Source organism: Silene latifolia, chromosome 7 (genome assembly GCF_048544455.1).
Source record: "Silene latifolia isolate original U9 population chromosome 7, ASM4854445v1, whole genome shotgun sequence".
NCBI classification, from domain to species: Eukaryota; Viridiplantae; Streptophyta; class Magnoliopsida; order Caryophyllales; family Caryophyllaceae; genus Silene; species Silene latifolia.
This window is the reverse complement of record NC_133532.1, coordinates 26,414,597-26,486,685: the sequence shown is the minus strand read 5'-3', so window position 1 is coordinate 26,486,685 and position 72,089 is coordinate 26,414,597. Positions and strand designations below refer to the sequence as shown.

Here is a 72,089-nt window from a genome sequence, read left to right as displayed (position 1 = left end):
CCTTTGTTCCTCGATCGAGCACTTTTGTCCCTGGATCGAGGGATTTTGTTTTTAGGACTTTGAATTTTAACCTTCTTTTGTTTTAAATTCTCTTTTGGCCATAAATTGTACATCATACGGATGTTGTACACTCGCTTGATAGTGACACGGTTCACTCACGTACCATTTAGTTATTTTAAAACGATTTAAAATAATGGATTATCATGAATTAAAATTAAGTTGAGGAAGCGGTTTTGTCACATAATTTTAATTGTTAAAAGGTGGTTTGGATTAAATTTAACATAATTACGGAATTATGTCACGAATAAATTTGTTTTAGTTGATGCATTTTATTTATCGTTAATTTTGAATGTTTTTGAATGCTTTTATTACGTATTTATTTATTTTACAAACGGTTGTAACTTAGTGTGGCCTTAGTAGAACGTGTTACCGTAATGATGGAACACGGTCTTGGTTGTATTTTGAGATCTCGTATCTCCGTTTTGGATTTTTCACTTGTAATTACAGTTTTTTAGTATTTAGAATGTAAATAGGTTTATATTTGTAAATTTTAAATTGTAATTTTTTGAGAAGTCCAAAGATGGAGAACCGGATGCTCACTCCCGCTGCATGGACAAAGATGGAACATCAAGACAAGCTTCTCGGGTCCAACGGTGGATTCCAAAGTTGTATTATGTTCTTTTTACTAGGATAGGCCACACTAGGAATTTTTATTTGCGTATTGCATTCATTTATTTATTTTATCGTAACGATAGATTGCATTATATTCCGCCTAAAACCAAACCACCTAATAATTGCATGAAAACTGACTCATATAGAGGTCACGCGTTAGTTCTCTATGACATTCATATGTCACACGATTTAAGCCATCATCTAAATTAATTCATTCACGCAGTTGCTAGTTATTCGTTCACTTAAAATGAATTTAAACTTAGTTGATGGGATCTTCCTCGTATAAACCAAAAATTGAGAATAGTCTTTATAGGTCAAACTCCAATGAGTCCCTTCTTCGTCGGTAGGCATAATATGACCCCTTCTACGTCGGGTAAGTTGGAACTGATTGACCTATTTTATCTCAACACTATGGTCACTCGTACGATCCTGTGATCATGGTGGACTATAGATAGGATTTACGGAAATCTATCGACCAAGAGTTCTTACGGAAGAATTAGCTAAACAGTTGGCTTATCAATTTACAGAAATTGAGTCTTGGGATCACTTGTATTATTCTTGAGGGAGATCAATTATGCAAGTGCAATGAGTCTACACGTTAAAATAAATTTTAAATAGACTTAAATCACCTCGATGAGTTGCTTATTTCGTTTTTGTTTTCCTTTCTTTTTCAGCGTAGATCACGTTTTTTTTTAAACTGCTTATAACATTATGGCTGGCATCCTCGATGACCCAATGCCAAGTGTCACATTGGACCGTGAGTCCTGGCTTCGGATCTTCATGAATCAGATGAATCAGTCTACTCGACTGAAGAATGATGGATCAAACTTCTCGGATCGGGAGGCAAGATTACGGAATGCCGCCATCGCTGACGGAAAGCTCAAATATCCGATCGAGCCCATGCCGCCATACCCAGGTCCCACGGCTGGAATTAACGACCTCGCCAAGTATAGCGAATTCGCCATGGAAGCGGGTGCGATAAAGAACGTACTCATTTTTGCAATGGAACCCAATTTGCAGAAACGCTTCATAGCCCAAGGTGCAAACAAGATTTTCACCACGCTCACTAAGGAATTCTCGAAAGCACCGAGAATCGTGACCTATGAGCATACCACTCGCTTCTTTGATGCGAGACTCCGAAGGGCCAACCGGTTAGCCCACACATTCTCAAAGATGATTGAGAATGTCGAGAGATCGAGACGCTTGATTGTAAAATCAACGAGAACATCGTGATTGACCGCATGCTTCATTCACTCCACGATGGTTTTGCGCTCTTTAGAGCGAATTACTATATGAATGATTTGAAGAAAAGCCCCATGAATCGCACTCCCTTCTCGTACAGACCGAGAAGGACATGAAGTTCAGTGGGAGCATGAAACAAGATGTTCTCGTTGTGTCAAACAAGGGCAAGGGTAAGGGCAAAGTTCAGCCAGGGCCTAGCAAAGGGGCAAACCGAAGTTTAAGAAGTCGGGTTCGTGTAAGAGTGGGCCTGGTGAGTCGAGCAACTCATCAAGCGCGACAAAGAGCAAGAATGAAAACATGGAATGCCATCATTGCCACAAGACTGGGCATTGGAGGCGTACATGTCCTGTTTATCATGAGGACTTAAAGGCAGGTCGCGTTAAACCTGTTGGTATGTCTTCATTCTCTTCTACTTTTATTCATATGATTGAGATTAACCACGCAAGTTACGGAACTTGGGTACTTGATACTGGTTGTGGTTCTCATCTGTGTAATCATGTGCAGGGGCTCCGAAACATCGAACCCCTCGTAAAGGGTGAGGTGGACTGCGTGTCGGGAATGGAGCACGAGTGGCTCGCCGTCTCGAGGGGAACATACGTGATCCAGCTTTCCTAGCGGATTTGAGTTATTTTTATATAATCGCTATTATTATGTACCCATCTTTCCAAAAACATTATTTCGGTTTACGCACTTGACAAACTTGGATTTTCATTTGTAATAGAGAATAATACTTGCATTTTCTCATTACACGATATGATTTATGGCAAGGCAGTCTCCATGAACGGAATTTATGTTTTAGATCAGACCACCGAAATATTACACGTAATGAATAAAAAGTTAAAGGTTGGTGACAAAGATCAAACGTATCTATGGCACTGCCGTATGGGACACATTAATGAGAAACGCGTAAAACAACTCATCAAAAATGGAGCTATCTCGGCCTTTGATTTTCAATCATTTGGCACGTGTGAATCATGTCTCATCGGTAAAATGACTCGGATTTCCTTCAAAGGTGTTGGAATGCGCGGCTGCGACGACCTATTAGGACTCGTACACACGGATGTATGTGGACCTATGTCAATCACCGCACGAGAAGGCTATAGGTATTTCATCACTTTCACGGACGATTTAAGTAGATATGGCTATGTCTACTTAATGAAGCATAAAAGTGAATCCTTTGAGAAATTCAAAGAATACCAAAATAGGGTACGAACCTCACCGGGTAGAAAGATTAAAACACTACGTTCGGATCGTGGTGGCGAGTATCTTTCTCACGAGTTTGATCAACACCTTAAAGACTCGTGGGATTGCCTTACAGCTTAACTCCACCGGAACACCTCTGTTGAATGGTGTGTCCGAACGGAGAAATCGAACTCTACTTGATATGGTTTGATCCATGATGAGTCACACCGTGTTGCCTCGACTCATTATGGGGTTATGCTCTTCTCACACCGCTCTAATACTTAACCGAAGTCCGTCTAAAGCTCATGACAAGACTCCATATGAACTATGGAAGGGAACGGTCCCTAACTTGTCCTTTATACGGGTTTGGGGCTGCGAGGCTTATGTCAAGTGGAGACACGAGGATAAGCTCGCCCGCGATCGGTCAAGACATACTTTATAGGTTATCCTAAAGGAACACTTGGTCATTACTTCTATTCGCCAACCGAACAACGTGTTTTTGTTGCGGCTAGTGCGACATTCTTAGAGAAGGAATTTCTCGAGAATGCAAAGAGTGATAGAACCTTCGACCTGTCGAGATTCCAACCAAATACCGAGCAACCATTGGAGGAACAAATTCCTTCAATCCCTACGCGTGAATATTCCCGAGGAACCTAGGAGGTCGGGAAGAGTCTCTATTCCTCCCACGGATACATTGGTATGGTCGAGGAACATGACATAGATGACATTCTACTCTTAACGAGTAGTGAACCCGCAACCTATAAAGGTGCCATGACTAGTTTCGACTCAAAGCTATGGCTTGAGGCCATGCAATCCGAGATGGACTCCATGTATGAGAACAACGTATGGGATCTTGTTGACTTACCTGCTAAGGTTCGTCCCCTTCAATGCAAATGGCTTTACAAGATAAAGCATTCTGTGGAAGGTCAACAAGATATCTATAAAGCACGACTAGTTGCTAAAGGTTTCACCCAAGTGCCAGGTCTGCACTACGATGAAATTTTTGCACCCGTAGTCATGCTGCGTTCCATAAGGATTATCTTAGCGATTGCCGCTTTTCATGACTATGAAATTTGGCAAATGGACGTGAAAACCGCCTTCTTAAACGGCTTTTTGGAGGAAGAGTTGTACATGGTACAACCCGAAGGTTTCATCGATCCACAACATCCTAAGAAAGTGTGCAAGCTTAAGCGTTCCATTTATGGACTTAAGCAAGCATCTCGGAGTTGGAATCATCGCTTCGACCAAGTGATAAAAGAAAATGGATTCATTCGATCAGTCGAGGAACCATGTCTTTATAGCAAGTCGAGTGGGAGCAAGATTGTCTTCCTAATATTGTATGTCGATGACATACTCCTGATTGGGAATGACATACCTCTCTTAACTTCGGTGAAAGTATGGTTGAAAAACCATTTCCAGATGAAAGATCTGGGTGAGGCACAAAGAATTCTGGGCATCCGTATCTATCGAGATAGATCACGTCGGATGTTATCTCTCGCCAGAGTCTTACATAGACAAAGTCCTAGAGAGATTCAAAGATGACTAACTCCAAGAAGGGGTTTCTTCCTATGGCTCCAGGGGTGCATTTGAGCAAGTCTCAGGCACCAGAGACACCGGAAGAGAAAGAGCGCATGACACGGATTCCTTATGCCTCGGCTATAGGATCAATCATGTATGCCATGATATGCACACGTCCGGACGTGGCATATGCATTGAGTATGACAAGTCGATTCCAGCAGCATCCAGGTGAATCACATTGGATGGCTGTCAAGAACATTCTTAAGTACCTACGGAGGACTAAAGATTGGGCTTTAACTTATGGAGGCGAACAAAAGCTATGCGCAACCGGTTACGCAGATGCTAGCTTCCAAACGGATCGAGATGACTCGAAATCTCAGTCTGGATTCGTTTTTACTCTTAATGGCGCTGCAGTCAGCTGGAAGAGTTCCAAAAAAAGTGTTACAGCAGATTCTACGACTGAGTCCGAGTACTATGCCGCGTCTGAAGCTGCAAAGGAAGCGATATGGATGCGTCAATTCTTACAAGGGCTATCCGTAGTGCCTAGTTCGAATGACCCGATCACCATCTATTGCGACAATAGAGGTGCCATCTTCCAAGCTAAGGAACCTAAGTCTAGTAACAAATCTAGACATGTACAACGGAAAGCTCATCTAATCCGAGATTACGTGGAGCAAAAGGAAGTAGTGATAGAAAAGATTGCTACAGATGATAACATAGCAGATCCTCTCACTAAACCATTACGACAAGATAAGCATGAAGGGCATGTTAATTCCATGGGAATTAAATGTGTTCCTAAGTTGTAGTACTCTTTTATGGATTAGATTCATTCTCTTTTGTACTCTATACGACATCATCGTTTTGATATTTTATATATTTTGTTTTTCATGTGGATTTGTACGACAATTTTGAACACCACAAAGTGAACTGAACAAACATTATATTTATGGTCCTTAATTGCCCACATGAGCTGATAACTCTGGCAATTATTTTGTGACGTTGGTTGATGGTGGGTTCAACAAGCCATAAGTCAACCGGTTGACTGACCAATCACAGAAGCGGGTTATACGGATATCTCGTAGGACACGATTGTGACATCGACGTGGAGTCCTAAATGTTTTGTAACATTCGGTGCCCGGTCGTGGATAGGACTTCCATGGTGATCCTAAGAGTCGATTCTTTTGACTATCGACTGTCTCTTGAGACTAAGGCATTTTGGGTGACTTTGGTTTCTTTCTCACGGTCATCCGTAATGTGGGGCCAAGTAGATTGTTTCTGGGTCATTTCATGCTGTTCTTAGATCGGAAGGAGTCGAGTTGAAGGAAATATTCAGCCTTTATCAGGTACTCGATATTTCTCGGGGCCACTCGAGGAGTCAGAATCGAAATGCATGGCCATGCTCGAATACGGATTCGTTTTATCAGTTAAGTTACTCTCTAGTCGGGGAAACCACTCTAGATACAGATCGATTGTAAAATACGACCTTTGCGGATCCGGATCTGCAAATTGTTTTACATTGAGTGGGAGAAATTTTAAATGAATATGAGAATCGGTTATCGCACATACACTTGTACGGACAAGTGGGAGTTTGTTGGAGCTGTGTCCTCCAGTTAGTGCGGATAACGTCATTGCACATACACTTGTACGGACAAGTGGGAGCTTGTTGGGGCTGGTGTCCTTTACAGTTAGTGCAAGGACTTACAAATCTCTAAAAGGATCAAAGGGCATACTTTTGGTATTATTATCAGTTGATCCACGTTTATCAATAACGGTTGGCTTGCTAGATAAGTTTGACGTTATTGTCATACAGATGGCGGTGATCAACTGGTCCCTAAAAGTCACACCTATAGGATACGTTTGAGAGATGTGACAGTATGAAAATACAGTCATGTTGATGCCAAATTTGACTAACCAGTTAGTCAGAGTTATTGACTAGTAATTAGTCAAAACGCGATGTTGAGATATTTTATTTAATACGGATTAAATAAAATGGGCTAAGGCGAATTAAGCAGTTAATTCGTAAATTAAATATAAACGATCATATTTAATTGATGTATATTGAATTAATTATACAATATCGTCTTTGTCGGACATGAATTAATATTTCAACTAACCCGTATTATTAGTTGATATTTTAATAGCCGATAACCGATGACGATTTATAATAAAAAACCGCGTCATATACATTTAGCAATTTTCGAGCCGGACCACGAGTTAAAATTAAGAGGAAGTGGAAGCCCACTTCCCCATGAGGGCTCACGGTTGGCCGAATGGAGGAACAAAAAGGAGAGCCTCTCCTCCTTTCTAACCTAATCAATCATTTTGACAAAAACATTAGGATTTCAGAGCATTCTTCTCTGAAATTTCTAGATCTCACATCGCGTTTTGACTAATTACTAGTCAATAACTCTGACTAACTGGTTAGTCAAATTTGGCATCAACATGACTGTATTTTCATACTGTCACATCTCTCAAACGTATCCTATAGGTGTGACTTTTAGGGACCAGTTGATCACCGCCATCTGTATGACAATAACGTCAAACTTATCTAGCAAGCCAACCGTTATTGATAAACGTGGATCAACTGATAATAATACCAAAAGTATGCCCTTTGATCCTTTTAGAGATTTGTAAGTCCTTGCACTAATCAGAAGGACACCACCCCAACAAAAATAACTAAAGCCGATCCGGTACCTAATACTTCCTTATTTTTCTTTTGTTTTTTTTTTGGGTAAGATCGGGGGTGTGTTCACCGCCACTCTAATGCTATAACTTCTGACATGGTGCCATTGAATTGGTTAATTTTATTAGGTAAATAATGGGTCCGAAAAGGAGATGCAACTTGAGAAGACGATGATGGAAAACGAAGATACATCCCCTTCAAGTCGGTTCCCGTTTTCGAAGGTATGCATGAAGTGTTTAATTAGTTAAATTTATATGAATGCTGAAGTTTGTGCAAAAATCGGCCTGAGACTGAAAGCGTTTTTGCAAAATCTTTTGAATGCTGAAGCGTTTTTGCAAAGATATAATAATGTATGTGTATATTCTTCAGCCGTAAACAAGAGGCCGCTTATTCTTGCGACCCTAAACCGAAAAGCCACATGTATTGCGTGTTGGCCGGGTCTCGTAGAAACCAAATCTGCAGCAATGAAACGTAGTTCATGGCGAAAAACTTTTGCCGAATCATAGAAAAGTAGAGATAACTACGCTCTTTCCAGGCCATGAAAACTTTCAACCGCTCTGTCCCATTCAGACGACATTACCATTCTGGGAGATGCGCTTGGAAGTTTCATCCAATGGCCTGAAACTCACATCTACTTGGCGAAGATATCTCCGCCGCCTCAGCAGCGGAAAGCAGTTGGGGTTAGAAGAAATACCTTTATATATATGTTACATTTTTAATTGTTGAATGTTTTTATATGTTAAATTTATATGTTATTTTTTTTTTGTAGGGAACAAAAAAGACGGCTTTGGCGGATAAGCCTAAGTCCACAGACATGCCAACGACCTCGTCGAGACAACAACTTGATGAGGTATTTAATTAACTTCTCCATTTTTTTAAAAATTAACCTCGCTCCCTTTATTTATATTTTGTCTGTATTTATAAAAAGCATGGTAATTTTGTGTAGGGGACAAAAAAGACTGATAAGCCTAAGTCCCCACCAGTCTTACCTGCTACTACTACCTCATCATTGAAAGAGCAGGTTGACGAGGTATTTAATTAAGTACGCTTTTATTTTTATTACTCCAACTAGGATATGTTACCTTTGGATTTTTTATTATTTTAATTATCTACTACATGTGTATGTAGGCTGGTGGTAGTAGCACAAAATCAAAGACTCATTCTTTCCCGGACCTGAAAGTTAGGAGTTTAAACTCCACACAATATAAAGGGAAGGATTACATGCAAAAAGTAAGAACGGTGACGATGATGAGACTGCATGAGGAGGCTGGCCATCGCATAGCCACCGAGCAATTGATAGTTATTCCGCTCGAGGAGGATATTCTAGGGGCTGAGCGCCAAGCGCTTATATCATGGGATCTGCTAGCCGTATGGGCTGGCCTAGACCAGATTGATATAGCACACATATTTGTTTGGATGAAGTAAGTTTCTTAATAAATAATTTCATAGTCTAATATTCTGACTACTAGATAGTGTTTTAAATACCGGAATTAATACCGTAATAATGTAGGATATTGAAATTGAGAGTGATCCCCGAGAAGAATATTCCATCAGATCAATACGGATTCCTGTGCCCCTATGTTTTATCTTTATTTATTCCGGATTTCTCGTTCGAACAACGGGTAGATTATATTGCTCAAAGAATTGGCGACAAACCAAGAAGTGATTTTTGGCGCTTATAATGACAAAGGGTAATAAACAAATTAATATTACGTTTCCCCCTACAATTGCATTTTCATAACTAATATATGTACTTGTTAATAATGATGATGTCTCTTGATGTAGGACTCATTGGGTGCTAGCACCATCATGCCGACAAGGAATAAAGTTTTCCTGTTGGACTCTTTACATCATCAACCAAGCGAGACTTTTAAGCACTTGATTAATATGCAAGTTTATAATACTGATTTATTTATAATAACATTTTCATTTTTTATTTATAGAAAAAAGCTCTTTCATATTTTTGCCCCTAAAAAAATTAGTTTCTGCCTCCTTTTTTATTTTTTAAAAAAGGGCCTTTAAGAAGAAAAGAGCAAACGAGCAGATCAACCCACGGAAGATTCGATGTTGGCCCCGATTTTATTACGATAACAGGGGTACGTGCTCAAATACAATAACATTAAGTGCAAAATCTGTGTTTAATACTAATACAATACCTAAAGTTCAAGATTCTGATGTGAGCCTTCTCTCGTCTGTTTTTTTATGTAATAATAGGTCCCTCGCCAGCCGGATAGCATACAATGTGGATACTACGCTTGTCGGTTCATGTTGGAGATTATTAGGGAAGATATCTCGTTATTCCGTAAAAGGTTAGTAATAATCTAAACATACTTTTTTTTAAATTAGAGCTAATGTTGTCTTGCTTTGCGCTATATATACCATGATGTTGCTAATGTTGTCTTGCTTGTTGCTATATATACCATAATGTCTTCTCTTTGTTTTTTCCGCAGTATGCAATCAACCCGTCACAAACAGTTGAGCGGTACTCAAGTGTAGATATAGACGAGGTAAGAGACATGTGGGGCAACTACGTCTTAGAATATAGAAATGCATGATACTCATAGTTTAGATCAACTTATTAGTAAATTTTTTGTTGAAGTTAGGGAATGATTAGTTCATGTAAATTCAACTCCTTGTAAGTATATATATATATGATGCACTTTTTGTTGTGGTTGAATTGAATCTATTGAGTTCGATGAACCCAAATTGTGATTTATCTTTGGTCTTTGGTATATGGTGTCATGCGACATATGCGGGTTTTTGAATGGCATGAAACAAATTTATTTTTTCAAAACATTAGGAGTTTGTAATAAAAACGGTTACTAAAAAAACCGTTGTGAATACCTTTCACAACGGTTAATAAAAATAACACCGTTGTGAATGACATTCACAAATACCCGCGCATAATATTCAACAACAACAAATTTTAATCAAGAACCGTTGTTAAAAGTCTTCACAATTTTGGAGGTAAAATTACAACAACGGGTATTAAACAAAGAACCGTTGTTACTAAAATTTCAACAACGGGTATGTACCATAAACCCGTTGTCAAAAGACTTCACAATTTTGGAGGGAAAGTTACAACAACGGTTATACATACGACAACCGTTGTTATATTATTCCCTCCAAAATTTTGAAACACTTTCCACAACGGAGAACACCCAACAACAACGGCTTTTAACCGTGGTGAATACTTTAGACAACGGTTTCACTAAATAAGCAAACCGTTGTAAATACCTTCTACAACGGCCGCTTTAACAACGTCCGCTTTTTGATTTTACAACGGTTTTTACCCGTTGTTATAGTCTGTATCTGTAGTAGTGAATGAATACAACATACTTCAAATATTACTTGAACGGTGGCTTACAATTGACCATGGTAAGGAAGGAGCGGCCTTTATTGTCAATGGAGGATTAGTAACAAGGTTAGCCAAACACTTTAAAAAGGATTTCAACAAAGACAAGACTTACACACCGGTTAAAGGAGGCAACCTTCTTGATTTAGCCACTATGATTCACAAATTTCATTGGGTCAAGAATGATAATCTTGACAAGAAGTATGAGTGGCTCACTAAGGAAGCTAAATCCTTCATTCTACCCAACAAGATTTGCCGACTCAATGTCCGAAGCCCAAACTATCTTCTTCCCCTCTCCGATGAAGTCGAGATGATTATGCAACAACATAGGGAATTTGATGCCGAGCCCTCCTCCTCCTCTATTGTGACTCCACCTTATCCATTTACCTACCAAAAATTCCAACCAACTGGCACCAATGTTGAGGTAGAAAATGATTACTTGACCCAATTATTGCAACACATGCATAAGGAAGCTTTTGAGGACCGGGTCAATGCTTACCGAGCTCAATATCCGCCCTCCTACACTTAGCTAGGCAAGGACACCTTGATCCATAATGTCCTTTGCATAGTTGGGCGGATAGGGAAGTGTTCTTTCCTAATACTCCTAGAGATGCCACCGTGGAAGTTGCTAAGGGGAAGGATATTGTTGTTGAGAGTGAGGAAGAAGAGGAAGAGGAAGAAGAGGTTCAAAGTTCAAGTGATGATGGTGAAGCCTCCGGGTCCATGGAGGTAGATGATGATGATGATAATAAGGATATTGAAGATGATGACGATGGAAGTGATGAGGATATTGCCATGTGCGACAATTGAGGATTAGCAAGCTTTATGGAGGATGCCACATACCCATTGTGAGTCTCATACACCTCCTTTAGCTTTGTTCATTTCTATTGTTTTCAAAATTTTTATCTTGATCATTGGTTTTGAGTCCTAGCAACACTTAGAGGACTCCCACCTCGGTCTCATTGAGGTGTCTTATATTGTTCCCACTTTTGAAAATCCAAAATGACAAATTAGATTCATGCATTGCATACTTGTGCATGAACTCCCCCATTTTTACACTAGAAATAGTGTCTAATTTGGTTTGGGGAAGATTAAGCACATGCATTGGGAGTTAATCTAAATTAGCTCTCCAACAAATAAATTCATGCATCATATAGTGTAGTATAGTTTGCATCACTTGTATATATGACATGTAGTTTCCATGTAGTATAGAAATCATGCATTCTCATTTAGCTTGCATAATTTCCTATCGTTTTGGCCATTGAGGACAATGCCCATACTAGTGTGGGGATGGGAAATTCTAACTTGACTTTTAAATCAAAAACCATAAAAATTGAATTTTTTTTGAAAAATACAAAAACACGTTCATTCCTTTATAGTGTAGAATTGTATATATTTTGTATATATTGTGTTTGTTTATCCTTCTATCACATTGATCGACTACGCCACATCCGAGACATGAGGATCATGAATACCGCATGGTATGATCTTTCCAATCTTCTTTTTCCTCTCTATGTTAATGATTATGTGGCTTTATTTTGGTTGATGCGGTTTACACCAATGTGATTGTAGGAGTTGCATTTAGCTTATATGGCATACTAGTTGGTAGAAGCATATGCATTAGGTTGTCTATATGTTAGTTGCATCATGACATATAGTTACATTTTAGGAAAAAATTTGTGAAAAGATCTATTTAGGAAGTTTGACAAGTGTATATAAGGCCCTTGTAGATACTTTTTCTTCTTAAGACTTTGCTCATTAGAATGCTTGTAAAACACCCTAGGATGTGTCATGCTAGTATCCTTTGACCCATGGATTAAGGCCTAGTCAAGAGTACCTTGTGGTGTGATAACTCCTTGGCTACCGTTTATTCCAAGGTGACCCTTGAAACCATGCAACCATCTTCCACATTCTACCACATTTTGTCAACAAAAAGTAATGGGCACAAAAATTGTTCAAATTTGAGTTCAAGCATTGAAATGAAAATAAAAAAGTTTGCAATTTGCATCAAAAGAAAAGAGGAGCACAAAAACAAGAACTCCTATGCTTCAAATATAAGCACCCTCGCTACAAATGGGGTAGCTTTGAAAATGTTCAAAAGAAAATGCAAACAGTTGAAAGTGGTCAAGTATTGAAATGCCAAACATCAAAAGAAATGGCAAAAACAAATTGTTCTCAAATGTCAAATGCCACAAGAAATTGGGGGGAATAACAACATCAAAAAGCAAACTCCCACATGAAACTCAAAATCTATCAATCCCTTTTTCCATCGAATCCACTTTTGTGCATGGTAGAGAGGGGACGACCCTTCTTCTTGTCTAGGCAAGAAGGGGAATTCCGCGATCCTCCAGTGTTTCTAACACCAAAGAGAGTGTACTCTTGACGAAAGCATTTAATAATTGAGGACAAAGGTATCCTAGCTTGACACAATTTGGAGGTGATTTATTGGTATCCTTCTAGGCTTAGTAGTTTGAAGAAACCATATCTATGATGGAGTGTGTCCCCTTAATTGCTTCCCTTGTAGATAATTTCCGCCATTTAGATGAGGAAAGTGGCTATTCATTTTTTTAGATGCATTCATTACTTGATTTTATGTGCTTAATGCTTGGATGTGTCGCCATTTTGGCAAGACCCACCTTGCCTTGCAAGAAGGCATCCTACCTTATGGTTGTCTTGTTGTGAGTTGAAGGGCGGAGTGAGACCCGCTAATTGTCTCATATAGGCTATATTAGTAGGTTAGTTTAAATAAAGATCCTAGTTTTAGTCACCTCTTTACTCGGGACGAGCAAAGGTTCGGTTTGGGGATGTTTGATGTGACTCATATTTGAGCACATTTAGCCCCCGAATTAACCTCTTTCCTATGCTTTATAGCACATAATTGGGTCATTTACTATCTTTAGTTTCCCATTTTTCGTATTATTTTAGGTTTTGTCCCCTTTGGTAGGAAAGGAGTGCTAACCTTGCATTTACGAGGCGGAATGGAGCTAAATTGATCGCATCCAATGACCAAGCATCAAAGAGAAGACAATACTAGAGGCCTAAGTAGATTATAAAGTGAAATGGGCAATGATGAAAGGATCCTTGCATCCCCGAAATGATCCTTGCGGATTGTGAAGGAGCCAAAAGAAGATTAGCTGACTGCCCAGGGATCTGAGCGGATCAGACAGGATCCGGGCGTCTCCCATCATCAACCTCCGGGCGTCTTTCGGCCAAGACGAGCGTCTTGCAACCCATGGAGCCGAGCGTCTTCCAGACGATCCTAGCGGATCAAAGGTCAGAGAGCCCATGCCACAGCTCAAAACGCACGGATCGTGGCAGGACTAGCACGAGAATATGCTCATTTTCTTCGAGAGGAGCATTTCCTCAACTTTTCTTAGGGACTTAATAATCATTTAAGCCCTTAGTAACCCTAATCCTTGTACCTAATCTCTAGTATAAATACCCCTTTGTACTACCTAGATTAGCATCAAGTTGTAATCATCCTTTAATGTTCTCTTAATCAATTCTTAGTACTCTCTTAATCCATTTTTAATCTCATCAAAATTAGTTCTAATTTAGTTGTAATATAATTTATCAATATTAATCACATCTTAATCTTTCCTTAATTCCTCTATTGTTCTTCCTTTATTTTGGGTAATTAGAAGATTATTTGGGGTTTATTTGGAGGATTGACAACTTTCCATCAATCATCAAGTACTTCTATTATTCTTGCTTTATTATTTGGAATCATCTTCATAGGTATAATTCTCTCTTAACCTTGTTTAATTATTGTTAATCACTTTCATTTATTCATCATGTTTTGCCTTTTTAGTATGATTGACAACCTTATTAACATGTTAAACTTGATCATAAGTGAGTAGTTTCCTTAGCTAGGGTTAATGGGGAATTAGGGGAAACCAACATGGGGAATGATTCATGCTTAATCTAATATGTTATCGTAATTAAATTGCTTGCTTGTTGTGATTTCAACTTATGCACATGTTATGTTTGATGAAATGCGAGACTATGAATCCTTGCATTTTTTACCCATCACCTATCTTTTCAATGAGGCTTGTAAGCTTATACACCAACTCGAGCCTCATTAGACCATGCATATAGTTGAATAGGAAGGATTAAGTCGACTTGTAGGTGTTGTACAATCTAATCGATTCGGCTCCGGGACCCAAACCTTCCTAGGGATTGTAAGCTTATACACCAACTCGATCCCATCACAACAATAAGTGCTTGCTATATAATACAGGACATGTTTGTATGATCAACTCCCATGAATCCCCTATGAACCCATGACACCCTAGTGCTTTTAATCAATTGTTTACATCTTCTATTAAGAATCTTGCTTGTTTTCATTACTTTACTTTTATATTGTTGATTAGTTTAGTTGATCTCCTATCTCAACCCAAATTATGACACCCTAAGACACAACCATTGGCAATTGAAAATCCTACATCAATACCCGTCCCTTGGGATCCGACCTTTACTTGCCTCTTTGCTAAGAGTAGTTTGTGAAGTTATAAATATTGTTTTGGTTGGTAGCTTTTGACGACGAGTTTAAAACCACACCAAAACGCTCCACCACTCACCAATGCTTCTTGGCTCTGATCCTTTATGGATCAATGTAAACTTGAAAAGAATGGTTCTAACTTTGCCGATTGGGATGCGCAACTCCGTTTGGCCGTGAAAGGTGACGACAAGCTTCGTTACCTTACCGAAGCCGCTCCCACCACACCTACTACTAGGTCAACCTCCGCCGCAAGGGAAGCCTATGAGGCCTACCTAAAAGAGTCGGCCGCTATCAAGAATGTCTTGATTTTCTCTATGGAGCCCGATCTCCAAAGGAGTGCTATCAAAATGAGCAAGGCCTATGAGATCTACACCAAGCTTGTGACCATGTTTTCGCATGCTCCTAGGATAATCCAATATGAGACGGCCTCCGCATTTTTCGAAATCAACATCAAAGAGGGCCAAAAGGTTAGCCCTCGTCTGCTCAATTTGATTGAGCTTGTTGAGACTCTAAAGATCCAACGGGTCAACATTCCCGAACAACTCGTTATAGACCGAGTTCTACATTCCTTGAACAAAGTCAAGGCATATGTGCAGTTTAGGGTAAACTACAATATGCAAAATATGAAGACTTCTCTCCATGAATTGCAGAAATTGCTTGTGCAAGCCGAGAGAGATATGGGTCTTAATGTTATTTCAACCAAGGATGTGCTTGCCATTAACAACAAAAGGAAAGGGAAGTTTAAGAGGAGGGCTAGTAAGAGCAAGAAACCCACTCCCTTCAAGGGAAAAGGAAAAGCAATTGAGAAAAGCTCTTCTAAAAAGGGTGCTACTTCCGAAGACAAATGCCATTATTGTAATTGCATAGGACATTGGAAGAGGAATTGCCCAAAGTATCTTGGAGATATCAAAGCTGGAAAGATTATTCCAGTAGGTAATAAATAAAATTCTCCCTATCATTTATGTTTTGAATTACAATCTCAACTTTGGTATTTGGATACAAGTTGTGATTCTTATCCCTTTGAACTTGTTTTTCAAGGGCATCCGAGCAAAGACAAAGGCAAAGACAAGCAAGCCTAAGGAGGCTCTTCAAGGGAAGCTAGAGTAGCCGCCCATAGTAGAAGACCTATGTGTGGACATAGCCACCTACACGTCAGACCAATCTGCGGACGTATAGCGGTCTTTTGAAAGCCACGCTCGGCGGCGTAAGAATGCTTTCGACCGGATCATTTTAGATCGGTCGGTTTCATCTCGGGAAGGGTCTCGAAACGATTAGAGATGTTCGGAGTCGCCACCAAGCATTTGTGGGATGCTTGAACCCATTCGAATCCACTTTATACCTCGGTCAAATGAAGCACAAAGCAGGGTTTGACATAGTTACTAAAGATAAGGAATTGTCGCTCTTTAGCATCCTATCTCTAGAATGACTCTCGTACGCCCTGGATAAGGTCGTCCACTATCCAAACTTTCTGAGTAAGAGGTGAAGGTATGTATTGGGAAGCCCTTTAATCAGACACCCAATCCCGCCCGTGGTAGCGGCCTCTTCTGATCGATCTTGAGTGGTTGAATTCAAAAGTTGATAAAACGGGTAAATGCATGAATGCGCATCTACTAGTTTAAACCTAACATGTGAGCTTTCTAAGTCGGTTGATTTAATCCAAGTATCAAGTATAAGATGTCGAGTTGGATTTAACGTTGATTTGCATGCAAGACAGAAATTAAACATCCATATACCGAATTAGGTTTATGGTGCATAACGTGATCCATTTGTCTTAGTAAGGCATTTTGCAAATATGGTGTTTGACTGAGCAAGTTCGTCGTCTGATCCGTCCTGTATTCAGGTTAACCGAAGTCGGGATCGTCCTAGACAAGTGCTGGAAGGGGAACAGACCCTGCATCAGGCAGCCAGAAGAGGCGCGAGCCTATTGGCGAAGCAAGAGGGTCTCCTCTGGTTTGAAAATAGAAAAAGGAGTGGCGTGTTTAGGCGCGAGCCAGTCAACGATGGAAGACGTGTTCTGACTATTGAAAAAGTTTTTCAAATGTTTTGAAGAACGGGTGTTTGAACCCGTTTTGCTTTGAAAAGGCCGTTTAGACCGCTTTTGTGTCGATTTGAAGAACGAGACTTGAATAATCGTCATTGTTTTGACAATATTCGATGTTGGGTTCGATTTTGTAAGCTTGACATGAATATTTTGAAAATGATTATGAACTAATTGTTTTAAGTTCATTTGAATATAATTAGTCAATATTCATCATCGTACTCGGGTTAAAATCCGACATGGTATATGGAACCAAGGATGACTTTGTATTGGTGACTAATACATTTGTTTTGAAAATGTAAAGAAATGATGAAAGGCTTTAAAATACCCTCCAAAATGTAAATAAATGAAATAAAAGGTATTAAAATACCTTTTAAAATGTAATTAACCAAATATTATCACCGAAACACGGATTAAACCGTCATGGTATTAGGAACCAAGGGTGAAAAATGTTTTATGGTTTAAAAACTTGTAAAAATGGTTTGAAAATACTTGAAATGGTAAAAACCTATTACAAATATGAAATGAAAATAAAGGAGATGAAGAGACCAAACACGGTTTGGATTTAAGGATGAGGCAGGCTGCTTTAGGCGCGAGCCTGTGTGCTACGTAAGTAGCCTCTACCTCAACCAAAAATTCGGTTTTGGCTCATTCTTCCCATGTTTTGGACCATGTTATGCATGATTTAGCATGTTATAGTCATGAAAGCATATGAAAACATGACAAAAGAAGATTTTTACACCCTCATACTTACATGTTAGGCTTATGGCGAGAAATCGACGTAAGTGTATCAACTCGTTTGGTCGGCAAACTCGGTTTAAAACCGTTTTGGTAAGTAAAAAGAGTGTTTTGTTAAGTTTAGTGATGGTGTAGTGGTCGAGATGGTCGGTCAAGTGGTTTAATGCACGATGACGGTACCAAACAATGTGTAAGGCTTGTGTTTACGATCGGTAGGTCGTAAACACGTGTCGGATTGTGACTTAGGAAGTCGAGTATAGAACTTTAAGGGAGAAATGAGGGGGTGGACACTCGTGTAACTCCCAAATGGTGGCATTTGAGTGGTATTTATAGGAGAATGAGTGGTTGTGTGAGTTTTGTGCGACGTGGCCACCTGGGCTGCTCAAAGAGGCGCGAGCCACGTCGCACGTCTTCGAGGTGCCTTAACACTATCACACGAATGCAATCATGATTTGTTCTATCCTAGGATTTGTATGAACATGTTTGGTACTTGACTATGTAAGATTACGGGAAATCTTAACATAGAAGCATTTGAATTATTTGTTTTTTGTGTTTGACTCGGTTTGACTCGTTGTTGGAGTCGGGATTTGAATTTTGAGTCTATTTTGACCCCATCGTCATACATTAAACACTACAGGTACTTTTGAAAAGTTTTGAAATGTTTTATTTTCGAAATCGTTTTAAGTTTTCCGACGTAAAGTTGTACACAAACCGTCGATCAAATGCTGCGATTCCTAAGCATGTTGTAGTCCGATAATCATCGGGTGTTTGTTGGAGTCTCAACAGATATTGGGTATCTACAGAGCCCCTACTTTGACTGAGGCTTGGACAGGGCGAAAGTCAAAGTAGAGCCCCCAGGTCAATCGAAGATTACAACCTGGAGACCCAAGCGACGTCGAGGCGTCTCGAAAGGATCCGGGCAAAGGACCTGCCATCGGGAAGTGCGACGCCAAGGCGACTCGAGGGTACGAGCCAAGAACCTGTCGTCGGGAACAGTTTAGAGTCTGTCGACTGTCCGTGCGGGTCGTTTAAAGTCCGTTAGACTACGTACAAAGGCTCACCAGCTATAAGAAGGAGTCATACCTGAGGCATCTTCGGGATATGTCCTTGAGTTGTATATCGTTTGTGGACAAAGGCTCACCAGCTGCGGTGCGTATATGAAGGGGCTCGCCAGCCGCTGCGCATATATGAGGGGGCTCGCCAGCCGCGGTGCGTACATGAGGGGGCTCGCCAGCCGCGGTGCGTTGTAAGGCTCGCCATCCATATGCGTTGTAAGGCCCGCCAGCCATATGCGATTGTAAGGCCCGCCAACCATATGCGATTGTAAGGCCCGCCAACCATATGCGATTGTAAGGCCCATAAGCCATATGCGATTGTAAGGCCCGCCAGCCATGATGAGGGGTCGATTGATTGACTGTGGAAATAGCCGCATTAGACGGGCTTGTTTTGAAATAGCGGGCTTCGCGAGGAAGCCCCCGACATCCTGTTGGGGAATCTCGGTGTTTGTATTGAATGTTTGTGGGGATAGCGGGTTTGAATTGATGTGACTCTTAATTGCGCACATTTAGTCCCCTAATTGAGCCTATTTTGTATACTATTATAACATTCCATAGCCATTTTATCCGTCAAATGCTTTCTATTTTGTTTTCCTAGTGCATTTCGTATGTTTTGTAGGAAGGAAGATAATTAGGCGGAATTCCCGCCTCCCGTGCATATTTGGAAGCTTATTGACTATCTTAGATGGACTAGTATGAAGAGGAGGCAAGAATGATGACCAAGGATGAAGGAATAAAGAGTATATAGAAGGATCATAGGCTTAAAAGCAAGGATGACGAGAAGGAAGCCATTACATAAAGAAATTGCTCGGAACCCAAACCAAGATTTACTCCTTTGGCTCTGAAAGTATACTAGATGAAGCGGCTTCGGAAAATCAAGTGGTCTAGGCTTTTGAATCACTCCAATAGGAGTCCGGATGAGGAAATGACGTCCGTTTTACGATCCGAGCTCAAATAGACAAGCTGTCCGCCAATCCGCGCGTCCCGAGACTCAAGACGCTCGTCCCCAGACCCAAGATGAGCGTCTCCCCTTCAAGATGAGCGTCTTCCTTTCCTACTATCCGAGCGTCCTGTAGCTAAGACGCCCGTCTTGCAGCCAGACAATCCGAGCGTCTCCTCCACGATCCGCTCGGATCACGAGACAGGACCTCCATGCCAAGACTATAGACGAGGGGACGAGCATATTGTGGTGGGACTAGCAACGTGATATGCGCATCTCCTTCGAGAGGAGCATTTCCCTACTCAACACTTAGCAATGTTATTTACTAATCTATCCTTGCTTAACCTAATGATGTACCACTATATATACTCCATTTGTAATAATCAAAGGATCAAGCCCTCTTAGAGGAGAAAAACCTTCCTTAGATTAGATTAGGAGTAGATTAGAATAGATTAATCTCAATCATTTCACAAAATTACACATTAATCTTTCTTTAATCATTGTTCAAGTTTATTATTATTGGGTAATTGAAGATTATTGGGTTATTATTGGAGAATTGACAACTCTTCATCAATCAATCAAGTTCTCTTCTTTTATTCTTTGCTTTATTATTTGGATCATCTCAAGTTTGGTATAATTCTTTTACCCTTTACTCTTTATTGTTTATTTCCTCAATCTTCTTATCATGCTTATACTTGTTGTAATGATTGACACCATAAATCACATGTTTCACATGATAATGAGTGAGTAGTTCTTTAGCTAGGATTAATGGGAAATTAAGGGAAACAAACACGGGGAATGATTCATGCTTAATCTAATATGTTTTCATAATTAATTTGCTTGCTTGTTGTGATTTCAACTTATGCACATGTTATGTTTGATGAAATGCGAGCCTATGAATATTTGCATTTCTTACCCATCACTTATCTTTTCAATGAGACTTGTAAGACATAAACCAACTCGAGTCTCATTAGACCATGCATATAGTTGAATAGGAAGGACTAAGTCGACTTGTAGGTGTTGTACAATCTAATCGATTTGGCTCCGGGACCCAAACCTTCTTAGGGATTGTAAGATATACACCAACTCGATCTCATCACAATAATAAGTGCTTGCTATTTAAATGAGAACATGTTTGTATGATCAACTCCCAAGAATCCCATATGACCCCATGACATCCTAGTATCCTTTATTATTTGTCTACACCTTTACATGCTTGTTTTATATTGTTACTTGCATTAGTTTAGAACACAACTACAAACCCAAATCAATTATGACACTAGCATAAATTGAGATAGATAGACTTAGAACCCAAAGCACACCGTCCCGTGGATTGACCTCGACTTAACCACTAACTAGTTGTTTGTTGAGAATTATAAATGTGTTTGATATGGAGACACGACGACACCTCCCAACCAAAATGGTGCCGCTGCCGGGGACGGTGTTATGTGATTAAGTTCTTACTTGTTTGTCTATTTTTATTTGTGCTTTAACCTTGAGGAACTTGTTCCTCAAGGTTCGTTTTTACAGTTTTATTGTAGTTTCTATGTTTGTAGTTGTATCTTTATCTTGGCTATGATGATGACTCAAGACTTGACATATGGAGTATGTGGTGGATCTTTTGAGTATGACTATGGGTATGGGGAGTTTGAGGAGCAAGTCAACACAAACCTACCTTACTACTCATACAATGAAAATCCTAACTACTACCCCAAATTTTCCCACCAAAATCACCACATCCAATATCCACAACAATCGCCCTCCCAATACCCACTTTGCAACTAATTCCAAATACCACAATACAACCACTTTCACACCCACCCACAACAAGAAGATGAGCATGAATTTGACATTCAAAGTATGTTTCTCCAAATGATGGAAGATCAATAAAATTTCTTCAAACAACTGCTACAGAAGAGCCAAAATTGGGACAATGTTCTTCAAAGCATTGTTACCCATGGTGAGGAGTTGGCAATTCAAATTGCCCAAATGAAAGAAGCCCAAGTAACTACTCCTCACCATTCCTTAGACATTGATCATGAATGTGAGTTTGAAGGAGTTACCTTTGATGAGAAATGGGAAGAGCCAATCTCCTTGAGCTCGTGTGAGTATGAAAGTGTGGTATTCAATGAAGAAGACACGAGGTTGAGTACGCCAAATACTCTTAGCCTTTGTGAGTATGAGGGTGTGACTTTTGATGTGAACATCGAGATGGTGGAGGAAGAATTATTGAGGAGAAGTAGAGCCCCTATTTATGATTCATATGGAGAAAGAAATGATGACGCATCTATGGAAGAAAATGATGAGGGAAATATGGACTCAAATGATGAATGGAGTCATGGGATTAGCTCTCTTGAGGAACCCATCCTTGAGAAGTTTGACGATTATTTCAATGAAGAAGAAGAATGCCTCTTCCTTATTGAACATGAGGACCTTCTCACACCCACTATGGAGCCCATGATAGTTGGAGATGACATTATGGACCTTCTCACGAAAGTCAAATCATCATATAAGAATTACTTAGTGGAGAAGCTCAGAGCCAAGGATAAGAAGGAGCCTACATGTGGAAATTTGGCACCCACTATCCCAACTCCTAAGACACCCCATCATCAATGCCATGAAAGTTCACCTTCTATCCTTGGAGGATTGACTAGTCCAAGCATTTGCGTCATCAACCATGGAAGAAATAGGAGCAATCGGAAAACCCCCTATAACAACAATCTCAAGCTTGCTAGTTTCAAGAGCCGGGAAGGCCATCATCACAAAGCAAAGAAGAAGGGGAAGGAGTTCAAAGGGAGGTCCCTCATGGATTGGCCCTACTCTATTTTTCAATGGTTCAAAACTTATTGATGCTTACTTGAGGACCATTCACAAACCTTTGATCAACTATTGAGAGCATTGAGCTCCATGGATAATGGAATTTGCCATTTGACTTAGTTTGGTGGAGTCCTATCTCAAACCACCATTTGTAAGATATCCTTTCCTTTGACTTTGCATTACATTTACACTTGCATTTAGTTATATACATATACATTAGCTTGCATTAGTATTATATTTCATATTGCATTTACATTAGTTAGTTCATATAGTATAGTTGCATTTTAATATATCTCACATGATTCATGTAGATAGTAGCATATAGACTAGAATTCATGCATAGCCACTAATGACCAAACCTATTCATTTTTACACTAGAAATAGTGTTTAAATCGGTTTTGGGAGGTTTGATCATAGGTGACCATAGTTTACTAGAAAACATGCATCATATAATATAGTTTAGATTGCATTCATTTGTTATATATGTCATATAGAAATGCATTTAGTTAGAGCATGCATTCATTCATATCATATCATTGCATTTGTACTTCAATTTCCATAAAACTTTAAAAATCCAAAAATATGTATCTCTTTTTCATTCCTACTCCTACATGTACATTAAGGACACTGTCCAAAATAAAGTGGGGGATGGGAATTTATATTCCAAAAATGCAAAAAAATTAAAATTTTGAAAAATACAAAAACATGTCTTGTTATTTTATAAAATCAAAAACCATAAAAATTTAGAAAATTGAAAAAATCAAAAACATGTTCATTCCTTTTTAGTTTAGAATTGTATATATTGTATATACTTGTTTGTATACTTGTTTGTTTATCCTTTTTCACATTGATCGACTATGTCACATCCGAGACATGAGGATATTGAAGACCGCATGGTATGATCTTTCCAATCTCTTTTTTTCTCTTTATGTTAATGACTATGTGGATTTATTTTGATTGATGCGGTATAAACAATGTGATTATAGGATTGCACTTAGATTATATTGCATACTAGTGATGTGACCATAATTAGAGCATATTTAGTCCCCGAATTAGCCTTGTTCCCATGCTTTTTAGTGCATATTTGGGTCATTTATTGTCTTTAGTCCTTTGTTTTGCATATTCTTTGAGGTTTTGTGTCCTTGGTAGGAAAGAAGTGCAAACCTTGCATTTTCATGGCAAAATAGAGCTAAATTGATTGAATTCAATGACCAATCATCAAAGAGAAGACAAGATTATAAGGCCTTTGTACATACTATATTAGATGGGCAATGATGAGAAAAGATGCTTGCATCCCCGAGGAAATCCTCAAGGATTTTATGAAGGGAAAGGAAGAAAAGAAGAAAGGAAGAAAAGAAAAGAAGCTGTAAGACAATCCGAGCGGATTGTCCACAAGCCGCCTGTCCAAGAGGTAGAATCCGAGCGTCTTCCCCCAGTGGACGCCCGTCCAAAACACCGCCAATCCGCCCGTCTTCCCCAGCTGGACGCCCGTCCAGAATCACCACAATCCGCCCGTCCCGTGCCCTGGACGCTCGGATTGTCTGTCAGCCATTTCGTCTTCTACAAGCTTCAAGAAAGGATGCGCATATTTTTCTAAGACCGGCGAAAAGCAGACCGGAGTCTCCCTCGAGACCGGCGATTCCTCAAGGACTTAATCGTCATTTAAGCCCTTAGTAAACCCTAATTTATGTAACTAATCCCCACTATAAATACCCCATTAGGCTAATTAGAAGGGCGTGTTCTTCTTAGCAATCTTTAGAGTAGTTAATATCAATCAAATCTCTCTTTAATCTTGTAATCAACATTTAATCAAGTTTTAATACAAGTTTCATTTCCTTAATCTCTCTCTTGTTCATCCTTTGTTTTGGGTAATTGAAGAGTATTTGGGTTATTATTGGGAGATTGACAACCTTCCAATCAATCATCAAGTACTTCTATTATTCTTTGCTTTATTATTGGAATCATTAGTAGGTATAATTCTCTTAATCCCTTCTTAATTATTGTTAATTATCTTCATTTATTCATCATGTTTCACTTTGTTGGTATGATTGACAACCTTGCTAGCATGTTCAACATGATAATGAGTGAGTAGTTTCCTTAGCTAGGGTTAATGGGTAATTAGGGGAAACCAACATGGGGGATGATTCATGCTTAAATTAATATGTTTTCATAGTTTATTTGCTTGCTTGTTGTGATCTCAACTTATGCACATGTTATGTTTGATGAAATGCGAGCCTATGAATCCTTGCATTTTTTACCCATCACCTATCTTTTCAATGAGACTTGTAATACATAAACCAACTCGAGTCTCATTAGACCATGCATATAGTTGAGTAGGGAAGATTAAGTCGACTTGTAGGTGTTGTACAATCTAATCGATTCGGCTCCGGGACCCAAACTTTCCTAGGATTGTAAGATATAAACCAACTCGATCCATCACAACAATAATTGCTTGCTTATAATTTGAGAATATGTTTGTATGATCAATTCCCATGAATCCCCTATGACCCATGACACCCTAGTGCCTTTTACCAATTGTTTACATCCCTTTTTAATCATCTTGCTTGTTTACTTTCATTGCTATTTAGTTTAGTGATCTTCTACTTCAAACCCCAAATTGTGACACCCTTAGACACCACTAGTTGCAATAGAAAATCTCATCTCAATTCCCGTCCCTTGGGATCCGACCTTTACTTGCCTCTTTACTAATTGTAGAGTTGTTTGTGAAGTTATAAATTGTGTTTTGGTCTAGGTGCTCCTAACGATAAGTACCGAAAACTAAACCTCCAAGTGAGTACGACAAAAAATGGCGCCATTGCCGGGGACGGTGTTAACTTGATTTAGATTTTCTTAGATTGTTATTAGTTGTGTCTTTCTTTGCCTTGGGGAAGTAAAACTTCTCAAGGTTTGTTCTAAACTATTTTCAAGTTGTTCGATATTTTGCAAGATGGACCTTATAGATTGTTTTGTAGAGGACCACTTAAGTATACCTTTCTTCAAAGATCCCATGCAAGCATTGGAAGCCTTGGAAGCAAGTGAGGCTAAAAATATGTATTGGGAATTGGAGGTAGATCTTTTTGAGGCCGCTCTAGCTAACAAAGAACTTACTCATGCACAATCCGAATTAGTACATAACATCCTTGTGGAAGCATGTCAACCTATAGAAGATGAGCAATCCATCCCAGAAGACATCTTACAAGCACAAGAGCAAGAGGAATTCGTCATGGAATTCGAGTGTGATGAGATTGATGAGAACGAAGAACAAGTTGAATATGCAATGAGAATGGAATGTCTAATGGAGATGGAGCAAATTCTTAATGAACCTTCAAAGGAGGAAAGTGAGGTACAAACCCCTACTTTAAAACCCCTTCCCCCAAATTTGAAATATGCTTACCTTGATGAATCAAAGACCAAACCCATAATTGTTAATGATAGACTTGATGAAAACCAATTGGGAAAATTGCTTGATGTGTTGAAACAACATGAAAAAGCTATAGGTTATAGTCTAGATGACCTTAAAGGGATAAGTCCCAACTTTTGCATGCATAGAATTCATCTAGAGGAGGACCATAGACCTACCATTCAACCTCAAAGAAGACTAAACCCCCACATGCAAGAAGTTGTCAAAGGAGAGGTTATGAAATTACTTGATGCGGGAATCATATATCCCATATCGGACTCTTTGTGGGTTAGCCCCGTTCAAGTGGTGCCTAAGAAAGGAGGTACCACGGTGGTGACAAACGAAAAGAATGAGTTAATACCCACAAGGAAGATCACCGGTTGGCGTATGTGCATTGACTATCGAAAATTAAATTCTGCAACAAGAAAGGATCATTTCCCCCTACCATTCATTGACCAAATGCTTGAGAGGTTAGCCTCCAACAAATTCTTTTGTTACCTTGACGGGTATTCGGGATTCTTTCAAATCCCTATACACCCGGATGACCAACATAAGACCACCTTCACATGTCCTTATGGTACTTTTGCATATAGGAGGATGCCTTTTGGCTTATGTAATGCCCCCGCCACTTTCCAAAGATGCATGATGAGTGTCTTCTCCGACTTCCTAGAGACCATAATGGAAGTTATTATGGATGATTTTAGCGTTTATGGAAAGGACTTTGACTCATGTTTGCATAATCTTTCTCTTGTATTGCAAAAATGTGAAGATGTTAGTCTTGTTTTAAATTGGGAAAAGTGTCACTTCATGGTCAATGAAGGAATTGTTTTGGGTCATTTAATCTCGGAAAAGGGCATCGAGGTCGATAAAGCTAAGGTTGAGGTGATAGATGATGTGACCATAATTGGCGCATATTAAGCCCCCGAATTACCCTTGTTTCCATGCTTTTTAGTGCTTATTTGGGTCATTTCTTATCTTTAGTTCTTTGTTTTGCATATTCTTTGAGATTTTGATCCCTTGGTAGGAAAGGAGTAAGAATCTTGCATTTTCATGGCAAATCAAGACTAAATTGATCAAATTTAATGACCAAGCATCAAGGAGGGACAAGATTAGAAGGCCTTTGTACATATCATAGTAGAAGAGCAATGTTGAGAAAGGATCCTTGAGTCCCCAAGGAAATCCCCAAGGAATTTATGAAGAAAAGGGAAGAAAAGAAGGAGTTACCACGCTGACTGACAATCCGAGCGGATTGTCAACAATCCGCCCATCCGCGCCTTTGCGAGAATACGAGCGTCCCACTGAATCCGCTCGGATTCTCCCTCAACAATCCGCCCGGATTCCCCAGAATCCGCTCGGATTCCATCGACCAAATCCGGCCGTCCCGACCCTAATCCGCCCCGATTCCTTCACAAAGACGGGTTGTCTTCTTCAAGCTACGAAAAGAGAAGCCCTTCTCTCCAAAAATACCGGCTTCTCCTTGCTCTACTTAAAAAGTGTAATTACTAGTTTAGCCCTTAGTTAACCCTAATGCATCCTCCCTAATTTTCACTATAAATACCCCCATTAATCTAATTAGAGGAGCATGTTCTTCTTATCAATAATTAGTGTAGTTAATATCAATCAAATCTCTCTTCAATATTGTAATCAAGTATTAATCAAGTTTTAATCCAAGTTTTAGTTCTTTAATCTCTCTTTTGTTCATCCTTTATTTTGGGTAATTGAAGATTATTTGGGTTATTATTGGGAGATTGACAACCTCTCAATCTAGCATTCAAGTACTTCTATTATTCTTGCTTTATTATTGGAATCATTAGTAGGTATAATCTCTTAATCCCTTTTTAATTATTGCTAATTACTTTCATTTATTCATCATGTTTCATATTGTTGGTATGATTGACAACCTTGCTAGCATGATCAACATGATAATGAGTGAGTAGTCTCTTAGCTAGGGTTAATGGGTGATTAGGGAAACCAACATGGGGAATGATTCATGCTTAAATTAATATGCTTTCATATCTTATTTGCTTGCTTGTTTTGATCTCAACTCATGCACATGTTATATTTGATGAAATGCTAAGCCTATGAATCCTTGCATTTACTATCATCTCTTATCTTTTCAATGAGACTTGTAAGACATAACCCAACTCGAGTCTCATTAGACCATGCATGTTGTTGAGTAGGGAAGATTAAGTCGACTTGTAGGTGTTGTACAATCTAATCGATTCGGCTCCGGGACCCAAACTTTCCTAGGATTGTAAGATATAAACCAACTCAATCCATCACAACAATAATTGCTTGCTTATAATTTGAGAACATGTTTGTATGATCATATCCCATGATTCCCCTATGATCCCATGACACCCTAGTGCCTTTAATCAATTGTTTACACCCCTTTTTATTCATCTTGCTTGTTTATTTTCATTGTTATTCTAGTTTAGTAACCTTCTACATCAACCCAATTTGTGACACCCCTTAGACACCACTAGTTACAATAGAAATCTCATTTCAACTCCCGTCCCTTGGGATCCGACCTTTACTTGCCTCTTTACTAATTGTAGAGTTGCTTGTTAAGCTATAAATTGTGTTTTGATTCGACCGTGACCAACGACCACATCTATTTACTTGTGAATACGAAACGGACCGATCAAAAATGGCGCCGTTGCTGGGGACGGTGTTTGTTTGATTTAGATTTCCTTTTTGTTATTAGTTGTGTCTTTCTTCGCCTTGAGGAAGTAAAAATCCTCAAGGTTTGTTCTAATTGTTTTTGAGTTGTTTGATATTTTGCATGTCTAGAAGGTTACAAAGTGATTTGTTACCTTTTGACCGTGAAATCGAAAGAACCTTGACGAACAATAGGAGACTTGTTAGGAGGAATTTGAGAGGTGTTGGTGAAGTTGTTCAACCCACTAGTGAGTTTGTCAATCCTTTCACAATAGAAGAAGAAGAAAACCCATTACACAATACCCTACAAAATCCACCTACAATGCCAAAATTCTCGTCACACTCCGTACCCACCGAGGAGAATCTACCAAATGGTACTCCTACATTGCAACATCTCACTGGAAATTTTATTGCCAAGTCCGCCTTCATCCAACTAGTTGAGAGGAGCCAATTCGGGGGAATGCCTAGTGAGGACCCTCATTCTCATATGGAAACCTTTTGCGATTATTGTGATGCTATCTCTCAAACGGGCGTGACTCAAGACCAAATTAGATGGGTCTTATTTCCTTTTTCCTTAATCGGCACCGCAAAGCAATGGTTGAAGGGCCTTGATAAGGCCACCCTTGGAATAGATTCTTGGAAGAAGTTGGCTCTAGCTTTCTACAAAAAATTCTACCCACCGGAAAAGACCAACATGCTAAGAGCTCAAATTACGGGTTTTAAGCAAAGGGATGAAGAGTCTTTGTACGAAGCTTGGGAGCGGTTTAAAGGTATTTGTCGCTCATGTCCTCACCATGGACTTAGCGAATGGTTTTTGGTGCAACAATTTTGGAATGGTTTATATGAAGATTCTAGGAACATTCTCAATATGGGATCAAATGGAATGTTCACCGAAGTTGATGACAATCAAACATGGAACAAGATTGAGGAAATGGCGGTCCATAATTCACAATATAGTAGACCTCGCAAGGCTACTAGAGGAGGAAAGCATGAAGTGGACTCCGTTACTCAATTGGGTGCTCAACTTAGTGCTCACATTGACACAATAAACTTGAAGTTTGAACAAGCTATGGCTAGACTTGAGGAAAACTCAAAATCATCGAAGCATCATGTCAATGCCATGACGGCATCCTCATCAATCCCAAGTGGGATATGTGAGAATTGTGGAACTTTGGGTCATGACCCAAGTGAGTGTAGGGGAACAACCGAACAAGTTAACGCTTTCCAAGCTTACAAAAGTGGTACCCTTATTCAAATTTTTACAATGAAAACACCAAGTTCCATCCAAATCTCTCATACAAAAGCCAAAATGTTCAAAACCCTCAAACAACATACACTCCACCACCCATGAGAAACCAAAATCAAAGACCCTTTTACAATCAAAACCAAGGTTACCAAAATCAAAATCCATACAATCACCAAAATGACCAAGGCTTTGATGTCCAAAAAGCGGTCCTCCAAATGCAAAAGAATCAACAAGAATTTTTCACCCAAATGCAAAAAGATAGCCAAGCAAAAGAAACCACCATCAACAACATTCTAGCTCACACCAAGATGTTGGAAACACAATTGACTCAACTAGCATCTTCAACCTCACAAAGACAAAAGGGGCAATTACCACCTCAAAGTAATCCCCCTAGACATGAAACGGTTAGTGCCATTCACTTGAGAAGTGGTACAAGGTATGAAGCACCGAAGAAGCAAGTTGAGGATGAAGTTGTGGAAGCTAGTGAAAAGGAAGAAATTGTGCAAAAATCCAAAGATGGAGAATCATCAAAAGAAGAAAGTTCAAAGAAAAATGAAGACAAGGCCAAAGAGAAGGAGCCCATTGTGATTAGACTTCCTTTTCCAAGTCGTCAAGCCAAACCCAAATTTGATGATCAACTTTGAAAGTTCATGGAAATTGTGAAGAATTTAGAAGTCTCAATTCCTTTCACGGAATTAATCAACCACGTTCCGGCCTATGCAAAATACATGAAAGATATCCTCACAAAGAAGAAGTCGATCCGGAAACTTGAGACTATCGCCTTCACTAAGGTGAGTAGTGCAATACTTCAAGGGAGTTCACCTCCAAAGTTAAAGGATCTGGGAAGCTTCTCAATACCGTGTACCATTGGTGACACGACGATCAACAAAGCCTTATGTGATCTAGGGGCTAGTGCGAGTGTCATGCCGTACTCGGTAAGTAAAAGGTTGGGAATGGGAGAGCTTAAATGCACCAACATCACACTCCAAATGGCCGATAGATCGACGAAGACACCATTAGGGATATGGGAAGATGTCCCCGTGCGAATTGGGAAGTTTTTCATCCCGGTGGACTTTGTCATTGTTGATATGGAGGAAGATTCCAACATTCCAATCATCCTAGGAAGACCTTTCCTACACACCGCCGGTGCGGTGATTGATGTGAAACATGGAGAGCTCACCCTAGAAGTGGGAGATGAAAGCATAACTTTTAATCTTGACAAGACCATGAGAGCTCCTCGTTTGCATGAGCCATGTTTTATGATTGATCATTATAGCCGAAAAGATGAAAGGAAGAAATCGGAACTCCAATGGAGGAAGAAAATTGAAGATGCTCCATTCAAAGAGCAAGTGAATTGTGACAAGGAGAGCTTGCAAAGCTTATCAAAATCAACCAAGGAAGAAGAGGATGGCCTCATTGGCCAAGAGAAGAAATTGGGAGAGTTGTCTCCATCTAAGCAAGAGATTTTCAATGATCAACTCAATGAAGTTTGTGGTCTTTGGGACGACGAGTTTGAAGGGATTTTTAATCCCTACATTGGGCATGCCATCGATCATGATCAACAACAAGGGCCACGGTCTATTGAGGACCTCTACCATAATAATGAACAAGCTTTTGATTACTTTTTCAAGGTGTTGAGCAACATCAACAACACCTTGAACATGCCCCCTTGACATCTCATCAAGAATGAGAGTTTGGTGGAGTCCTCCCTAAACCACCACTTGTAAATATTCCTAACTCCCTAACTTACATTTCAATTCTTGTATTGCATTTTTGTCATTTTTGGATTTTTATTTACTTTGATCAAAATAATTGTCATGTAAGAGAGAAGTGAGGGAGGGACTAACAATTTCAATTGATGTGTAGTGCTTTACCTTAGTGTGGGGATGGCAATTGCCTAGGCTATCCATGCCTTCGTAGTGCCCCCACAATGAAGAACACAAGCCTTGAAAGAAAGAATGGAGGAATGAAAAAGGGAATGCGCTGTGCACGGATGGAACTGAATCCGTGTACACAGGAAGAATCCCAGCGGATTCCAGAGAATCCACCCGTCTTAGGCAATCCGAGCGTCCTGCAAAAAAGACGCCCGTCTTGAACTGAGCTGAAATTTGAAATTTTCCTGACTGTTAAAGAATCCGAGCGGATTTCCAGAAATCCGCCCGTCTTGAAAAATCCGCCCGTCTTGTAAAAAAGACGCCCGTCTTTGCAGCTGAAGAAAACAAGCAAAAATCTCTGGACTGAAATCCGTCCGTCTTTGAAGAAATCCGCCCGTCCCGTGTTCAGCAAATCCGAGCGGATTGTACCAAATCCGCCCGTCTTTAGGCGAGCTTTTGCAAAGATTGAAGAAGCAGAATCCGCACGGATTGAGCCTAATCCGCACGGATTGCCCCTGCAGTTTTGAAAATTTCGGCCTCTTTATAACCCCTCCCACCTTCATTCATTCATTCATTCATTCATTCATAAACACTACCCACAACATCAAAACCCTCATCCTCCCCATCATAAAAACAAAAACCCTCAACAACATTCAACAAAAACAAATCAAACCATCCTTCCCACAACAATTTAATCACTCCTTCTTCAACAAAAATCAAAACCAAGAACAAAATCTTCAACCTTTGAGTCGATTTTTGTTTTCATAAAGGCAAAGCCTTTCACCTTCAAATCGATTTGGGCATACTACAAATTGAAGATTTTTCATTCTTTTCTTGGTTAAGCTCATCAATGGCAAGGACTAAGGGTGCAACAAAGGCAACCAAGGCACCAAAGGCTAAGGCACTCTCACAAAGGCAAAAGGCTCTTCAAACAAAGAAAGCTTTGGCTATGGTGGTGGCAACACCAAACTTGGAAGTGCAACAACAACAACAACCTTCTATGGGACCATCAACATCCTCTACTCCGGTAATTAATCAACTTTTGCATTATCCGGAGGTAACTTTTATTTCCGATACCCATAGAAATACCTTTGTCAAGTTTGCTATGAAATCTATTCAATCCACCAAATTCATATGTAAAGATGCCTTGGAAAAATTGGGTGTTCTTGAACAAACAAAAGCCTTTTTCAAAGCCATGGGGTTGGAGAAATTATTTGAAACAAAGGAATTGACATACCCCTCCCTTGTCTTGGAATTTTTAAGTTCTTTGAAAGTCACCAAAGTTGAGAATAGGGAAAATATCGAGTTTCGTCTAGCTAATATTAGTAGACGCATTACCTTTAAGGAATTGGGTGAAATTTTGGGTCTTAGTGATGAGGAAAGTTATTTCAAGAGTTATGGAAAGTATGACCCCGAACCTCTTTGGGAGGCAATCTCCGGGAAGAAATTTGAGGATTTTCATGCATGTCGTGCTCTTTTGGTCCATCATCCGGGCATAAGAGTATGGCACAAGGTTGTGGGAAATACCATAATTGCTAGGAAAGACACCAATCATTTCACAAGACTCGATTTTATTCTCCTTGAACCGGCTTTGAATATCGGAAGAATTCACACCAAGCCTTACAATTCTTTGAGGCTATTGGTTGATAGATGGCTTAATGTTGATAATGGGAAGAAGGGCACGACCGTTATTGTCAATGGCGGCCTAGTCACGGTCCTAGCTAAGCACTTTGATCCTAATTTCAATAAGGATAAGAAGTACAAAGCAAAGGAAGGTGGCCATCTTATTGATATGCACATTATGATTCACAAGTTCAAGTGGGTTGCCCATAACCCCCTTGACACTAAATATGGATGGCTAACTAGTGAAGCTAGATCGTTCACCTTGCCCTCAAAGATTTGTCCCCTAAGTGTCCACCGGACCAATTATCTACTTCCCCTTCCGAAGAAGCCGAGTATATCATTCAACAACAAAAGGGTGATCTTGAAACCCCCTCCTCTTCCATTGTCATACCACCTTACCCCTTTGAGTATGAAGAGTTCAAGCCGGAAGGAATTGAAATTGGGAAAGACTACGTGACTCTTCTCATGCAAGCAATGCACAAGCAAGCCCATGAAGATCGGAAAAATGCGTATTTGGCTCAATATCCACCCCTCTTACATCTAGCTAGGCAAGGACTCCTTGATCCATCTTGTCCTTTGCCTAGTTGGGCGGATAGAGAAGTCTTATTTCCGGGTGCATCTAGGGACGTGGTGGGAGATAATGAGGTTGTTGGAAATGATGAAGAAGTTGATGATAATATTGAGGAAGAAGCGATGGAAGGAGAAAGAAATGGTGAAGATGATGATGAGCAAGATGAGGAAGAAAGTGAAGAAGCAAATGACAAGGAAAGTGGCAATGTGACCACTTCTCATGAGGGAAGTGGTGATGATGATAACATGATGGAAGACTAGCAAGCCTTGGAGACTCCTACACTCCCATGGTTTGTCTATATCTCTTTGTATTGTATTTCATTTTGATCATTGTTGGTTTAGTCCTAGCAACATCAAAGGACTCACACCTCGGTACCATTGAGGTGTTCTTATTATTCCCATTTGTAAAATCCAAAATGACAAAACTAGTTTCATGCATAGCATAGTGTGTGCATGAACTATACCCATCCTTGGACATTAGCAATAGTGTCTCACTCGGTTTGGGGAAGTTAATGCATACACAACGGGAGGTAATCTAAATTATCCTCTCCGTCATAACAAAAACCATGCATCATGTAGTGTAGCTTAGTATAGAATTTCATTTAGTATAGAAATCATGCATCATCTTTGCATAATTTCCATCATTTTGGCCATTGAGGACAATGCCCATATTAGTGTGGGGATGGGAATTCTAACATTTAACTCTTATTCAAAAACCCATAAAAAGTGAAAAATTTCAAAAATCATAAAAATTGAAAAAATTGAAAAACCCAAAAACAAGTTCATTTCCTTTGTATATATTGTCTTGTATATATTGTGTTTGTTTTATCCTTGTTCACATTGATTGACTACGCCACATCCGAGACATGAGGATATTGAAGACCGCATGGTATGATCTTTCTAATCTCCTTTTTCCTCTTTATGTTAATGACTATGTGGCTTTATTTTGATTGATGCGGTATAACAATGTGAACTTAGGACTTGCACTTAGATTATATGTCATATTAGTTGGTAGAATCATATGCATTAGGATGTTTATATGTTATTTGCATCATGGCATGTAGGTTGCATGTTAGAAAAATTTTGCGAAACCGTCTACTTGGGAAGCTTGACAAGTGTATATAGGCCCTAGTAGATGTTTTTTATTCTTAAAACTTTGCTTGTTAGAATACTTGTAAAACACCCTAGGATGTGTCATGCTAGTATCCTTTGACCCATGGATTAAGGCCGAGTCAAGAGTACCTTGTGGTGTGATAACTCCTTGGCTACCGTTTATTCCAAGGTGACCCTTGAAACCATGAATACATCCATCATCCATGTTCTACCATATATTTTTGTCATCAAAGGGAATGAGCACAAAAAGAAATCAATTTGAGTTCAATGAAATGAAAAGTGAAAGAAAGTTTGCAAAAATGCATCAAAAGAAAAGAGGAGCAAAAATAGACTCCTAAGCTTCAAATACAAGGCACCCTCGTTACTAATTGGGGTGACTTTGAAAATGTTCAAAAAGAAATGCAAAAAGTTGTCAAGTATTGAAATGCCAAAAATCAAAAAGAAATGGCAAAGAAAGTGTTCTCAAATGTCAAATGCCACAAGAAATTGGGGGGAAAACAAAAACAAAAGCAAACTCCCAAAATGAAACTCAAATATCTATTGATCCCTTTATCCATCATATCCATTTTTGTGCATGGTAGAGAGGGGACGACCATTCTTCTTGTCTAGGCAAGAGGGGGAATTCCGCGATCCTCCAGTGTTTCTAACACCATAGGGAGTCTACTCTTGACAAAAGCATTTAACGATTGAGGACAAAGGTACCCTAGCTTGACACATTTTGGAGGTGATTTATTGGTATCCTTCTAGGCTTAGTAGTTTGAACAAATTGCATCTATGAAGGATTGTGTACCCTTGAATTGCTTCCCTTGTAGATAATTTCCGCCACTTAGATGAGGAGAGTGGCTATTCTTTTTTTAGATGCATCCATTATATGTTTTTGTGTGCTTAATGTTTGGATGTGTCGCCATTTTGGCAAGACCCACCTTGCCTTGCAAGAAGGCATCCTACCTCATGGTTGTCTTGTTGTGAGTTGAAGGGGCGGAGTGAGACCCGCTAATTGTCTTATATCGGCTATATTATTAGGATAGGTTAGTATTGGTCCTAGTCTTTGTCACCTTTTTACTCGGGACGAGCAAAGGTTTGGTTTGGGGATATTTGATGTGACCATAATTGGCGCATATTTAGCCCCCGAATTACCCTTGTTTCCATGCTTTTTAGTGCTTATTTGGGTCATTTCTTATCTTTAGTTCTTTGTTTTGAATATTCTTTGAGATTTTGATCCCTTGGTAGGAAAGGAGTAAGAATCTTGCATTTTCATGACAAATCAAGACTAAATTGATCAAATTCAATGACCAAGCATCAAGGAGGGACAAGATTAGAAGGCCTTTGTACATATCATAGTAGAAGAGCAATGTTGAGAAAGGATCCTTGAGTCCCCAAGGAAATCCCCAAGGAATTTATGAAGAAAAGGGAAGGAAAGAAGGAGTTACCACGCTGACTGACAATCCGAGCGGATTGTCAACAATCCGCCCGTCCTGCCCTTGCACAATCCGAGTGTCCCAGCTGGAATCCGCTCGGATTCCCCCTCAACAATCCGCCCGGATTCCCGAATCCGCTCGGATTCCATCGACCAAATCCGCCGTCCCGACCCTAATCCGCCCGGATTCCTTCACAAAGACGGGTTGTCTTCTTCAAGCTACGAAAAGAGAAGCCCTTCTCTCCAAAAATACCGGCTTCTCCTTGCTCTACTTAAAAAGTGTAATTACTAGTTTAGCCCTTAGTTAACCCTAATGCATCCTCCCTAATTTTCACTATAAATACCCCATTAATCTAATTAGAGGAGCATGTTCTTCTTATCAATAATTAGTGTAGTTAATATCAATCAAATCTCTCTTCAATATTGTAATCAAGTATTAATCAAGTTTTAATCCAAGTTTTAGTTCTTTAATCTCTCTTTTGTTCATCCTTTATTTTGGGTAATTGAAGATTATTTGGGTTATTATTGGGAGATTGACAACCTCTCAATCTAGCATTCAAGTACTTCTATTATTCTTGCTTTATTATTGGAATCATTAGTAGGTATAATCTCTTAATCCCTTTTTAATTATTGCTAATTACTTTCATTTATTCATCATGTTTCATATTGTTGGTATGATTGACAACCTTGCTAGCATGATCAACATGATAATGAGTGAGTAGTCTCTTAGCTAGGGTTAATGGGTGATTAGGGGAAACCAACATGGGGAATGATTCATGCTTAAATTAATATGCTTTCATATCTTATTTGCTTGCTTGTTTTGATCTCAACTCATGCACATGTTATATTTGATGAAATGCTAAGCCTATGAATCCTTGCATTTACTATCATCTCCTATCTTTTCAATGAGACTTGTAAGACATAACCCAACTCGAGTCTCATTAGACCATGCATGTTGTTGAGTAGGGAAGATTAAGTCGACTTGTAGGTGTTGTACAATCTAATCGATTCGGCTCCGGGACCCAAACTTTCCTAGGATTGTAAGATATAAACCAACTCAATCCATCACAACAATAATTGCTTGCTTATAATTTGAGAACATGTTTGTATGATCATATCCCATGATTCCCCTATGATCCCATGACACCCTAGTGCCTTTAATCAATTGTTTACACCCCTTTTTATTCATCTTGCTTGTTTATTTTCATTGTTATTCTAGTTTAGTAACCTTCTACATCAACCCAATTTGTGACACCCCTTAGACACCACTAGTTACAATAGAAATCTCATTTCAACTCCCGTCCCTTGGGATCCGACCTTTACTTGCCTCTTTACTAATTGTAGAGTTGCTTGTTAAGCTATAAATTGTGTTTTGATTCGACCGTGACCAACGACCACATCTATTTACTTGTGAATACGAAACGGACCGATCAATAGAGAAACTCCCACCTCCCGTGAATGTTAGAGGGGTGAGAAGTTTTCTCGGTCACGCGGGTTTCTATCGCCGTTTCATAAAAGATTTTTCAAAAATAGCGAAACCCCTCACTCAACTCTTACTCAAAGATGCCCAATTCCATTTCACTGATGAGTGTGTTGAAGCCTTTAATAGAATCAAGGAAGCACTAATCTCGGCACCGATCATTCAACCTCCAAATTGGGAACTACCGTTCGAGATTATGTGTGATGCTAGTAACTACGCCGTTGGAGCGGTTCTTGGCCAACGGGTAGGAAGACCTCTTCATGCCATCTAATAATAAGCAAGACTCTTGATCCCTCCCAAGTGAACTATGATACCACCGAAAAAGAGCTTCTTGCCATTGTCTATGCTTTGGACAAATTCCGTTCCTACTTACTTAGATCCAAGGTGATTGTCTTTTCGGATCACCGTGCTCTCCGACATCTCTTGATAAAGACGGAGGCAAAACCAAGGTTGTTAAGATGGATTTTTCTTCTTCAAGAATTCGACTTGGAGATAAGAGACAAGAAAGGAGCCGAAAATGTAGTGGCGGATCACTTGTCAAGGATCCGGTTTCATGATGAACAAAGAGAAACGCCGATCAATGACTCATTTCCCGACGATATCTTGATGGCCATTCAAACACAACTTGAAAGGCACATCATCCCATGGTTTGCCGATTACGCCAACTATATCGTTGGAAGAGTACTCCCTCCAAATTTGAACTACAACCTAAGGAAGAGGTTCTTATTCGAAGTAAAGAGGTACTTTTGGGATGACCCAAACCTCTACAAAGAGTGTAGTGATGGGCTCTACCGAAGATGCATCCCTCAATGGGAAGTCCAAGGAATCCTGGAAGGGTGTCACTCATCACCCTACGGTGGGCACCATGGAGCAAGGAGAACCATTGCAAAAATTCTTCAATCGGGCTTCTATTGGCCTACAATGTTCCAAGACACAAGGGAATTCATCATTCATTGTGATGCTTGTCAAAGAACGGGGAATATCTCTTGGAGAAACGAAATGCCACAAAGGGGCATACTAGAGGTGGAGATCTTCGATGTTTGGGGGATCGACTACCAAGGTCCGTTTGTGACATCCAATGGGAATAAGTATATCCTTGTGGCCGTAGATTACGTCTCAAAGTGGGTGGAGGCAATTGCCACCCCAAACGATGATGCAAAAACGGTCACCAAGCTCTTCAATAAAATAATCTTCCCAAGATTTGGAGTTCCTAGAGCAATCATAAGTGATGGAGGAACGCATTTTCATGAAAAGAAGCTCACATCTCTTTTGACCAAGTATGGTGTTCAACATAGAACCGGCTTGGGATACCATCCTCAAACAAGCGGTCAAGTTGAAGTTTCGAATAGAGAGATCAAGCAAATTCTTGAGAAAGTGGTGAATAAGACCCGAAAGGATTGGAGCACAAAGCTTGATGACGCTCTTTGGGCTTATAGGACGGCTTATAAGACTCCCATAGGAGCCTCCCCTTACAAGCTTGTCTATGGAAAAGCATGCCACTTGCCAATCGAATTGGAGTACAAAGCTTTTTGGGCAATCCGAGCCCTTAACCTTGATCTCAAATTAAGTGGTCAAAAGCGGATGATTCAAATTCAAGAGTTGGAGGAATTCCGACTACAATCTAATGAGAATTCCAAGATCTACAAGGAAAGGACAAGATTGCTTCATGATAAGAGGATCAAGCAAAAAACCTTGCACAAAGGGGATAAAGTCCTTCTATTCAATTCCCGCTATCGACTCTTTCCGGGAAAGTTGAACTCTAGATGGATGGGTCCCTATGTGATCACTGAGGTTGGAAAATATGGGGATTTTGAAATCAAGGCGGAAGATGGAAGCAAATTCAAAGTCAATGGTCAAAGATTGAAGCCATACTATGAGGGAGCATTTGTTGGAGAGGTCGAGGCCACGTACCTCGGTCCTCCTCATACTTGAAGGAATCATCAAAGGGAGAGTTTGGTGGAGTCCTCCCTAAACCACCACTTGTAAATATACTAACCCTCTAACTTATATTTATAATTTTGTTGCATTCCTTTTATCATAAACATAAATTCTTTCCATGAGAGTAAGTGAGGGAGGGTCACTAATGAATTTTGAATGAAGGAAGGAACCAATTTCCAAGTGTGGGGAAGCTTTTATCGGAATCAAGGAAATCAAAAGAAATCCGCAGCAAGGAACCCGAGCGTCCAAAGAGAGAATCCGCTGGGATTGTACAAAGTCGACCATATTTCTGAGAATCCGCTCGTCCTGCTAGAATCCGAGCGTCTGAAGACGAATCCGCTCGTCTTTTTGCCAGTGCATTTTAAGAAAAGTTCCTGTCACAGAATCCTCCCGTCTTTGGGAAAAGACGCTCGTCCTGCTCCAGAAAAGACGCTCGTCTTATCCTCGATCCGCTCGTCTTATGCTACGTCAAATTTTTGCAAAATTTAGCTGTAAGAGAATCCGAGCGTCTTCCCTGAAATCCGCTCGTCCAAGAATGACAGAATTCGAGCGTCTTGTGCCCGAGTCCGCTCGTCTTCCTGCGTTATTCAATCCCGATTTTCGTAATTTTAAATCACCCCACCACACAATTTGTGACACATCACCCTTCCTTCCACTTGTATTATAAAAACCCACCTCCTTGTGACTCCAAAGCATATCCCAAACACTCTTTCATTCCACAAAATCAAAAAGCCCCAAATTTCTAGGGTTTCAAAAGCAACATTCAATCCACAAAGAGCATCTTTATACTTTAACAAATCAAAAATTCCAGCTCAACAATCAAAGAATGGCACCAAAGGGATCTTCCTTTAGGGATAGAAGAAGACCAAGAGTAAGAGGAAGCTCTTCTACCTCCCACATCAACACCTTAAGAAGAGAGCATGAAGAAATTGTGGATCTTACAAGGCTTGATGACTTCTCAAATGTTGAATTCGTCAATGATGTGCAAAGGCTCGTTTTTCACCGGCTTCTTCGTAAGAACATTCTCCCTACTAAGTTTTTATGTCATAGAACTTTAAGGAAACTTGGGATTTATCACCAAATGGAAGCTCTTTTTGAGTTGTTTGGTATCTCTACCCTTTTCCACATGCACGAGCAAACTTACCGATCCCTTGTGCTTGAATTTTTAAGCTTCTTGAAAATCACAACTTTGAATAGAACGATATGCATAGAATTTAGGTTGGAAAGTGTTTCAAGAATGATGACTCTAGTGGAATTTGCTAATGTTCTTGGTCTCGATGTCTCGCCTACCCGGACATCAAAACCAAAGAGATATAGTGTTGCACCCCTATGGAGGGCCATGACCGGCCGAGATTTCATGTACATCAAGGAGTGTCTAGCTTTCCACATTCAAAATCCTATTTTGAGACTTACTTACCGGTTCCTTTCCGGCACTCTACTTGCTCGCCGAGACCCGGAAATAGTAAACGAACTTGACCTTGTGTTCATGGAGTCTTATCTCGATATCCAAGGAAGGGGTGGGTACCACTTTAATGCGCCTCTTGTGCTACTCGAAAAATGGGCAAAGTTTAGGAACGGTGATGATGATGGGATGAAACACATTGTTAATGGAGGGCTCATTACAAAGATTGCAAAGCATTTCAATCAAAAATTCAATGAGAATAATGAATATGCTCCTCTTTCCGGAAATACAAGGATAAATGAAGACCTTCTTCTTGTTCATCATCATTGGATAACCCTTGAGGGGGTTGATAAAAGGGTCAAGTGGATTACAAAAGGAAGTGACCCAATCTACCTACCAATGACCGGACTACCAAGAATCTCACCAAGAAGGGGACCTTTATCATCAATCCCATCCTACCTCATCCCTCCAAACCCAACCCAAGCAAGGCAAGCACCACCACCTCCAAATCCCCAACAACAACAACAACAACAACAAGAGCAACAACCACAAGATGAGAAAATCAAAGTGCTTCCCTACCCTTTTCCATATCAACCGTACAACCACCCCAACCCCTTTATCCTTCCCCGTGATGACTTTGTAACGGGAATTCTACAAGATTTGCACTTCCGACAATATGAAGCTACCGTGGACAATTATTATGCACTCTACCCTCAATACCATGATATCATTCAAAGGGGAAAGATTAGTGAGGAGGGAGCATTTCCCTCTTGGGCATAAATGGATATACTTTTCCCAATTCGACGAGGGCAAATGAAGGGGCAAACGGGCGACAAGAGGAAGGGAGCGACAAATCTTGCGGTGGGGACACGGTGAAGTTTGGTAGCGAAGAAGATGAGTTCATGGACCCAAATACAAGTGATGCATCCACGGAAATATGGGATAGTGATCTAGAGGGAGATGACGGCGATCTCTAGAGGATCTCTTCATAGCTAGATGGAGCGGGCGTGAGGCACCCATCTCAAGCTTAAGTGAAGTTTCCTCATCTCCTCTCTTTATTTTCAATTTTCATGAAAGAAGTTTATGTTTTGTTAACTTGTACAATAGTTGACTTTGTCTTTGGTTGGAGAGTCCTAGCAACATAAAGGACTAAACACCTCGGCCCCATTGAGGTGTTCTTATTTCATTGTTCCCATTTGAAAATCCAAAATGACAATTTAGTTTCATGCATTGCATCTTGTGTGCATGAACTACCCCCAATTTTAAGACATTAGAAATAATGTCTATCTCGGTTTGGGGAAGTACATGCATACGCAACGGGAGGTAATCTAAATTACGCTCTCCGTCATAAACAAAAACCCATGAATCACGTAGTGTAGATTAATATAGCTTGCATTTAGTATAGAATTCATGCATCATCCTTGCATGATTTCCCATCATTTTGGCCATTGAGGACAATGCCCATATTAGTGTGGGGATGGGGAATTCTAACTTAACTTTTATTCAAAAACTCAAAAAATCAAAAAATCAAAAAATTTCGAAAAATCAAAAAAATTGAAAAATTTGGAAATCCAAAAACAAGTTCATTTCCTTTGTAGTGTAGACTTGTATATATTGTTGTATATATTGTGTTTGTTTTATCCTTGTTCACATTGATCAACTACGCCACATCCGAGACTTGAGGATATTGAAGACCGCATGGTATGATCTTTCCAATCTCCTTTTTCCTCTCTATGTTAATGACTATGTGGCTTTATTTTGATTGATGCGGTATAACAATGTGAATTTAGGACTTGCATTTAGTTTATATGGCATACTAGTTGGTATAATCATTTGCATTAGGATGTTTATATGTTAGTTGCATCATGGCATGTAGTTTCATGTTAGAAAATATTTGTGAAACCATCTATTTGGGAAGCTTGACAAGTGTATATAGGCCCTAGTAGATTCTTTTTCTTCTTAAGACTTTGCTTGTTAGAATACTTGTAAAACACCCTAGGATGTGTCATGCTAGTATCCTTTGACCCATGGATTAAGGCCTAGTCAAGAGTACCTTGTGGTGTGATAACTCCTTGGCTACCGTTTATTCCAAGGTGACCCTTGAAACCATGCAACCATCATTCATCCATGTTCTACCATATTTTTGTCATCAAAGGGAATGGGCACAAAAAGAAATCAATTTGAGTTCAATGAAATGAAAAGTGAAAGAAAGTTTGCAAAATGCATCAAATGAAAAGAGGAGCAAAAATAGAACTCCTAAAGCTTCAAATATAAGGCACCCTCACAACATATGGGGTGACTTTGAAAATGTTCAAAAAGAAATGCAAAGAAAAGTTGAAAGTTGTCAAGTATTGAAATGCCAAACATCAAAGAAATGGCAAAAGAAAGTGTTCTCAAATGTCAAATGCCACAAGAAATTGGGGGGAAAAACAAAAACAAAAGCAAACTCCCAAAATGAAACTCAAATATCTATTGATCCCTTTATCCATCATATCCATTTTTGTGCATGGTAGAGAGGGGACCACCCTTCTTCTTGTCTAGGCAAGAGGGGGAATTCCGCGATCCTCCAGTGTTTCTAACACCATAAGGAGTCTACTCTTGATAAAAGCATTTAACGATTGAGGACAAAGGTACCCTCGCTTGACACAACTTGGAGGTGATTTATTGGTATCCTTCTAGGCTTAGTAGTTTGAAGAAATTGCATCTATGAAGGAGTGTGTACCCTTGAATTGCTTCCCTTATAGATAATTTCCGCCACTTAGATGAGGAAAGTGGCTATTCTTTTGTAGATGCATCCATTACTTGATTTTTTGTGCTTAATGTTTGGATGTGTCGCCATTTTGGCAAGACCCACCTTGCCTTGCAAGAAGGCATCCTACCTCATGGTTGTCTTGTTGTGAGTTGAAGGGGCGGAGTGAGACCCGCTAATTGTCTCATATCGGCTATATTATTAGGTTAGTTTAAATAATGGTCCTAGTCTTTGTCACCTCTTTACTCGGGACGAGCAAAGGTTCGGTTTGTGGATATTTGATGTGACCATAATTAGAGCATATTTAGTCCCCGAATTAGCCTTGTTCCCATGCTTTTTAGTGCATATTTGGGTCATTTATTGTCTTTAGTCCTTTGTTTTGCATATTCTTTGAGGTTTTGTGTCCTTGGTAGGAAAGGAGTGCAAACCTTGCATTTTCATGGCAAAATAGAGCTAAATTGATTGAATTCAATGACCAAGCATCAAAGAGAAGACAAGATTAGAAGGCCTTTGTACATACTATAGTAGATGGGCAATGATGAGAAAAGATCCTTGCATCCCCGAGGAAATCCTCAAGGATTTTATGAAGGGAAAGGAAGAAAAGAAGAAAGGAAGAAAAGAAAAGAAGCTGTAAGACAATCCGAGCGGATTGTCCACAAGCCGCCCGTCCAAGAGGTAGAATCCGAGCGTCTTCCCCCAGTGGACGCCCGTCCAAAACACCCCCAATCCGCCCGTCTTCCCCAGCTGGACGCCCGTCCAGAATCACCACAATCCGCCCGTCCCGTGCCCTGGACGCTCGGATTGTCTGTCAGCCATTTCGTCTTCTACAAGCTTCAAGGAAGGATGCGCATATTTTTCTAAGACCGGCGAAAAGGAGACCGGAGTCTCCCTCGAGACCGGCGATTTCTCAAGGACTTAATCGTCATTTAAGCCCTTAGTAAACCCTAATTTATGTAACTAATCCCCACTATAAATACCCCATTAGGCTAATTAGAAGGGCATGTTCTTCTTAGCAATCTTTAGAGTAGTTAATATCAATCAAATCTCTCTTTAATCTTGTAATCAACATTTAATAAAGTTTTAATACAAGTTTCATTTCCTTAATCTCTCTCTTGTTCATCCTTTGTTTTGGGTAATTGAAGATTATTTGGGTTATTATTGGGAGATTGACAACCTTCCAATCAATCATCAAGTACTTCTATTATTCTTTGCTTTATTATTGGAATCATTAGTAGGTATAATTCTCTTAATCCCTTCTTAATTATTGTTAATTATCTTCATTTATTCATCATGTTTCACTTTGTTGGTATGATTGACAACCTTGCTAGCATGTTCAACATGATAATGAGTGAGTAGTTTCCTTAGCTAGGGTTAATGGGTAATTAGGGGAAACCAACATGGGGGATGATTCATGCTTAAATTAATATGTTTTCATAGTTTATTTGCTTGCTTGTTGTGATCTCAACTTATGCACATGTTATGTTTGATGAAATGCGAGCCTATGAATCCTTGCATTTTTTACCCATCACCTATATTTTCAATGAGACTTGTAAGACATAAACCAACTCGAGTCTCATTAGACCATGCATATAGTTGAGTAGGGAAGATTATGTCGACTTGTAGGTGTTGTACAATCTAATCGATTCGGCTCCGGGACCCAAACTTTCCTAGGATTGTAAGATATAAACCAACTCGATCCAGCATAACAATAATTTGTTGCTTATAATTTGAGAATATGTTTGTATGATCAATTCTCATGAATCCCCTATGACCCCATGACACCCTAGACCAATTGTTTACTTCCCTTTTTAATCATCTTGCTTGTTTACTTTCATTGCTATTTAGTTTAGTGATCTTCTACTTCAAACCCCAAATTGTGACACCCTTAGACACCACTAGTTGCAATAGAAAATATCATCTCAATTCCCGTCCCTTGGGATCCGACCTTTACTTGCCTCTTTACTAATTGTAGAGTTGTTTGTGAAGTTATAAATTGTGTTTTGGTCTAGGTGCTCCTAACGACAAGTACCGAAAACTAAACCTCCAAGTGAGTACGACCAACTAGTTGGTAGAAGCATATGCATTAGGTTGTATAATTGTTAGTTGCATCATGGCATGTGGTTGCATGGTTAGAAAATTTTGTGAAAATGCCTATTTGGGAAGCTTGACAAGTGTATATAAGGCCCTTGTAGATACTTTTTCTTCTTAAGACATTGCTTGTTAGAATACTTGTAAAACACCCTAGGATGTGTCATGCTAGTATCCTTTGACCCATGGATTAAGGCCTAGTCAAGAGTACCTTGTGGTGTGATAACTCCTTGGCTACCGTTTATTCCAAGGTGACCCTTGAAACCATGCAACCATCATCCATATTCTACCACATTTTGTCATCAAAGGGAATGGGCACAAAAATTGTTCAAAATTGAGGTCAAGAATTGAAATGAAAAGTAAAAAATGTTTGCAATCGCATCAAAAAGAAAAGAGGAGTAACAAAAATGAAAACTCCTATGCTTCAAATACAATCACTCTCACTACAAATGGGGTATCTTTGAAAATGTTTAAAAAGAAAATGCAAAAAGTTGAAATTGTCAAGTGTTGAAATGCCAAGCATCAAAGAAATGGCAAAAAGAAAGTGTTCTCAAATGTCAAATGCAACAAGAAATTGGGGGGAAAAACAACAACAAAAAGCAAACTCCCACATGAAACTCAAAAATCTATTGATCCCTTTTTCATCGTATCCACTTTTGTGCATGGTAGAGAGGGGACGACCCTTCTTCTTGTCTAGGCAAGCAGGGGAATTCCGCAATCCTCCAGAGTTTCTAACACCATAGGGAGTCTAATCTTGACGAAAGCATTTAACAATTGAGGACAAAGGTACCTTAGCTTGACACAACTTGGAGATGATTTATTGGTATCCTTCTAGGCTTAGTAGTTTAAAGAAACCGTATCTATGATGGAATGTGTACCCTTAGATTGCTTCTCTTTTAGATAATTTCCACCACTTAGATGAGGAAAGTGGCTATTCTTTTGTAGATGCATCCATTACTTGTTTTGTGTGCTTAATGCTTGGATGTATCGCCATTTTGGAAAGCCCCACGTTGCCTTGCAAGAAGGCACCCTACCTCATGGATGTCTTGTAGTGAGTTGAAGGGGTGGAGTGAGACCCGCTGATTATCTCACATCGGCTATATTATTAGAATAGTTTAAATAAAGGTCTAGTTCTAGTCACCTCTTTACTCGGGACGAGTAAAGGTTCGGTTTGGGGATATTTGATGTGACTCTTAGTTGCGCACATTTAGTCCCCTAATTGAGCCTATTTTGCATACTATTATAACATTCCATAGCCATTTTATCCATCAAATGCTTTCTATTTTATTTTCCTAGTGCATTTCGTATGTTTTGTAGGAAGGATGATAATTAGGCGGAATTCCCGCCTCCCGTGCATATTTGGTAGCTTATTGATGATCTTAGATGGACTAGTATGAAGAGGAGGCAAGAATGATGACCAAGGATGAAGGAATAAAGAGTATATTGAAGGATCATAGGCTTAAAAGCATGGATGACGAGAAGGAAGCCATTACATAAAGAAATTGCTCGGAACCAAAACCAAGAGTTGCTCCTTTGGCTCTGAAAGTATGCTAGATTAAACGGCATCGAAAACTCAAGTGGTCTAGGTTTTTGAATCACTCCAATAGGAGTCCGGATGAGGAAATGACGTCTGTTTTACGATCCAGGCTCAAATAGACAAGCTGTTCGCCAATCCGCGCGTCCCGAGACTCAAGACACTCATCCCCAGACCCAAGATGAGCGTCTCCCCTTCAAGACGAGCGTCTTCCTTTCCTAGTATCCGAGCGTCCCGCAGCCAAGACGCCCGTCTTGCAGCCAGACAATCCGAGCGTTGATACGTGCATTTTATATAGTCCTTTTAGGCCTTTTTATGCGCGTATTTCTATGCTATTATCGTAGTTTTATGCTACGAAATGCCCCGAATATGATACTTTGGTTTGTTTTGTTCTATTTGCAGGAATGGACCAGAAAGTAGTGAAATCAAGCCTTTTACCATCCGTTTTGCATGCATTTGGAGGAAGTGTGAATTTGGAGCGGAAATGTAGCTGTCTCGGGATGCGTGAAGCTATTTCGGGAGCTAAAAAGACAAGTCAAGGCTGAACTAAGGGAATTGTGAGCTGCTGATGTCAAATATCACTCGATCGAGTGCCTTATAGGTCGATCGAGTGGTTTTGGATGGAATAATAGGTCGATCGAGTACTTATTTTAGTCGATCGAACAGATTCATTTTAGGGGTTGCTCGATCGAGTTGTAATTTTACTCGATTGAGTGGTTTGAGCTTAATTCTGCTCGATCGACCAGTTCTAAAGGGCTCGATCGAGTGATTCCTTATTGGGCTCGGGATTTTTAGCTATTAATTCGTTATTAGGTTAAATAAAATCCTATTTTCTTATAAATAGGAAGGAGGGACGTCATTTGTAACTCTCCCCCTATCATTTTAATACACCGAATTTTTCTTCTGTTTACGGCTGGATACTTTGTTCTTTCCATTTTCCGGATCTTTTCTCTGTAATTTTCTCTCTTTTCCCTTTTCTTTTTATTTAATGTTTACTATTTCTCTTTCTTTTGTTTTTATTCTTCCCTTTATCATGTCTAGCTAATTTTTCCCTGCTAGGATTAGGGGATTCAATGGACCGATGTTAATTGCTAATTAGTTCATAGATTTGTCGTTGTTGTTATGTCTATGTTGTTAATCACTGCTTATAATTGTATCTAGCTATTTGAATCGATGCATTTAGCCTTTTTAACCTTGGTAAGCCTCGACCTGGACCGGAAGGTTGGAAGGGGTGAGACCCGCAGTGAACAATAGAATGCTTTGGTGAGGGCGGAAGCTAAGCTAATAGTATTTTAGGGCGAATTGAGACCGGAAGGAGATATTAATTGCCCCTTAGACCGACACATCGACTAATCTGTGACCTTAACTGCAATTAATTGACGTTCATTGATGAACCGACATCCTAGTTTTCTCTCTCTCTATTTAATTTCTCTTATTCCTTTTTAATCTCATTAGTTTAGCTAAAACAATTCAAAACCCCCAACTGTGACGTAGACAGACCGAATAGACAAGTAGATAGTGACCGCCTCCCTGTGGAGATCTGTAGATACCTCATTTCTGCACCTCTCGCAAACCACCCGGTGATGATTGGGCCGCATGTTTGGTACGCGGAACGATTTGTGACAATTCGTAAGATTATCGTCAAGTGATTGCTCAAATATTAATGTCTACCTCTTAGTTGTCATCTAAGTCCCGATACGGTCGTTTTGACAGTAATTACAGTACATTCGGAGTCCGGGCCTAAAACCGTCTCCATTTTCTCGATAACCGTTGAAACCCGAGTCGAATGTTCTGGAATGTTCCGGATATTTCTATTCCATATTTCATAAATTTTATCTTGTAGTAAGCAATTTCCCGTAATATTCACATAAGATATTAAGGAAAACCGAATTATTTCCGTCCTACCATAACTCAAACACGGAAATCTTTCTTCTAGGGAGGAAACCGCTGAGAACAGACGCGGCAGTCTTTGCGCCTCTTCCAAGAGACGCAGTAGCTGCTGCGCCTCTTCCTAGGCCCTTTTCTGCATGTTTCTCGTATCTTTTTCATATCTTTCCGAGATTCACTTCCAAAGAGTCTCCAAAACCCTAATTCCTTCACGTGATTAGTATAAATAGGAGCCTTCGCTCCTCATATTTCTCACGCGAGTGTCCGCCCTTCTCTTCTCCCTTTGCATTCTAGACTTTGTTCTTACTTTTGGCGTCTACGTGCTTGAACTTTCGACCACGTAAGCTCGGATCCTTCTGAGTACCAGCCTCCCCGTTTGCATGACCGACCAATTTGACCAACTACACAACAATCAACTTAATTAATTAATCGTTTTCCTCTTACGAGGGCACTTTCTTTACATTCGCGTCGAGCATCACTAATCAATATCTTAGTCCTTCTCGTTTCGTCAAACATGTAAGTCTGAGGGTGTATAATCCTTATTTATTTATTGTATTTAATTATTGTATCACAATTGTAAGATTTACGTCGAAAATACCTCTTAAAACCGATTTCTAAAACTATGCTTTAAAACCTCTTTTTACGGATTTCCAGTAGATAACCGTCGAGAAAGGACGCAGCAACTGCTGCGCCTCTTCGAAGGAGCGCAGATTCTGCCGCGCTCTTCGTGAGGGCCGCCAGCCTTCGCTTCCTTTCTTCTTCGTTCGTCCTCTGTTATCCGTCAATTTTCTTTCTTTTGTTCCGTTTGTTTGTTAATTCTTCATCACAATAGCATATAATTCACATGTATATTATTTATTATTCGTTCACATGTTTTAATCATCACAAATCCGACTTAAATCCCAAATAATCCAATATTTGCGGGTTTTCGCCATTAAATTCAATCCGAGTTATAGAGATACAATTCGTCCATATTGGGTTTCTGGAATTCGTCTTTGATATAGTTTTCATCTGTTTATTCACATGTTCATCGCATATTCATCATTAATCCATCGTATTTAACCTAGTTAATTGAATTAATTTGTTTGACTCATTAATATTTTTCACTTCTGTCATTATTCCATCATGTATTAATCCGTTTAAATCCGTCTCATTCATGTTTTACTGTTTTCATGACCCATTCATATGTTAAATAACCTATTAATCACTTTCATCCGAGTAAGTAATACCAATCGATCACCAAAATCACCAATTAACATTAACAGCTTGCAATTACGGCTTCACAGCCAGAACTGAACCAAGGAACAGACGCAGTGTCTGCTGCGCCTATTCCAAAGGACGCAGACTACTGCTGCTTTGTTCTCGGCCGAGTTCGTCCACGAACTCCGTTTCTGCCTTGACCTAGTTTGTTTAGACTACGTATTAATTAACTATTATTCGTATTATCACCTTCTGATCTGTTCGTTAATTTATTTCCTTTTTTTATTCGTTTTCTCAAATTATCCGTTTTAAAGGTATTTTCGACATAAATCGCCTAATCCTTTGTAATTAATGTAATTTTCGTTATTGTAATTTATAATTATTGTATTTCTTTTATTGCTTGAATGTTTTCACATGTAATTGAGCATTAAATTCCAACTTCGACCTAATTGTTTGCTAAATTAATTGTTCACCGACTTAGTATTAATTTTCACATGTTAGGATTAAAACTTGGATGTTGCATTGCATGCATATAATCGACGATATATCAAGTATGAATAACTTCCATAATCATTAGTAGAGGCCGCTATCGAGGCGGGCGGGATTAGGTGTTCGATCAAAAGAGCTTCCTAATACGTACCCTCACCCCTTACTCCAGATATCTGTGAACACCCTTGTTCATTGGCATCCACGAGAGTCATTCTAGACATAGAATGCTAAGGGTAACGATTGCTTAGTGTTCATGTCTCTACTTTGTGTCTTGACATGACACGAGGTATTCGAACGGTTCCAATTTCCCATAAAAATTGGTGGCGACTCCATACAAATGCAAACGCTTGTTTCCCAAGCGCCCCCGTGGCCCCCGCTGTCCACAGTTTGGCGACTCCGCTGGGGAAAATACACTTACGTGTAGCCAAGGGTGAAATTTGAACAAGGTTAGGGAATATTTTGTACAAGACAATTGTCGGTTTTCATAACTCGGTCTTCCTAGACCGTTTTATTCGGCCTTTCTAGGCCCAACCCAACCCATTCGACCAATCGTCCCGTCTAAACGGTCTTAATTCTTATTTGGGCCTAAGGATGGATAGCGATTGACGTCATCCATACCATGGTGCTTACTCTTGTTTGTATCAAGGGCCTTCACTACTTGAGAAAATGGACTAGGAATCGGCCTTACTCTTGTTTGGTACGGGCCTCTCCACAGACTTCGGGTTTGATGGTTCGGTATGGCAACCCACCCTTTAAACCAAAACCTTTTCTAAATGCACTCAGCATCCCGTTATAATGCCTGTATAAATGTGTATACCTTACATGATCACCATTTCTAAACAAAACCATGACGATTTTTCAAAAATCAAAACCCGTTTTCAAACAAAAATTTCGAAAAAGGGCTTTTAATTAGCGCAAAACCCGGTCAAAACTCTGTCCGTTTGTCGTGTCAAAATTCGGGCCACAAGCCCATTTCAAAACCTCACTTCGAGTCCACTCCTACAACTACACTATAGTTGACTAGGACACACATTTTCAAAGACCTTGTCTTTCTTCAAAACTCACTCAACACAAGTGGCACACACCCACTTCACGAGTCAAAACTTTTCCTCTTTTAGCAAGTGTGTTAGAATGGTCAATCGTGTTTTGATTCGTCGCCGATATCTTATCCAGTTTCCAAGATGCCCGGATCAAGTGATGAAGCAAACTTCAACCAACTTCAAAATAGTAATGATCGAATCCTAGCCGCGCTAGCCCAAATGCAATCTACTCAAGAACAAACCTATGACCGCCTTGAGCTCATCGAAGGCCGTATCTTTGCCGTGGAGGGAAGGTTGCCTCCTCATGAAAGTGAAGTACTACGTAACTCCGATGATGAATCTAGGGACGAAAATCCTCTCATGGGGATGACTGTAGCTGAGAAAAGACTCCAATACCTAGAGGAGCAATTGATGTACCTTAAGGGTGATGACATTTATAGGGAGAACAATCGCAAGTATGAGGCCGTCAATTCCAAATTGCCAACTAACTTTAGTATGACGGATATCCCTAAGTTCAAGGGACACGAGAACCCTTTGAACCACATTCGTGCCTTCAAGGATTACATGTCTATCAAAGGCATCAAACCCGAGATGTTCTTAAGGATCTTTCCTTCATCTCTCGATACCATCCCAAGGCAATGGTTCTACTCTTTAGATCACAAGAAGGTCGCTACTTGGGAGGATGCCGCAATCGAGTTCTCTAAACAATATGCAGATAATGCCGAGATCCAAGTCAACATGCGTACTCTAGAGGTTCTTACCCAAAATGACAAAGAAGGATTCACCGACTTCCTAAGTAGGTGGAGGAAGACTAGCACTCAACTAGTTGAACGCCCGGATGAGGCTACTCTTGTGGAGAAGTTTGTGGATAATCTCAAGCCCATATATGCCAACCATTTGAGATACCAAAACATCAAGACTTTCAAAGACTTGACCGTACTAGGGACAAGGATTGAAGATGACATCCGTAAAGGACTCTTGTCCAAAACGGTAGGTCGAGGATATCAAGGGTCCACAAGTCTTTCATACGGCTCTACTAGTAAGACCGATGAAGTTAACCTTCTCGAGCCATCCAAGAAGACTACCCCACCAAGGAAATTCACAAACCTTGGGGACACTTACTCCAACGCTCTAAAAAGGTTAATGAAGCAAGGTAAACTCCAACCCATTGGACCTACTCCCGAACCCGAAAGGAAGTCCAAGTTTTGGGACGAGAACTCGTACTGTGAATACCATAGGGGCAAGGGGCACGACAGAGAAAAATGTTACAAGTTGAAAAACGTGCTTCAAGACATGATTGAAGATGGTCGATTGCCAATACCACCGGGAGGTAAGCCCAACAACACTCAGAATCCTCTTGGAGTTCTAGTGATCACAAGTGATGAATCTACCTTAGATTGCTCACACCTCATTTCTCCCATCGAAAATGAAATTCATGCAATCGAGAATGAAGGGCTCTACTCTACTATCTCCCCTACCATTTCCGACTTCATCGCATGGGCAAGGAGTGTAGATAGGCAAGTTTGGGAATTAGAAAATGTGGTGACAACTCTACGAGATCCCAACGCAATACCCGAAGAACATGTGCCACTAATCTTCTCTCAAAATGCCACTATGCAAGAAGTAATCACCGTGGTTGATGAGCTAGTCGATCAAATCATACGACTAGAAGATGATATCATGGGAATGAGGGAACTAGCTGCAATCAATGGGGTTTGGGCCGATGATGATGAGGACGAGTATCTCATTGAAAACTCCCTAGTTAAAGAAATAGTCCAAAATGGTGAAGACCAAGATGTGGACCACCTGACTCGTTCGGGTCGTCCGTATCAAAGCACTACTCAAAATGGTCCAACCAACGTCATCACACCAAATGACAACGAAGATGACTCCACTGATCATTTGCTCAAGCAATTACAGAAAAACAAAGGCGATCTTTCATCGGCAATTAATAGCAAGCTCATTCCCACATCGCCAAGCTTTACTACAAGCTTTGGCCAAACTAAATATAGCACATAACTCCACTCCTGAAGATGTAGTCAACTTGGTCTTCCAAGAATCACCGAAGCTAAGTAATCCTATTACTTTCTCGGACGAAGATTTGCCACCCTTTGGCGCTATTCACAACCTTGCTCTATACATCACTGTCATTTGTCTAAAGAAGAATGTGCCAATGACCTTGGTGGATGATGGCTCCGCGGTCAACGTCATACCCCTCAAAACGGCATACAAGCTAGGCATGAAAGAGTCGGATTGGACCCCTACCAATCAAGGCGTACGTGCATATGACGGTACACGACGAAAGGTAGTAGGACTTGCTAACCTAACCATAGCCACATGGCCAATCGAACGAAAGGTTAACTTCCAAATAGTGGACATTGAAGCTTCATTCAACATACTTCTGGGAAGACCTTGGATTCACGCTTCCAAAGCGGTAACATCCACCCTTCATCAAAAGATCAAGATCCCACTAAACGGCAAAGTAGTGACGATCACTTCGTCACCCATCAAGGCAATAATCGAAAAACAGTCGAACAATCAAGTCCTTGCGGATCCTATATACGAACTTGGGGGCTTCCAAAGTGTAAGTGTCATAGAAAGTGAGTTGGCACCCTTATACTATAATCCCTACTCTAACTTGGTGGTCAACCACATACTCAAATCCCAGGGATACTTCCCTGGAATGCCTTTGAACCCTATTCGGAAGAATACCTTCGCACCATATAAGGAAGGCAACTCAACAAGGATACCACTTGGACTAGGGTACAAACCTACAAAAGAGGAGGTCCTCGAAATGCTCGCCCAAGTCCAAAACCGTAAGCACGTAGGAGTCCAAATGAGGCCTTATCTCCCTACTTTAAATGGGTACTTTGTTCAAGAAGGAAGTCTAGAACTCTTTCACGGATTTCCCGAACCTTGGCATTATCTCGAAAGGAAGTTAGCCGGAATCGAGATCTTTCACGATTGCTACTTCATCCCTCCAGAAACGGTTCCTACCGTCAAAACCCGTCAAGCACCTTGCTTAGACGAACAAGCTGTTAGCCTATTGTTTGGAGAAGATCGATTCGTTAGGGCCGCGCAGGATGAGATCATTACTATGATACTTCAAGACGATCGCTTCAACCCCACCGCGTTAATCACAGAAACCGACACAAAACAGCAGAAAGGATGGAGAAAATCTATCAAATGGACCAACAATCAAGGAAGACTCTTCAAGCTCACCACTGGAGAAGGAGAGATGTTCAAAGGAGAACCAGAAGACGATGAGTTCGAGTCGGAGTCGGAGTCAGAGTCGGAGTCTAGAGAAGTCATTAGAGAGTCTACTCCTGTCGTCATCCCCACTCCCTTCGTTTCTCCTAGCTTAGCCTCGAGTAGTCACAGTAGTTCGGGAAATGCCCCAACCATCGTCCCTTTGCCGCCACGACCATGGATCAGTTGGCTTCTTTGTTCCAACTTTACTCAAATTTTAATATGAATAAATCAGGTTCTGCTTACTCTTTGTGTTATCTTGAGTGCAATTCTGTTTACGATGATACTGAGGATGACCAAGACCCAGACTCGATCAAAATACCTCCCTACGTAGCCAAAGAAATACTACAGGAAGGGGAAGGGGGACCGGTAATAGAAGACACCGAACCCATCAATGTAGGAACCGAACTAGAACCCCAAGAACTTAGGATAGGGACTACCTTTTTTTGGGGAAAGTTAAGTATATATATATCATCATCAAGGATAAAAAAAGAGTAGAGTACATCAGTCCGTTATAAAAGTATACAACCAAAGAATCAAAAAAGAAAAACTATAAGGACTGAAACCAAATTTGATCTCGTGCACCCATAGTACTGCAATTTTGCTTCAAAAATCTCACTTTGACATCCTGTAAAATTTGATGGACTATCTGCTCAGGTCTCCTAACAAAATGATACAGCCGTGCCTCATTCCGTACTCTCCAAATCCAATAAAACAATGCTACATGACAGGCACCAACATACCTCTTACGCAACTTGGAAATACGTCTGCCTGCAGAAAACCAACTGACCAACTCCTGCAACCTGAAGAACGTGCTTAGACTGTTTTGCAACAGACTAGTACAGGTTTTAGCATAAACATAGTCATACACCAAATGATCATGACTCTCATCAGCCAAAAGACAGATTGGACAAATCTTCTCCACTGCTAGACCCATTCTAGCCAGCCTATCTCTTGTGGGTAATCTCTGATACATATATTCCCAGAAGATGAATGAACATTTGGGGATGTTTAAGGAGTTCCAGCAGAGAAACCGCCAAGAGACCTTAGGTTTTTTCACCCGCAACCACTCATACCCTGCTGCCACAGTGTAAGGGCTATGAGCATTCAACCAAAGGTTAGTGGTGTAAGCTTGCTTATAAGTGTGCATAATATAAGTGATCTTCTTCCATGGCCAACTGCAATCAGAGGGGGCCATGTAATCAAACCAGTTAGTTCCTTTCATATAAACATGGTTCACCCATCTAACCCAAAGGTGATCTTTCTTATTAGCAAGCCACCACACGTACTTCCCTAGCAAAGCTTTGTTCCACTTTTTGATGTCTTTGATACCCAAACCACCCTCCTCTTTAGGATAGCAACAAATATCCCAACCAATATTAGGGACCTTGCTATACTCAGACGTGCCACTCCACAAAAAATTCCTGCAAATTGCATTGATTTTGTTCATAATACAACTAGGAATCAGAAAGATTGTAGCCCAATATGAGTGCAAATTGGCCAACACAAAGATTCACCAAAGTCACCCTGCCAAAGATAGGACGATGTTTAGCCCCCAACCCCGATCCTAGCTACTATTCTCACACAATTTGAGCCCCTCATTCTTAGTCAACTTCTTAGAAGAAATGGGAACTCCTAAGTACTTAAAAGGAAAGACCCCCCTATGAAATCCAGAGACTTGCAGAATAGACTCAACAACATCATCCCTGACTCCATTGAAGTAGATATCCGATTTGCTCCTATTCAATTGAAGCCCAGACGAAAGAGAGAAAGTAAAAAAGGCTCGTAGGAGCCACATAATAGAAATATCAGTCCCCTTGCAAAATAGAAGAAGATCATCCGCAAATAAGAGGTGGTTCAGCTTTATATGACCACACATGGGGTGAAACTTGAAACCATCCTGCTGAGCAACCACACCTAGAATTCTTGACAAATACTCCATGCAGATGGTAAAAAGCAAGGGGGATAAAGGATCACCCTGCCTTAACCCCCTCCTTCCTTGAAAGAACCCAAAATTATTTCCATTGACAGCAAGAGAGTAAGAAGGGCTAGTCACACAAGCCATCACCAGCTCAATAAATTTCTGAGGGAACTGTAAGGCAACTAACATCTGGGAGAGGAAAGACCACTCCACTGAGTCATAGGCTTTCCTAAGGTCAATTTTAATCAGACACCTAGGAGAAGCACTCTTTCTGTTATAAAGCCTAACCAGATCTTGGCAAATGAGTACATTTTCGACAATACTCCTACCTTTAATGAATCCTCCCTGATTCTCACTAATTATATCAGGCAACACTCTACTCAATCTTTTGCAAATGACTTTAGATAAGGTTTTATAAATGGTATTACAACAGGCTATTGGACGAAATTCCAGAACACGAGAAGGATTGGAAACTTTTGGAATGAGGGTAAGCGTAGTAGTGTTAACTTGTTTGAGCAACTTACCAGTACTGAAAAAATCTTGGATTGCTAGAGTTACATCCTCCCCTACTATTTCCCAAGAGTCTTTAAAAAATTGACTATTATAACCGTCAGGACCAGGAGATTTAGTAGAAGAGATAGCAAACATACACTCTTTAATCTCAGCAGGGGTTACAGCAGCCAATAAAATATTCTTGTGATCCTCAGTGACCAACTTACCAGTCCTAACAGTAGAGAAGTGAACAGGTTCAGTAGGCAAAGAAGTGCCCAACAAACTTTTGTAATATTCTAAGAATGCATCTTCTATACCAGCACAAGTATTATGTACAACACCATCCACTCCAGCAATGCTCATAACTCTATTGTGAACTTGTCTTGCACGAATTTGATTATGAAAATAACTGGTATTCTCATCACCATACTTTATCCAGTCAACCTTAGCCTTCTGACTCAAAAAACTATGTTGAATCTTATCAAGATGCCTAAGGTTAGCTGCAGCATCCCTCTCAGCAGCAATAAGATCATGATCATAAGGAGATAAGTGCATTTGAACCTGAATCTCCTCCAAGAGAGCTTTAGCTATTCCCAGAGACTTTTCCACATCAGCAAATCCATTCCTATTCAAGCTCTTTAAGGAACTTTTCAAGACCTTCAACTTGGTCACAAGCTTATACATCAGAGTACCTCCCACCCCCTGATTCCAGGCAGCTTGCACCACAGGTTTGAAATTGCTATCCAAGCTCCACATATTATAGTACTTAAATTGAACCTTTCTTCTATCTCTCCTAATCTTTCTATAGCAAACACAAGGGTTATGATCAAAAAGGCCTTCAGGCATGAAATGAGCATAGGCAGTAGGGTACAAATCCATCCAATCATCATTGACCATAAACCTATCAATCCTAGAGAAACTCCTAGAGGCAGGCACTTGTTTATTGTTCCAAGTGTAAAACGCTCCTTGCCCCTTAATATCCATAAGACCACAATAGTCCACACAGTCTCTAAAATCAGCTATCTCAGCCCAAAGAACTTCTCTTCCAATTCTCTCATTAAAATGTAAAACACTATTGAAATCCTCACACACACCCCAAGGACCTGAGTAGCTGTCCTTCATATCCTTCAGATGAGACCACATATCCAATCTCTCTACCTCATCATTTGAACCATAGACAACAGAAAGCATAAAAACATCTCCAGACCCAAATTCAGTCACCTGGACTGTAATAACTTGAGAATTTTTGTGAATTAAGTTGACAAGAAATTGTTGAGGATCCCAAATGACCCAGACTCTTCCTCCTTGATGATAATCATTATTATTTAATCCTTTCCAATGACCACCCAACTTACTGAGAACCCTATCAAAATCCTGTTCTTTTATTTTAGTTTCAACCAACCCAAAGAGACCAATATTATTTTGAAACAAAAACTTCTTGACATCTAGCTGTTTATTGGCCCCATTTATTCCCCTAACATTACAACATCCTATACTATCCATCAAAAACTATTCCAGGTGGTTCCTCCTGCCTCCCACTCAAAGCCCCTTTTCCATTTGGACTAGATAATACTTCCACATAAGTTTTGGTAGGAGACTGCTGCATAGAACTCGTGTGTTCCTGTCTAGAAACCTGCTGAATAACATGGACAGGAGTGATCAGAGAGGAATTGTGAATAGTAGGCCCCCCAAAAGGAACCTCAGGAGGAGCCTTAGATGTCACACCCCCCTTCTGGACTGGTCTCCAGACCTGCTGTGGAGGTTTTGGTGCTGGCCTAGTGACAGGAGCTGGCTGCTTCTTTTTACACATATCAGTGGTATGTCCTATTCCTTTGCAATCACCACAGATGGTAGGACGCCATTCATACTCTACCAGAACTGTTACTTCCTGCCCCTTTTCATCCTGAAACATCAATTTCTCAGGGAAGACCTGTCCTATCTCAACCTCAACTAGTAACCTAGCAAACCCCAATCTGGTTTTATCCTCAGTGGCACCATCCCGCTTAAGAAACTTTCCCAGTAAGCCTGCTATTTTCTCAAGACTAGATTTGCCCCAGAATTTTAATGGAAGTCCACAAAGACGAACCCAGATTGGCACAAATTTAACTCGTTCCTTGTGCAAGCTACAATTCTCTGTCCATGGCTTAACAATTAACGGCTTGTTATCATACATAGGAAACCCCTGTTGCAGTACAAGGTTCTGACATTCCTTAGTCATGAAACGAACCAGAAAAACCCCATTTGGTAGGAAAGATATTTTCTCAATTTTGTAAGCTGCCCATAACTTCCTAACAAAACCCTCAAGCAAAGACCATGAAGGATTGCTACCTAGCACATAGCAAACTACAGAAGTATCCCAATATTCCAATTCAGACTCAACATCCTCAGGTGTAAGTTTCAGGATAGAAGAAGAAGAGGAAGACGCAGCATCTTTTTGAGGAGATTTAGATTTCTTACCTCTGACCTCAGTCCACTCTGCTTCTTCTTCAACAGCTTCTTGTCGAGTCTCTGATTCTGCTACTACCATGGTGTCAAGATTCAAAACTGGAATTCCAACGATTTCATTAACTTCTCTGATTTTGTGCGCATCTGCCGTCTGCGGAACAGAAGGAGAAGAAGTAGAAGCTGAATTATCCATATCTAAATGAAGATCCGAACAATTAGTGAAAGAAAGGCGAAGTTTAGCTTTTGATCGAGTTTTATTTTTAGGTTGGGATTTTTTCCTGATGATTTTCCTTGCCATTTGTGCAAGTTAAAACCCTAATTTCTCTAGAGAGAAGGCAGAGCTTTCTCTCTCTAATCCCATTTTCCTTGATAGGAACTACCTTGAACTCTATCGAAAGGGCCGATTTCATAGACCTCCTAAACGAATTCAAAGACGTTTTCGCTTGGTCCTACAAAGACATGCCAGGGATCGACAGGGATATCGCCGAACATAGGATTCCGATTAAGCCAGGTTTCAAGCCTGTGAAACAGAAGCTTCGACGAATGAGAACGGAATGGGCTCTCAAGATTAAGGAAGTAGTTGACAAACAATTCAAAGCCGGGTTCATTAAAGTTTCCGAGTATTCTGACTGGGTAGCTAACATAGTACTCGTACCCAAAAAGGATGGGAGAATCCGCGTTTGTGTTGACTTTAGGGACTTAAACAAAGCAAGTCCAAAAGACGACTTCCCTCTACCTCATATCGACATATTGGTAGACAATACTGCAGACCACGCATTACTATCCTTCATGGATGGGTATGCGGGTTATAACCAAATCAAGATGGCCATGGAAGATATGCATAAAACCGCATTCGTCACCCAATGGGGAACCTACTGCTATACGGTAATGCCGTTCGGATTGATCAACGTCGGAGCTACATATCAACGCACCGCAACTACACTCTTACATGACATGATGCACAAAGAAGTTGAAGTATATATAGACGACATGATTGTCAAATCCAAGGAAAGAGAAGGGCATATTGCGAACCTTCGCAAGTTCTTCGCAAGGCTACGAAAGTACAACATGAGGCTCAATCCTCAGAAATGCACATTCGGGGTAACATCTGGCAAACTCCTGGGATACGTTGTTAGCCAACGAGGTATAGAAATAGATCCTTCCAAGATCAAAGCTCTGATCGAAATGCCACAACCTCAAACAGAAAAAGAAGTCAGAGGATTCCTAGGAAAGGTGCAGTACATAAGTCGATTCATATCGAAACTTACGATGATTTGTGAGCCTATCTTCAAGAAACTCAAGAAAACAGATCACACCATGTGGGATGACGATTGTCAAAAGGCATTCAACCGGATCAAGGAGATATTGGCTAAACCACCAGTGCTCATGCCACCACAACGAGATCAACCTCTTGGTTTATATCTCACAAGAATCAAACAATGACCATGGGTGCCATGCTGGCACAAACTGTAGGAAGTGAAGAAAGAGCTATCTACTACCTTAGTAAGAAGTTCTTTGAATACGAGTGCAAATACTCACAACTCGAAAAGACATGCGTCGCTCTTGTGTGGGCAACGAAGAAGCTACGCCATTACATGCTTAGCTACTCCGTCAAAATATACTCCAAAATGGATCCAGTCAAATACCTCTTCGAGAAACCCGTCCTCAACGGACGTCTAGCAAGATGGACCTTGATGCTCTCAGAATTCGACCTCAAATACGTGCCACTGAAAGTTATAAAAGGTCGCGCCGTCGCCGAATTCTTCGCAGAAAATCCTATCAATGACGCACAAACAATAGATACTTGGTCATTTCCAGACGAGGATATACTCCAAACTGATGTAGACTCCTGGGACCTGTAATTTGATGGAGCATCAAACTTAAGAGGATTCGGAATAGGAGTGTTGCTCATTTCTCCTGAAGGTGAGCATACACCAATTGCTGTCAAACTCGACTTCGAGGTGACAAACAATGTTTGCGAGAATCTGAAAGCTTGTCTCATTGGACTACAAGCGGTAGTGATCTTAGGCATTAAAAACCTCCGAGTACATGGGGATTCATCACTAATCATTAACCAAGTTACAGGATCTTGGAAAATCCGAAGCGAAAGCCTCGCACCTTATCAGGCTAGGATAGACCAAGTCGCTCAATTCTTTGATCACGTAACCTACCTACACCTACCTCGGGAAGAAAATCAATTTGCAGACGCTCTTGCGAAACTCACATCTTTGATTAATATGCCAGATCACATGGTGGAAATGCCTTTGTGCATCGAACGACGGTCAGAGCCGGCTTATGTCCACCAAATCACCGATGAAGAGGAAATCGCGCAGGAACCATGGTTCCAAGCAATCCTGAATTTTAAGCTTAATGGTACATATCCACCAGATATGGACAAGAGGGGACAACGCGCTATACGCCTACTAGCTTCCCAATACATTCTCATGCAGGGAGAATTATACAAAAGAACACCTCTTGGTGTAGTCCTACGTTGCCTTGATCATTCACAGGCACGAAAGGTGATGGAAGAAGTCCACGACGGAGAATGCGGTCCTCACATGAGTGGGCCCATGATGGCAAAGAAAATCACACGTTTGGGATATTATTGGACCACAATGGAATCCGATTGCATCAAATACGTAAGACATTGCCACAACTGCCAAATCTTCGGGAATGTGCAACATGTCCCTCCTTCTTTGCTCTATACAATGACATCTCCTTGGCCATTTTCTGCATGGGGAATTGACATAATCGGGAAGATAACTCCCGCCGGAACAGGAGGTCACTGTTTCATTCTAGTAGCAATCGACTATTTCACCAAATGGGTAGAAGTGGCTTCCTACACTGGTCTTACAGCTAAAAATGTGGCAAAGTTCATACAAAACAACATCATCTGTCGATATGGTTGCCCACATGAGATCATTAGCGATAACGGATCACATTTCCAAGCTGAGACCGAGCAATTGCTAGCCAAATACAAGATTAAGCATCACCACTCTTCGCCCTATAGACCACAGACTAACGGCGCGGTAGAGGCGGCAAACAAAAATGTTGTCACAATTCTCAAGAAAATGATCGACAACTATAGAGATTGGCCAAGCAAGATACCCTTTGCTTTATGGGGGTATCGTACATCTGTTAGGATGCCCACTGGGGCTACTCCTTTCTATTTGACCTACGGCATGGAAGGTCGTACAACCAAATGAGCTAGAAATACCATCCTTGCGTATTTTACTAGAAAGTCAAATCCCAGAAGCCGATTGGAAAAGGGATAGATATGAAGAACTCATCCTCCTGGATGAACGTAGGCTACGCGCCTTGCATAATGTCCAAACATATCAAGCACGTATCAAACGGGCTTTCAACAAAAGGGTTAGGCCAAGGAACATCAAAGAAGGAGACTTAGTGCTCAAATCGGTTAGAGCTCTCTTACCAGTCGACCCACGGGGAAAATTCAAACCTAATTGGGCCGGACCATTTCTAGTCAAATCAATACTCCCAGGGGGTGCGGTTAGGATCACAGACCTAGATGGGAATGAGTTTTCAAATCCAACAACCCTGGACCAACTGAAACGATACTATGCCTAGAATAGGAATGAAAACGCGCCTCGCGTAACCCCACGTGTCGCTCTTGTGGCACTAAATAAACGGCCCCTGGCCAAGCTGAAACAAGCTAATGTCACTATGCTCTTGCATTTTGACAAATTTGTCATCCTCGTTTCATCAAATAAACTAAATTCGCACCTTCAGAGTAAGCAAAAGCTCATGCTTCTTTTCTAAGTTCATTACAAGCTCTTGCTTAGAACAATTATTCTTTTACATTTACTCCAACTACGCGCAAGGGTTTGATTTCGCTTTTTAAGTGAATACGTAGGCAATCCTTCACGGGATTCAACCCATTATATCTAAAATGTAAATAGAAGGACATTTGCATTGCATTTGAAATTCGACAAGAATAATAAATAGAAAATCACCACGGTTTCATAAGCACTTAACCTTTTTATCCCATTCATCTTCTAATAATAATACGCTACATAATAAAAAAATAGAATAGGCTAGGATTCTAAAAATCCCTCCTTTTTATTACAACAACAATAATAATAATAATCAAATAATAATAATGAGACTTGGCTATTCCTCCATCTTCCCCTTGCCCTTGTCATTCTTGTCATACTTTTTGTCACGACCTCGAGCCGGACGCTCTTGCGCCACTTCAGACCTAATCACCAACGGCCTTTCTCGAGGTCTAGCTTTTCCATTCTTGCCAATCACCATCTCTGCGACAGGAGTAGTCTTTGGTTTCTTCGAAGGATGAACAACATGAAACCCGGCTTCTTCTTCTCCCTCTGTCAGATGCTTCTCCTTCTCTTTCTCTCCCTCGCGCACCTTGTAGTCGATGGGCTCGCGTTTCCTCAACTTCTCGCGCTCTTCCGGAGTTATAGCCTTTCTCCACCTCAGATAAGAATCCGACACCCATAAAGCATTGGCGGAGAAATTCAAGAACCACATGTTTCTTTGGGCCCATTTGATAGCCCACTCTCTTCGGCTCTCTGTAGTAAGCGCCATAGCAGTCTGCGGGACGGTATCAAGCCTCGGGATCGTCTTTTTCTGCCCAACTTGTCTCATCAACCTTTCCGGAAAGATGCACACCATAAACTCCAATCCAGGAATGCGCACCGACCTAGTGGGATCCAAAGAAGACACTCCAGTGACGGACTTGAGGTGCCACCACGGTACGACCCACCTAATCAAGGGACCATCATCGCTCCTTAGCTTGTTCTTCCAATAATCACAGACCCGCGTGAAGTCCACCATATACAACCTTGTCCTCATCGCGATCGAACGGGCATGATAGGAAAGCGCATGAACTGGGGGCTCGATCAATCGGAGCCGTTCCATAAGCCAAACCTACCAAAAGCAGGTATTAGACATCAAAAAATACCAAAAAAAAAAAACGAAAAAAAAAAAGCGAAACGAAACGAAAAAAAAAAAAACGAAAAAGAAAGAAAAAAGAAGAAAGAAAAAAAGAAAAAGTGTCTTTTACCTGCAAAATGACGGGACTCCCCAAGAACGGCAGGTCGCGGTTGGATTTCCTATTATCCAAACCCAATATAATCTCTCCTAAGCATAAGCAAGGCCGGGCTCTGCGCGACTCCATCTCGCTCAACAAGGCCCAAAAGACGGGGATCACCTCTCAAGTCTTCATCAACATGCCCTTGGAAGACATACACATGCAACAAGCAAAAGCCAAATGCCCTCCGCCTAGCAACATGAGAAACGGTGGGGTCGGCTCTGTTGATGAATCGATCTATGAAGTCCAACATTCTCACACCTTTTGAGGTAACTAGACGGTCCACCTCAAGTCTAGTCAGTCCAAGCAAATCTCAAAATTTGCTTTTGTACCCTTGAGAAGTGGAAGGAATGGCAGGCAAATGTTCGGGGTCCCATCCACCAATAGCAGCAATTTCTTCAGGAAATGGGCAAATATCACCTCCAGGGAACGCAAAAACGTGATAGTTCGGGTCCCAGTAGTCAAGGCAAGCATCCAAGAACGGTTTCACAACCTTGATGAGTTTCAAACTCAACAGCGATCCAAAATTATAAGAGCCCATATCATGCTTCTCCATATTTGAAAACTCGTTGGTCCATTCCTTCAAGCGTATCTCCAAAGTATTCATGATGAAAATTTTGTCTTGAGAATTTTATGTAAATAGACGAAGAAGAGACGGAAGATTTGTGTGAATAAAAGCTCTATCGACGTTTCTATTTATACTAATTGCTGTTTCCAAAATTCCGTCAGAGCAGGACAGCTTGGGAACAGGCGCAGCACCTGGTGCGCCTCTTCAAAGGAACGCAGCTCATGCTGCGCCTCTTCCTCAGTTTCACTTCTGTGATTTTCCGCGTTGGATCTTTCCTAATTCCATAACAAATAATTTCCTATTCCTAAAGGTTATTATTTTGGTAAATACGGGAAGATTACCATGTTTCAGGTTTCCTAATTTCGCGGGCACGCATTTCGAGACGACATCGACATTTCTGCCATTATATCACACTTGTATTTTTTTTTTATTTTTTTTTATTTTAGGAAATAAATTTCATTTTCATTTTTTTATAAATTCCATTTTCATTTTTAGGAAATAATTTTCATTTTAATTCGTTTATTTTAACGAATCTCAACATGTATATATTAATTTCTTAATTTCATTTCTACATTTCTAACTTATAAATTTCCTTTTTTCTTTTTTTTAGGGGGTAACCCTCCCTACCGTCCGGTCATTTTCGAAATTTTTTTGCATTTTTTGCATTCTTTCGAGTCTCTCATTTTGCGCTAATCAAGGCCATATACAAATGTATGTTTTACATGTTTTATATGTAATTTTCGGCAGCATGACGGCGTAAACCGTCATCTACCAAACCTTTTCGAAACTAACCTGCAGGTACAAGCAACACGATCCAGCAGCAAAGGCGCTCAGGCCATCGTATATATACCAAATGAAGGAAATGTACAACAAATTGGGGGCTCGAGCCCCAAACAAAGTCCAAGAATGTTCAAAATCAATGTACAAATGTGCAAAATACGACAAAAGCTACACAAAACTACTGCTGGGCGCCCTCCAACTCTGCAACTCTCGTCACAAGAACGGCGGTCTCGGCGTCCCGAACCTCGAGCTCCCTCAACAAGCGAGCCGTCTCCTCCCGGGACTGGGCCAACTCTCGCTCCAACCCGCGGTCACCCTGTAAACAATAAATTGGCTCATGTCAATCGTTTCAAGCAAAATTAGAAAAGTCAAAAATCAAAAATGAAATAGGCGTAAGGTTCATACCTGACGACCTCGACCGCCGACAAGTGCCTCGACGGCAGTAGCTCGCAGCCGGTTGGCCACCCTCCACAACGCCACAAACCGAGACGGCGCAACCTGCATTTTCAAAAAGAAATTCTCAACAATTGAACAAACTCAATCAAATGTGTTCTTACACAAAGGATATACAAATTAGAGGCTCACCCTCCGAATCAGATGCTGCCAATCGTCCAGGCCAGCATCCGTCACGGCTACGTCAAAGTCACGCAGCTCGGAGATCGTCGTCCTCCCGGTCGCGTCAGTGTACTCGAGGGTCTCGGGGTACTCTGGGGGCTCGATGCCCGCCGCCTCGACCTCCTACAAAGACAAATGGTTCTCATCAATCGATGATCTTTCATCATTCTCAAAAATCAAATCAAAAGGAAAAATAAAAGATACTCACCACTGGCACCAGCCAAGTCCGCCTCCCTCTCAGCCTCAGAAGGCTCCCTAAACATCGTCCTGGGAGGATCGACGGGAACCGTCAACACGCCCCGCGAGCACTGACGAGCCAAGCGCTCGCCCAAGTACCACACAGAACCCATCGACGTCCTCAACAGCAGTCGGCTCGAGCTCCTAGGTCGAAGGACTTCAGCCACAAAAGGAGGCGCCCCAGCGTACTCCGCCCAAGGTCTGGGCACCCACTGAGACAAGATAAAAAGGATCATTCCTACGATCAACTTAAAAGAAAATATAAGAAACACGAGCAAATATAAGTGGGATACTCACGCTACTCAGCTGAAGAGCGTTCACATCCCGCCGGTAGACGTTGTGAGAAGAACGCTTGCTCTTCGTTCGGCACATCACCCAATCCCTCACCACGGGATATGCCCTCTCCAGCGGCTCCGTCCTCTTGGGCGCGAGACTCGGGAAATAGGAGTACACCCACGCCTGTAAAACAAAATAATCAATGACGATCTTTCGTAATTTGATAAAGAAAGGAATTTACTCTGATCTAAAGGTAGGTTCGTACCTCCGGCGAGTAGTCCGGGCCCGACAAAGACTGTGGAGAAGTCCCCTTCTCCATCAACTCCCGACGAACCATGGCCCTCATGAAGCGGATGAGGACCGCAAAACCAGCAAGATGACCCGGTCCCCAACGCCCTAGGGAACTCGGGTCGAAAGGAAGGGAAGAAGCTTCGTCGACAGCCTCTCGCCCTTGTCTCCGAGGTAAATCGAAGACAAAAACCACCAAAGCCACGAGACGAGCCCTCTCCGCTCGGCCAGAAGACAGGAGGAGGAGCCGTCTCCCTCCGATCGAATCGTCACCGGCGCCGGGTCTTCCCATAAAGTAGTCTCGAACGTAAGAACGGGTATCAAACCCGACGGTGAATACCTTCGGCGACAAGTTCCAGCCGATCAATCTCCTCGCCTCGGCCGAGTCCGCCCTCATGGCAGTTTCCGGCCACACCACCTCCTCGGTCCCGCACGGCAGACCAGAAATCATGCCATAGTCCTCCAGGGTGACTCCCACCTCACCAAAAGGCATGTGAAATGTGGAAGTCGTATCCCAGAATCGGTCCAAGAAAGCGCGGACCAGGCTAAGGTTAGCCCGCAACTTCCTCTTCGCGATATCCCTCCAGACCTGAACCAAAGGACCGAACGCTCCACGCTCGATCATGGCCCTCTCCTCCGCCGACAGCCGCTCGTAGTGCTCCATCCCCGTCGTGTAACCCGAGAACGACCTGATGTTCCCGGCCTCCTATTGTGATTTGAAACAAAGCTATCTTTAGTTTTGAAGGAAATTTGAAAGAAATTTGAACAAATGAATTAAATAGGGATGAGTAGTGAGTAGTGAATTCCTATTTACCAAACTCTTCACCGTCCTGTAGGACAGGTGACCCTCTGCAGCCCACACCAGGTGCCTGCTCTCCCAAGTCTCAGCCCACGCAGGAGCCCCTCTCAGCTGACGACCTCCTCGTCCGACGTTGGCCCGTCTCGGGGCCTCCTCCTCCTCGACGGCCTCCTCCTCGTGAGCCTCGTCTCCAGCAGCCATCACCGCAGCGGTGAAGGCCTGCTCTAAAGCCTCCTCGACAGTAGCAGCATCGATCTCCATGGGAGCTCTCCCAGAAGTAGAATCCTCATCACCTGCAACATTAAAGCAAATTCAGGCCGCGTCACATGACGACAAGCCTTGGTTAAGGGATTTTCGAGCCTTCGGAAGCCCTGAAACCGATCTTTTCTCGCCATCCTTGGCCATATTCCCACCTACCCGATCACTCATGTGGTAAACTGGGTCAAGTCAAGTCTAGTTCGAAGCCTAGTTCCGGGTTCGAGTCGAAATTTCGACAGCATTTCGCTATAATGGCGATTATGCCCCAGAAAAGTGCCCTGAAAAAGCTGTCACAAACCAAAATTCCGAGATGGTAGAAAGTTTACCCATCATTCAAGGATCCCAAATATCAAGTTTCATCGCAAATGGGCAATCCTAAGGCTATTTTCGAAGCGATTTACGGTTTAGTTGTAAAACCGTCTCAAATTCACTCAAAGGCTCAAAACTTGATGAAAATTCGAAACAAATACATGATTATGTTCCTAGTATTATCTACTATCCATTTCTAATGACAATTTGACAAGACCAATGCGTTTGGGGGAAAAGCCCCAAATTTTCGATCGAAAGGGTCGTAAACCCTAGTTTTTTCGGCTCAAAATTGGACAAATGTAGAAGATTAATGCAAGATTGAGACACATACCTCGATTAGTCATGTTTAATGCGAGCTTTTGAATCAAACCTTGGCGGAAATGGTGAAGATTTGAGAGATAAATGTGTGATTTATGTTTCGAGCAAATGAATACAAAGCCTCCTGATTTTCGCGTTTTTACGCAGGAAAATCAATTTGGGGAATAGACGCAGCAGGCGCTGCGCGTCTCCCAAGAGACGCAGCTCATGCTGCGCCTCTTCCTTTTGTTCCCTCCATACGGATTTTCAAAAATTCGTTATGATTTCGTTATTTGTGGGCCCATCGTTGGTGCGCCTCTTCCCCGATGCTATTCTTATTCTTTTGGTCCGTTTGACGATTTTCTTTCGTTCCGGCCCGCATTTCCAAGCCCGCAGCAGACTGCCGCACATCATTTATTCCTTCCAAGAACTTTTGCTTGTCGCAACAAGCGTTCATTCCTTCACAGAATTCGACACCCCTTCATTTTGTCTCCAGCGAGAGTAAGCGGATACACCTTCCCTCTCATGACAAGAAGAATAACTCTCCATCGTGTCTCCAGCGAGAGTAAGCGGACGTACTGTATCTCTCAAGACGTAAGGATTGACAATCTACCTAAGCAGATTTCCCCTCAGCAGTTCCCGCCTGTGTCCTCCTACTCGCAATTATTTCCCGAAGATTCCCCAAACAGTTTTCTCCTCAGCAGTTCCCGCCTGCGTCCTGCTACTCACAATATTTCTTGTTTCCCCTCGGAGTGCGACAAAGGTGTTGTTCTCCAGAAGTTCCCAAACCAAAGCCTTCTTTCTTAGGTTCGTAAACCCGAAATTAGGATTTTTTTAACTATAGGATCCCAATCCTTTTAGGTTCATAAGCCTTCAAGTTCCTAAACCAATAGAGTTCCTATACCCAAGCTTTAGCTACCCTTAAGTTGAACTTACTTTAGGCCTCCTTCCCGTCTATGCTTTCCTTTAGGGTCCCACACCCTAGTACTAATCCTTATATATCTTTTAGGTCTTACCCTTAGCTCCTACGCTTACCCTTAGCTCCTATGCTTACCCTTAGCTCCTACGCAACTCCGGAAGCATCTCGAGAAGAAGTCTCAGGTATGGTCTCTTCTTATGGCTGGCAAGCCTCCTTACGTAGTCTAATGGACTTTAAACGACCCTCCCCGATAGTCGACAGACTCTAAAATGTTCCCGACGACAGGTCCTTGGCTCAGACCCCTTGAGCCGCCTCGCGTCGCCATAGTCGTCAGGTTGTAATCTTCGATTGACCTGATGGCTATACTTTGACTTTCGCCTTGTCCAAGCCTCAGTCAAAGTGGGGGCTCTGTAGATACCTCATTTCTGCACCTCTCGCAAACCACCCGGTGATGATTGGGCCGCATGTTTGGTACGCGGAACGATTTGTGACAATTCGTAAGATTATCGTCAAGTGATTGCTCAAATATTAATGTCTACCTCTTAGTTGTCATCTACGTCCCGATACGGTCGTTTTGACAGTAATTAGAGTACATTCGGAGTCCGGGCCTAAAACCGTCTCCATTTTCTCGATAACCGTTGAAAACCCGAGTCGAATGTTCTCGAATGTTCCTGATATTTCTATTCCATATTTCATAAATTTTATCTTTTAGTAAGCAATTTCCCGTAATATTCACATAAGATATTAAGGAAAACCGAATTATTTCCGTCCTACCATAACTCAAACACGAAATCTTTCTTCCGCAGGAGAAACCGCTGGGAACAGACGCGGCCCAGTGCTGCGCCTCTTCCAAGAGACGCAGTGGCTGCTGCGCCTCTTCACAGGCCCTTTTCTGCATGTTTCTCGTATCTTTTTCATATCTTTCTGAGGTTCACTTCCAAAGAGTCTCCGAAACCCTAATTCCTTCACGTGATTAGTATAAATAGGAGCCTTCGCTCCTCATATTTCTCACGCGAGTGTCCGCCCTTCTCTTCTCCCTTTGCATTCTAGACTTTGTTCTTACTTTTGGCGTCTACGTGCTTGAACTTTCGACCACGTAAGCTCGGATCCTTC

At 40.9% G+C, this 72,089-nt stretch overlaps 1 protein-coding gene and 1 non-coding gene across 2 annotated transcripts; both read right to left on the bottom strand.

Annotated features, from left to right (window-relative positions):
* Positions 1-29,496: 29,496 nt before the first annotated feature.
* On the bottom strand, positions 29,497-29,603 carry LOC141593745 (small nucleolar RNA R71). The gene has a single exon (XR_012521813.1). It is a non-coding gene; the product is annotated as a small nucleolar RNA R71 (small nucleolar RNA).
* A 26,648-nt stretch (positions 29,604-56,251) lies between these two features.
* LOC141589903 (uncharacterized) lies at positions 56,252-60,752 on the bottom strand. Its single transcript, XM_074410524.1, has 3 exons — positions 59,625-60,752; positions 57,288-59,563; positions 56,252-57,125 (listed from the first exon to the last, which is right to left on the bottom strand). The coding sequence occupies exons 1-3, from the start codon at positions 60,750-60,752 to the stop codon at positions 56,252-56,254; spliced, it is 4,278 nt and encodes a 1,425-aa protein (XP_074266625.1).
* Between the last annotated feature and the right edge of the window lie 11,337 nt (positions 60,753-72,089).

What these genes read in the sequence shown, in the direction of transcription:
- LOC141589903 (XM_074410524.1), bottom strand. Translation starts at nt 60,752, where the DNA reads ATGGATAATTCAGCTTCTACTTCTTCTCCTTCTGTTCCGCAGACGGCA. An exon ending in AGGAGGAACCACCTGGAATA is followed by an intron (nt 59,564 to 59,624) that starts GTTTTTGATGGA and finishes GCCAATAAACAG; the next exon opens with CTAGATGTCAAGAAGTTTTT. An exon ending in AAGAATGAGGGGCTCAAATT is followed by an intron (nt 57,126 to 57,287) that starts GTGTGAGAATAG and finishes TGCAATTTGCAG; the next exon opens with GAATTTTTTGTGGAGTGGCA.